This window comes from Lutra lutra, chromosome 10 (genome assembly GCF_902655055.1).
Source record: "Lutra lutra chromosome 10, mLutLut1.2, whole genome shotgun sequence".
Classification (NCBI taxonomy): domain Eukaryota; kingdom Metazoa; phylum Chordata; class Mammalia; order Carnivora; family Mustelidae; genus Lutra; species Lutra lutra.
In genome coordinates, this window is record NC_062287.1 from 90575837 (window position 1) to 90647925 (window position 72089).

A 72089-nucleotide genomic window follows, 5' to 3' on the forward strand; every position below is an offset into this window, starting at 1 on the left:
ATGATAGGTCATTTATTTTTTCTTTAAAATTGTTTTCCTATTTTCCCTTTATTTATTAATTCTATTATTGGGTATATGTGTATTTAAAAGCATTATGTAGATTGAGTTGGCTCTTCTGTGCTTCTGAAATGTCATCTTTGACATTAATTGATGCGGGACTGCAAGTGAATGGTCAAGAAAGAATTCTTGGGAGCGCCTGGGTGGCTCAGTGGGTTAAAGCCTCTGCCTTCGGCTCAGGTCATGATCTCAGGGTCCTGGGATCCAGCCCCGCATTGGGCTCTCTGCTCAGCGGGGGGCCTGCTTCCCTCTCTCTCTCTCTGCCTGCCTCTCTGCCTACTTGTGATCTCTCTCTGTAAAAAAAAAAAAAGAATTCTTGGGACATTTTTGGTGCAAAAAGGTGCTTTTAGACAGGTCTCTTAGGCAGAAAGAGCTGCACTTTTGCTGTATGAAGTTGATGGTCATATGCTAAGTGTTCAAGGGGAAGGGGACACGCAGGGAGTATTATAAATGTTTTCTTGGAATTTCTACTCATAAAGCTACTTTTGCAACATTTCTCTGCCTGCTTATCATTCAGCTTGGTATTAACTATTGGTCAAATGTATAGGCAGTCATGAGACCATTTAAGAAAGTAGCAACCAGGACATATTTGATCATTATCAGAAATATGCAAGCTATATGTCAGTCTTCTCAGTTAAAAGTGAATATTTTTCTGCTTCTATTCCTTATCATTAATGATGCATCTTGTATTAAACTCAGCTTTGAATGAAATTAGCATAGAAACACCAATTTTTTTGGACTACCCTTGCACTACCAAACAATTTCCATCCTTTACATTCAAATTTTTTTTTTAACATTTAACGTACCTTTTATAAGCAGCATATATAGATGAGTTTCATAATTTTTATGGGCTGACAGTTATTCTTTTACTTGTAGTATATAGCCCATTGGTATCTAATGGAAAGTACTGGTATGGTTCTGTTTGTATCAACATCCTTCTAGTTGTATTTGATACAGTTTTTAAAAAGCTTTATTTCTTTCTTTTAGAGAGCATGCATGAGCAGGGAAAGGGGCAAAAGGTAAGGGAGAGACAATCTCAAGCAGACTCCCCACTGAGTATGGGAGCTTGATACCATGACTCTGAGATATATATATATATATATATATATATATATATATATAATCTCTGAACCAAAAATAAGAGTCAGATGTTTAACCTGATGGAGCCACCAAGTCACCCCAGTATCTGATACAATTTTATGTTCTTTTTAAACATATGCACATTTTTATTTTTATTTGTTTATAGATTTTTTTAAATTTATTTGAGAGAGAAAGAGACAGCATGAGCAGGAAAGAAGAGCCAGAGGGAGAAACTGATATCCTGCTGAACAGGGGGCCTGATGGGGGGCTTGATCCCAGGACCGTGAGATCATGACCTAAGCCAAAGGCGACGCTTAACTGACTGAGCCACCCAGAAGCTCCCATAGGTACATTTTTAAAAATCGGTCTATTATGGTCACTTTCTTCTGTTAACTTCTGAGGTGATTTTTTCTTAGTTATTACCTTGGAGATTAAAACAGAAATTTTATGACACTGTAAATGAAATTCCTTATAATGTTAGAATCATTTCTTAAATAGCTTTATTGAATTGAGTTTGGACATATGGCTACACTCATGACATTATCATCACAATCAAGATGATAAACATCTTCATTACTTCCAAAAGTTCCCTGTATCTTTTTCAGCAGTAAGAACACTTAACATAAGAGCTAGCCTCTAAAAAAATTTTTAAGTACACAATATCATGTTGTTAACTGTAGGCATGATGGTAGAGAACATCTAGAATTTATTCATCTTGTATACAGGTAAGGTACTTTCAGAATTGCTAATCTGTATCCTGATAAAAGAACAAATTTGCCAACTGGGGATTATATACAATACTAACTGATTTTTTTTTTTTTTTTAATAGGGATGTCAAGGAATGTAATGTGGGAAACAGTTAGAAAATAATAGTAGTAGCAGTGCCTGGGAGACTCAGTCAGTTAAGTGTCCAACTCGATCTCAGCTCAGGTCTTGATCTCAGGGTCATGAGTCTCACTGTGGACCCTACCTAAAAAGTAGGTGGTGAACAGTAGAACAGTTAAATGGGGAACAAAATGAACCATATAAACATATGAAGATTTACATGAAATGGATAATATCCCTAAGTCTTAGAGCTAAAGGTATCAATTCTCTCAAACAGGGGAAAATCTCAGTGACAGAGAATAGGTAAAGATTTGCTTAATAAACGGGTCATGTTTATTATGTCCTAATAAACATCAGGAAACATAAAACTTGGATAAATTCAACTTCCTAAAGATTAAACTTTTTTTTTTCCATTTGAAAGACACTATTTTGAAAATTAAAGGAAAACCCCTTGATTAGGAGACATTAATGGCAACAGACATAGAGTTGTGTTCAGAATATATAAAAAGATTTTACAACTCTACAAAAGATAGAGCCCAATTCAAAATATAGGAAAACTTTCACACACAGAACCAAAGAACATACAAAGATGGCAGACACATGAAATATGTTCAACATCCTTAATCTTCAGGAAAATTCAGATTAAATCTAAACTCATTAGGATGCTAAAAGTAAAATAAGATTGACAATACCAAGTATTGGTAAAGATAAGTAGCAACCAGAACTCTCATACTCCTATATTGCTAGCTGGCATACATAACGAAACAGACATTTTAAAATGTAATTGGCAGGATTTCTTTTTAAAGCGAACCTACATTTAACATATGATCCAATGACCCAATTCCTAATATTTATCAAAAAAATAAAAACACATGATTGTTTAAAACTTACACTTGAAAGTTCATAACAACTTTGCTTGTTATAGCCCCAAACTAGAAACCATCCAAATAAAATAAATCCTTTTTATTTTATTGTTTTATATTTTCTTCAACTGTAAATACTAGCATTTCTATATCATATATATTCTTAATGTGGTTTTCTTAAGTTCTAAAGAATTCCACTCCACCACCCCACACCCCCACCACATCTCAAATCATTCTTTAAATTCATGACCTCACTGAATGAACACAGCCATGTCTATTTATTCTATTTTTATTGATATACGGTCAGTAGATTTTTCTTTGTTCACCAATTATCTAAGGTGTTTTATCGTGTGACATGCTAGACATTAAATTTTACCAATTTTTCTGGACCTCCTACAGTGGGGCGGGGGAATCGAGAGTGGCCTTCCACTATATCCTTAATATGAGTTTGCTAAGTATGTTCTAACAAGTTCCTGGATACTTAGTATGTGCTCTATAACTGAACCCAGGTGAGTCTACTCCTTGGTGAGTAACAGAAACTATATCTGGTGAGTTATTGTACAAAGGAAACTTGATTTGCAACAAATAAGAGATCATGGGGAATATGACTCCCAAAGACATGACTTCCTGAGAGAGGGTGAATGGGCTCCTTTTGTTTAGGGTTAAGCTGAATATTTAGATAGGGAAGTCTTGTCATCTAGAGGCAAACATAAGGTCACACATATGCCTTAAGGAAATACGTCTGTATAAACATTGTATGTTAAGTAGATGATGCTTAGGCTCCTCCTTGGGTGGAGATTTTAGTATTAAAATGCGGTAAAAGTGGGGCGCCTGGGTGGCTCAGTGGGTTAAAGCCTCTGCCTTCGGCTCAGGTCATGGTCCCAGTGTCCTGGGATCGAGCCCCACATTGGGCTCTCTGCTCAGCAGGGAACCTGCCTCCTCCTCTCTCTCTCTGCCTGCCTCTCTGCCTACTTGTGATCTCTATCTGTCAAATAAATAAATAAAATCTTTTAAAAATAAAATAAAATAAAATGCGGTAAAAGTAATTGTAGGTCATTCCAGAGTTCAATCCATTGTACATCCGTGCAAGTTGGGGGTTACACTCAAACTGGTCTGGGTGGTCTAGACAGCTGAAGGCCTTACCAGGGCCCTGGCTATTGCTTGAGGGGTAGTTTCTGGTTTCATTTCCCCGAGTTAAGAGAGAACCCAGAAAGAAGAGATGAAGAGTTGAAGAAAAAAATTGTAAGACAAAGTTAGTGAGTGCAAACAGGTGGGCAGTAAAGGTCAGGTCTTGGGGACTAGCTGATGAGGGCTCCAGGCAGATTGACTGCATTAATGACTTTAATACTGCATCATTCTCCAGGCCTCCCTGTTTGCCATATAACCTGATAGTGTTCTCCCTAGACTGACGTAGTGGCCCATGGGATGTTGGTAAGCCCAACGCAAGCAGTAGCTTTGAATGATTGGGCTTATGCCCTCTTGTGTTCTGTCATTCAAATGAGAACATGCCTGGCCTAACCTGCTGCAAAGTGAGAACCACGGGCGCCATTGTCCCTCTTCCCTATTGCCTGGGATGCATCAGCTGAATGCCTGATATATGCGTATTCCAGGACCAAATGAACCACTGAGCTATGCTTACCCTAAATCATTGAACTGTGGGATCATTATCAAAATAAATGACTGCTTATTCTATGCTTGAGTTTTGAGGTGCCTATTTACACAGCATTATTGTAGCAATGGATAGCTTGTACAGTGACAAATCCCCTTCCTTTACGGTAAGAGGTTTTGCTCTCCTGGCTTAGCATGGCTCCCTGGAGATTTCTTCTGTAAGAAGATACTGTCTTTTAGGCTATGCTCCTACATATTTCACTTGGCTGCATCAAGTAAGCTTTAAAGATCCTTTCTCTTTTGTATGACCTCACTCTTTTGTTAGCTACTGTTTTAATACTGTCAATGCTTTTTTCATTTTTTTTTTTAATTTTAGAAGTTGTGAACTGTGGATTTACTCTGTTAAAAATTCTAGTTTAAAACTATTACCTCTATATATAGGAAAAGAATTAAAATACTTAAAAGCGTACTCAAATTTGGAGCAAGATCTATTCAGCAATTGTATGCGATGTATGATTTAAAATTTTTAGTTTTCAAGCCAGAGACTTATATGCCAGGTATCTAATATGTATAATTAATATATAATTAATAATGTATGTAATATATACAAAATTCAACTGAGTAAAGTTAAAGATCTAATTGGCTTTATCCAGAGATTCGTGAATCAAGTAGCCTGCCATCCAGGAAATGGAGGAGCTATATAAAGTGGAGGGGTTCTATAGGCAGAAATGGGGAGGGAGAAGGAAGTCGTTAGCAAAAGAATTGTTTCAGTCAAGGTCACCTTCCCTTAGCGAGAAGGGCAGTGGATCTTATTATGCGGATTGCCTCGCAAGTGCTGATCAGGAAATTCCAGGCTGATTGGTTTAAAATTCCACTACTGGTAGAGGCTGAAGCTGTAATTAGGTTAGGTATTCAGTCTTGGTGGGGTTTAGCAAAAGTGACTCCATTTTGGACTGGTTTTTCTTGTTTTTGTTTTTGTTAATAGAAATAGCCCCTTTCAAAAGCAGTTAGATAAAAGAGATGAATTAATAATATATTGACCATTCTCTTAGCATATGTTTGGATTTAAACTGAGGAACATGCAAGAACGTACTTGGTTTGAAAGCTCTGCATGGAAAGCTTCAAGTATTTCTCATACGGTTTTTTAAAAATCATAGTTCTTTTAAGTAACCATAGTAAATGTTGGTTTAGAAATTTTCTCTATAAGATGCAGTCTCGTTTTTCATGTCTTGGTCTAACTATATTATTTAAGAAACTTATAATGTTTCCTCTGCCCCACCGCATGCGTCCCACCTGTGAATCACTACCTGAACAAACCCCAAAGACAACACTCTGTCAGATAACATTTGATTAAATGGAATGACCATCTATCACTAGAGCACAGTGATTAAAATGTCCTCTGTTATCAACACCATCATCCATTAGTTAAAGGCAGAATTCATTCAGCAGAGAAAAAAAAAAATCAACCAAATAAGGTACTACAAATTTGATTAATCAGTTTCTAATTACTTGAGACTCATAGAGCATTTCAGAAAGGCAGGAACCACTTACCACAAAGATATGTAAAGACAAACCAAGAATGAATGTGTACCACTTAATGTTGAAAGTTCACAGTAACATTTGAAGTCCTCTAGACATTTCAGCAAAGTACTGTCCGTCTTTCCTGAGTGTTCTGCCTTTGGCTTAGATATGTGTGTTCACACTGACAAGACAATCTCCCTGACCAACCATTGCCAGGCTACTCTGAATCCTCTTCTCAACTAGGCCTCAATGTTTGGACAATGTGTTCCTCTTTGCATTGCCCAGTTGGAACAAGATCTTGCTGAATCAGTTTAGCAAGAATCCCCTCTCTTGATATCTAATCTCCTCAACAGCTGATCAAATCTCATCCTTCCCCCGCACAGGTGACCTCTCATAACCCTGGCCTGCCTTCAGCAAGAATCCTGTCAAATCAGTTTAGTCAGAATGCCCTCAATTCTCAAGGGTCACTTTTAGTAATTTTCCATCCACTGATGCCCCCACCTTGTCCCCAACTATAAATTTCACTTTTCCTCTTATTCAGAATTGAGTTTATTTGCATAATAAGGTCTCTTTTTCTTATTTTCCGTATTTCCAGACTAAAATCTGTTTTTACCTTTAACTACTCTCTAGCTCTGGTTTTCTTTGGTACAACTAAGATAAAACAAGTTCTCTTTTGCTTAGAGAAATAACATTTAGTATAGCAAAAAAACAAAAAACAAAAATAAGACTAATTTTAGTGTTAGTTATTATAAACCTCCTAAAATTAAATAATATGTAATATAGTTTTAAGAATTTCTGAGAAGACAGATGGGGCATTGCTTCCTGCTGAGGAGGAGTCAAAGACCTGTCAGAGTCTGTGTTGTGTGATTGGACGTCTCCCAGTTCTTGGATTCCCATGAGAGTTATATGAGGATCCATGCCGGAATAAAGGCAGCAGGAAGGAAAGTACCCTCTCAAGGTGGGAGAGTGGACAGGCCCAGAGCTGGCAATTGCCCTAAGGCTACAGGAGTCCTTTTCTTTTATGTGAGCTGGGTCTTTTGTCATGGATGAGGTGGTCTCTAGTGGAGGCTGCTTCCAATCACGTGGGGGGACCCCTCCCACAGTTTGCAAGGGGGAGTTTTTGATTCTATAAGGCTTGTACAAGAACCAACATGGCAGCCTCTGCCCATGGTTAGAGGGGCCATGATCTCAGTGTACCTATGTTGTAATGAGCCTGGGGGTTATCCTGGGCACAAGTGAAGAGGAGAATGCATGTTCTGCACCTATGGCTCTTGGTCTGGTTAGCGCTAGCGTCTTGGAAGCCACAAAGTCAGAAAGCACCACCAGGCTCCAAATGTGTAACCTATTCATCACCATCCTTGCCTCCAGCTCCTATTTCTGTCATTCCCCTCCTAAGCACTTGGGACTCTGACTCAGGATGTTTCTTCCCCTGCTCATATCTAGCTTCTACCTAATAAATCTGAGAGATGTTGACAAAATTCAATAAAGCATTCTTTACTCTAGTGCCTTCCTCTAATGTACTCTTAAGAACAAGGTAGAACCAGTATATGTTTAGCTTAAATACAACAATAACTTGATTTCTTGCAAGGCTTAGCTTAGGTTCGATAAGCATTTTTCCAAAACCAAATAAAATTTTCAATTTTGTATTAGATTTCTTAAAAATTAATGCTGACCCACAGTTTATGCACAGAAGTTTTGAGATGGGCTTACAGAGGTATAGAACACATATATACAAGTTCTAAGTCTACATATTCCTAAAGAAAAATCCTGAACATGCGCCTTTAGAACAAAAGCCAGTTTTTCTATGTGGTGTGACTAATAATATCATATTTGTAGCCCTGTCTCTTACTGTACACTGCCATATAGAAACTGTTCCAGGGTCCTCAAAGTGAGACTATTTTCCAAACATACCTTGTACTTTTCTAACTCACTGTTTTGTTCATGATTGCCCTCCTTGCCTGGAATGCCTTCTTCCATGTATGTTGCTGTTCCACAGAATAACTCATTTTTTAAAATTATTTATTTATTTATTTTTTTAAGGTGCCACCAGGTGCCCCGAATGACTCATTTTTAATACTTACCACAATCTCTTCCAGGTAGCCTCTCCTCATCCTTTAAAATCACATCATCAGTCACTTCACTCTACCCCTCCATTCTTCTTTTGGCTCCTCTCACCATATTTTATTAGCCTTTGTGACAAAACTTACTTTTGGCCAAGAACCCTCTTACACATCTTCACAGGCAGCTAGCACTCACTGTACATATGTATGTATACATATGACAAGCATAAATTTAAAAATCTAACATAGGGGCACCTGGGTGGCTCAGTGGGTTAAAGCCTCTGCCTTCGGCTCAGGTCATGATCCCAGGGTCTTGGGATCGAGCCCCGCATCGGGCTCTCTGTTCACCGGGGAGCCTGCTCCCTCCTCTCTCTCTCTCTGCCTGCCTCTCTGCCTACTTGTGATCTCTGTCTGTCAAATAAATAAATAAAATCTTTAAATAAAATAAAATAAAATAAAAATCTAACATAGTTTAAAAGAAGTGAATGAATTTACTTCTATAATATTATAGCAATATCCTCTATATGGAATAAAGGAGGAGGAAGTAGCTGAAGCTTAAGTTTCATGATAACTGTTGAGTACAAGAGTATATTCTACGAGGCTGGAGAAGTCTTTGGCCTAGAGAGATAGGCCAAGAGGTTGCCTGTGAAAATTCATACAACAGCAGGCTTCAAGCAACAGTACTTAACTTGTCTCCTGGAATTTGGGGCTAAGAGTTATAGGGTCAGATATCACTCTGTGACTTTCTTGTCAGAACAGTTTCTGTGACTTTTTAATAAAAGTGAACACTGGATTTGGTGAGCCAATTTTTTTTGGTTTGTCTTTGTATAATGGAAATAGTATGGTAAATTGCTAAAACAGCAGAAGGCATATGAAGAGCTTGATAATCCCCAACCTTCAAGAAATTGTTCTTGAATTTAGAGAAGACAGCTTCTATGATATTAAGATACTTTCCACAATTTACATTATCTTACAGTTATATTACAGTTACATATTATTTATCTTCCTAAATAAACTTTAAGCAACTTGAATTAGCATGTCATATGGTGTTTTATGCAGCTCAATCACATTACATAATGTTTCACATATGTCAGGTGCTTAAATGTTTGAATTGAATGTCTTCATAGAATAATTAATAGTTTTCAAGATCAAATATTTATATAGTTATGGTGATTAGTTTTGGTTGTGGGGTGGCAGACTATCATTTTAATTTATTGGTTGTTACCAAATGGCCAGCTACACCAAAAATATCAACATGGAATTATACAATGTAGCCAAAGACAAAGTTGGATTAACTACTATGAGCCTCTAAAATTTTATGACTGAAATATAAGTGAAGTGTACTAGTTCCTCTCAATCATAACACAGTCTTCCTTGATGGATGTCCTGAGTATTTTACCTAAGTCTGATTATTCCATGATCATATTAATCTTTTCAAAACCAAGTGGACATCATAACTGTTATGTTTTTTTATTCACCGTAGTACCAGTCAAGGACTGCTATTTAGTATTTGTTGGTGTAGATATCAAATGTCATCATAATTTTAAAAAATTCCCATCTTCTTATTGGTTTTGCATCAACAGAAGTTACAAAGGCAGAAGCCTTAAAGGCAGTGGGGACTAATATAGCTAAATAAGTAAAGTAGTTAACAGAAAACCATAAAAATTAAAATAAAATTATAATCCTATAAGGAATATGAATGTGAGGTACATGATACAATACCATTTATAGAAATATTTAAACCAATCAGAGGTTGGGAGATTTTCTCTGAGGGAGTCAGATATAAAAAAATGATATGATTGTTTACTGAGAAAAGTCACCAGGAATAACTTATCCAGTTAGAAGGACAGCTAAGTCCCCATGTACAGAAGAATAGTATAACAGAACTGGATGATTTTGTCTTCTGGAAAGGGGAATATCCTATGAAATGTAGGTGAAGACATAAGTAGATACCAAACCATGTAGGGTTTTGGAAGCCCTATTAAAGTCATGTTAGTGTCTTTAGCCTGAGAGCAACAAGAACCAAGGATATGTTTCAAGGTAAAGCATAGCACAAGTTAATTTGTGTTTTGGAAAGTTTACTTTAACTGCAAGGCAAATAACTGATTGTAAGAAGATGAAAATATATGCAGTTGGATTCGTTAGGGCTAAGGTGTTAGTAGTTAGAGTTGGTAAGAGTGGATTTAAAACCTCTTGGAGCGGCAAAATCACAAAGCTAAGCAACAGACTGAATATGCAAGAGTGAAAAGGAGGAGAGCCTTAAGAATGACTCGTAGGTCCTTGACTTGCCTATCTGTTATCACTAAAAATCTAGAAAAAGATAAGCTTATGTAGTATGGTAGTAATATTTCAAGATAGCCCCCAATAATACCTTACCATCTGGTATTCACGTATTTGTGTACTCCTCTCTCATTCTGAATCATGATTGACCTGGATAACTGATGGAATACTATGGAGCTGATATTACACCATCTATCTTGGTCTCTTGGATTGCTCCCTCTGGGAGAAGACATCTATCATGTTTTGTGGACACTTAAGCAGTCCTCAGGAGAAGCCCTTGTGGAGAGCAACTAAGGCTTCCTGATGAACGACAGTACTGACTTGCCAGACATGTGAGTAAGGTACTTTAAAGATGTAACCTCCATCTTTAATTAAGCCTTCAAATGACTATAATCATGAACATGTGACTGAACGCCAAGCCAAAATACCTAGTCAAGCCAGTCTCAAATTCCTGACTTAGAGAAACTGTGAGATATAATAAATGTTTATTTTTTATCAAACCACTAAGTTTTGAGGCATTTTTTTACAGAAAAATATATAACTATTACATGCTGGAAGTCTCTAAGTTTGGCTCCAGTCATATTAAGTTTGGGTGGCTTTTAGCCAAGAATCCAAGAGGAGGGAAATTGGCAGTTGGATACATCCCTGAAAGTTGATAGGTGTGGATTTGAAATCCAAGAAAGGGAGTGACCTACCAGTCAATGGTAGATGAAATCACTTATAGGAAGAACACAGGCATAGAAATTAGGCCAATGGGAGAACTTTAGGAACTTAACACTGAATGGCTGACAAGAGGATAGGAGCACAAAGAAATATAAGTGATCTGGGAAGTAGGAAGAAGAAGATATTCAGAAGCATCTGTCCTTTAAGAAGGAAGATATGGCCAATAGCATCAAATGTTGAAAGTCTCATAATAAGGGATCAAAAACGTGTTTGGGATTTAGAAACCTAGATTTCTGATCTTACTGAGAATTGCTTAAATGTAACATTTTGGGAGGAAGCCTAACTGAAGTCCACTGAGAAAAATAGAGACCATGGAAAGTGTGTTAGAACAGCTTATAAGCTGCATTCAGAAGCATCATCTATGTCGCAATTCCAAGTGTTTTATAATTTGGCCACCTGGAAGTCCTACTGAATCATTTTCATGGTTCATTTGTGCAGTCAAGTAGAGATTAAGTCACATCTATTACCCTTGAATTGTGACTTAGAATAGTGACAACTTAATATTAAAGCTATCAAAATAAATAACCATAACATTGAAAACACAAAGTTAATGTTAATATTTTTTGTTCACCAGTGTAATCTTATAGAAAAAAAAAATTCACACTCAACAGATATACAAAACTTTATAATAAAGCAGGAAAAAAATGGGGAAAATAAAAGAATGAGGTAAGAAATTATGATTTCTCACCACAAACTTGGTAATAATGGATGTATTTGCTTAGAAATGAGTGCCAATAATCATAGGAGAGAAACAAACAGAGCATACAGGAAAGACAGAATGACTAAAAAAATAAAGATGCATGAGCAAACACCACAAGTAGTCACTCAGACCTGGAAGTTCCACATTTATTTGATTCCAAATGCCTGGAGCGTGGTGGTCCATTAGTGATGTGTTTTCTTTCCCTTTTCATCTGCTGCTTATGTCCTAGCACTCTGCCACTTCTCAAAGCTCCATATTTCCCCCTGCCATAGTCCATCTGATATGGCACTCCCTTGAAAATGGACATGAATTTATTATCTCTTATAATCACTTTCATAATCAAAACTCCTTTATTGCTTTACAAAGAGGAAATTTCTTATGTATTTCCTTGTTAAGAAGAAAGTACTTCGATGAGACAACTATAGATCAAAAATAAAAATCTGGGGCGCCTGGGTGGCTCAGTGGGTTAAACTGCTGCCTTCAGCTCAGTCTTGATCTCGGGGTCCTGGGATCGAGTCCCACATCGGGCTCTCTGCTCAGAGGGGAGCCTGCTTCCCTCTCTTTAAAAAAAATAAATAAATAAATAAATAAATAAATAAATAAATAAATAAATAAATAAAAATCTTTCTCTCATTTATAAGTACAAATAAAGCAGGTATTTAATAATGCCATAGTAATCAAAGAATCACTAAATTTTTATTTAGTCACATACTGCATTTCCTTATACTTTAATATGTCTGACAATATACACCAGAGGCATTTTCATGAAATACTGTTTCTTGGTTTAACGCTTAGTATTCAAAATGAATACATATGTATTTTTACATCCTTTCTAACCTTCTCCTTAAATTAATCTTGAATGATGGCCTAGCTATGTTTTGCTCCTCCGTGGTTATTCATATTGTAGATCTGAAAGGATTTTTTTTCTCATGCTGTAGGCATTTAATATGTAGTAAAATTTTTGGTCTTCCAGCCCTAATAAAATCAAGGATTTGTTCTCTAACATTACTTTTTCTAAGTCATAATTCTATAAGTTAGAAGTCCAGGTGGGCTTGACTAGGTTCTATATTCAGGGTCTCACAAAGGTGAAATCAAAGTGTTGGCCAACTGCATTCTTACTGGAGATTGGGGTCCTCTTCCAAAATCCTTCTTTTTATTGGCAGAATTCAGTTCTTTGCAGTAGTGGGACTGAAGTCCTCCATACCTTGCTGGCTCTCTGCCTGAGAGACTTTCTCAATTCCTTAAAGCTGCCACTTTTCTTCTCCTGTGGCCCATTTTATCCTCAGTCCAGCCAGAACACATCCAATCATTCTCATACAAAGAAAGTTCTCTGTTTTTAAGGGCTCATGTAAGTCAATAAGACTCGGCAAGATAATTTCCCAATCTTAAGGTCAACTGTGATCTAAAACCTCACATCATCATCAGAGTGAATTTCACCATACTTATAGGAAATTAATTATAGGTATGTCATCTTTGGTAGTCATTTTAGGAATTCAGTTAACCACAGCAAGTGGGAAAACAGTGTGATTTCTTCAAAAAGTTAAAGACAAATCTACAATGGTTTCTTCAAACTGTGGCATCTCAATGCATATATTATCTTGCCTAGCTCTGTTGCTCAAAACGGCAAGGCCAAGTTACGTAGTTACCCTGTATGTCATCCCCATTTCAAATATCTGTCTTTGGGTAGCGTTTAATGTTAATCACCTTCTCTTGTTTTCCATTAGAGTAATTGTCTCTCTCCCTCCTGTGGAAGATTATTATGTCTACAATCTATCTACGTAAGTGTTATGGGTTGTAAATGTATATCTTCTCCCTGGGTGACTATTATATACATAATCTGTTACCTTTTTTCCATTAAGCTAATGAATGGTTGACGCTTGTGATTCGAACAATCTGGCATCCTTAAATGTTGTCTTAAAAGTAAAAAATTGAAATGGTCCATAGTCAAATCTACTGAACGACATCTGTTTTGCATTCAGCATATGGTAAAAAGTTCTTGCTTCTTACAGACGGCGGAAGACGTTAAATGGATTATGGCTTGATTCCTTTTCTACTTCAGTCAAAGCAAACTTGCTGATTCAACATTTTAGACTACGAGTTTGGCTTATTTAAGAATTAAGAAAAATTTTAAAAAGACACCTTGTGGAGAGAAACTATATATATTTATATTGATTAATATAAAATACCAAATTTCATCACAAATCATGACAACATAACTATATGTAAGTAATAACCACAGATAATGGCAACTCAGTTATATATAAATAATGAGTTGGATTCCAATCATTGGAATCACTCTGTGAAAAGACATTTTGATTCTTTTCACCAGATAATTCAAAGGATTCAATAAGACCTAGCAAAAGAATATATTTTAAATGAACTTTCCTTGGTTTGAAATTCAAAAATATATTCTAATCTCCACATTCAGCTTTGAAATGTGTGAAGGTACAAGTGAGTCCTCTGAGATGCTCCAGATTTGACCTCTCCCATGAACTTCACCCATAGAGTCAACTGACATTTTTCCACCCTAAAATTCCTGCCTTCAAGAAATAAAAAACTCCCAAATTTCAAATCAGTATTCACTCCTTTTTTTTTTTTTAAAGATTTTATTTATTTATTTGACAGAGAGAGATCACAAGTAGACGGAGAGGCAGGCAGAGAGAGAGAGAGAGGGAAGCAGGCTTCCTGCTGAGCAGAGAGCCCGACATGGGACTCGATCCCAGGACCCTGAGATCATGACCTGAGCCGAAGGCAGCGGCTTAACCCACTGAGCCACCCAGGCGCCCCTCAGTATTCACTCCTTAATAACTTTTTCTCCTTCTCCACTTTTATATTAGTACAACCATGATTTTTTACTTCTAAACTAAATTCCTAGAAAAAATACTGGTCTAGACATTTCCCCTTCCTCTTCTAAATTCAGTTTCTCATTAACACTTGTCCTCGATTGTTTTCTGCTTGTTCCACTGTGCCACTTTAGTCCACTGCTTTATCTCCTCAATCTTAAATTACTATACAATCTGGTGACTGGTTCCTTTACCTTCAGCAATCTCTGTCCACTTCAGTCAGACTAATCCTTGTGAAACACTGGTTTCATCATGTCAGTAAAGGATTCTAGACTGATTACAGCTCCCCACTTGGGATCAAGCCCAATTTCCTTCTCTTGACTGTAAGGCCAATCATTCCTTCAACTTTACTTTCTACTACTTTTCACTTACACTCTCAATTGCAGTCTTCTTTATGTCCTCACTATCCTCATAAAAACTTTTTTTTTATCAGTTTGCTGCCACCAAATTATAACCTCCATTTCCATTTCCCAATTCCTGTCTACTCAAAGCTTGTGCATTTTTGACATGTAATATATAAACATTAAAAAAAATTCTATCTTCCCTTTCAAGATGCACACATTTTGTCTTTGAAAGTGTATACAAACACATATACATTATTATCTAATAAGTTCGTATGTGGTGGTTTTATTATGGTGGAATGTAACACTTCCTTCATCACACAGAACATAGTATATATAGTAAGACTGCAGGTGCTGACTTATAGATTTAAATATTATTAAGTCTACACAAAACATTTGAAATTTTCAGTGACAATGTTTTGGTTTGGCTTAGATTGGCCCCACTCCCAGCTCCAGGTTTGAACCCTAATGAGATTAGCTTGTGACTCAGATTTTTCTATTTATAAGAATTATTTTAGAGATGGTTAAGAGGACTTAGTTTGAGACAATTTGAGACAATGAAAGAATAAATTTTAAGAGTCTTAATAGCTTTGAGGAGAAAATTGCAGTCTTATTTGCTCGGTAGGTATGAAGTCTCTAACCACTGGGGTCATTTTCTGATCATGATAACAATTGAAAATGACATCAGCCTCCTATTAGATTTCTGTAACTTCAGACACTTAACTGAGAGCTTCACAGTTATTATTAGTTCATATAATTTTACCATCTATGTGGTAGGTACCATTATTGGACTCTTTCAGCTATGGATACTGGGGCCCAGATGAAGAAACCGAAGCTTTAGTGGTTAAAACATGGGCTGTTGATCTAGAGTCTAAGTTCCTACATGTGAGAGGTCACCATATTGATATGACTTAGTCACAATTGTAAGTGTTGTAGAAAACACAGGTAGGAAAGGGGTCCCTTAAGACAATGGTTTATGCATCTTGCCTGAATCTCTCCACATTATAGTTATGGTTGATAATATATATCCCATTGCTTGTGGTTTTTATTATTTGGTTACTTTTGTCTGCTCTATTTATTTATGTGTTTTTTTTTTCTTTTTAAAGATTTTATTTATTTATTTGACAGACAGAGATCACAGGTAGGCAGAGAGGCAGGCAGAGAGAGAGAGAGGAGGAAGCAGGCTCCCCGCTGAGCAGAGAGTCCAATGCGGGGCTTGATCCCAGGACCCTGGGATCATGACCTGAGCCGAAGGCAGAGGTTGTAACCCACTGAGCCACCCAGGTGCCCCTATTTATGTGTTAAATCAGGTGGAACTCGTCATCCCAATTTAATCACAATGTGTTCTGTGAGAGAATGAAAGGTATTCACCATAATGGCTAAAAGTTACAAATTTGGGGAGCTCACTACAAAATGGCACCCTAAGTCTGTAACTCAGACAAATGTAATTTGTAATTTTTATGTGTCATGGTGATTTCATTTTTCTGTTTTTTTATTTAAAATGGCTAATCACTCATGATTTCATCAAACAAAACTCACCACATGATAAAATAAATCTTATTTCTATTTCCTTTATCTTGCTTGCTCATACAGAATTGAATAATATAATTAGCACACAAATACTGCAAGACAAATCATTTAAATACTATTTGATTCACAGCATCATTAGTGATTCAACACAGCACAATTTATTTTCTTTAATTAAACATATCAATCCCAGGGGATTGGATGGTTTGAAAGAATGTTATTGGCAGTTGATTTATTTATCTGTTGTTCAGTTTGTTGACTTACTCATTTATTACCTCCAGGTCACTGAGCCTGATCAAATTATAGTAGGAAGTTAATATTGTACAGTGGGAGTCTGCTGATTTGCATGAGTGACCTGGTTACACCAATACTGTTCTTTCACATAAGGTATAAACATTAATATCAGTAATGTGAATACTTGCATTGAGACATTACTTCAGGCTAGTCCATTAAATGAAATTTCAACATCATCTTTAAGCATATCACCCTTCCCAAGCTGATGAGAATATGTTGGCTATAGATGAAATAGTCTTCCTGCATTTCTGGGGTGATATAGAAAGAAATTATAAAGTATGATTAATGTCCCCCTTTTAACTTTATCTTCTCAAGCCATTTTCTACCGTTGGGATCACTCGAGCAATTCCCATTACAGTTTATTCTGGTTTAAAGCAAAATCATCATACATATTTTTTCTATTTATTTATGTACTCTCTCCTCAGCTTCTTGATATGTACAGATATATTTCTTGTGTATGTACAAGTAATACATAATAATGTTAAAAAAAAAAGTTAAAAGGAAAGGCAGTAAAAGGATATTACTAAGGTCCTTGAAATACAATGAAACATAGTTGCTAGTTGGTCACAGTTAATGTTTAGGGAAGATATAAAGCATCTAGCTACTTATTTACTTAGTAATATCAGTTATATTTAGAAAAATATGATCTCCAATGTCTAGAATAGGGCTTGTGTGTAGTATAAATCAATGAATATTTGTCAATATTATTCATTATATATGGGCATACATTTAAATATACATTATTACAAAATCTATATCTGTATTATACTTTTTTTCTAAATAGGCTTTATAATTTTAAAAGCAATAATATATTGAGATAATCTTATAATTTCGCATATATTAATACAAGGCTTGATAATTATCCCCATCTCTGACAGAGGCTAATATCTGCTCCTTCAGAGTTAAAGGAATTTCCAGCTAGATTAAACTGATGAAAAGATAACTATGTTTCTTTTCCTTTTCTTTTTTTTTTTTTTAAAGATTTTATGTATTTATCTGAGAGAGACAGAGATAGGGAGAGAGAGTGCGAGAGACAGAGACAGGGAGAGAGAGCACAAGTAGGGAGGAGAGGGAGAAGCAGGCTCCCCGCTGAGTAGGGAGCCAGATGCAAGGCTCTATCCCAGGATTCTAAGATCATTACCTGAGCAGAAGGAAGATGCTTAACCAGCTGAGCCATCCAGGTATCCTGACTATATTGTTTTCATCACAGTTTTGGAGAGGGGCAGACAAGTAGGTTTTTCTAAACTCTAAAATAGTTTAACAGATACAACTTTCTATTTTGCGGAATATCAGCTTGTATGCCCACTGGTCCAGTGATATATGGCTTCTTAATAGACTAAGCAACATGATTTTGTATTTTTCAGTTAAATGTGTCAGGAATTCAGGTAAGACATGGTTGGACAATTCATTTGCTTACCTGAGATGCACTGGGATAACATGGGGGAGTTGAGCTGGTCTAGAGTGTCCCAGATGGTTTTACTTCCATGTGTGGTATCTTAGAGGGGGCAGCTGGAAGAGAGCGCTCAGCAGCCCCTTTCCTCCTCACCATGTGATCTCTCTAGCAGAGTAGTCAGTCTGATATGTTGGCTCAGGATGTCACAAGACCAAAGTAGAAGGTAGGAATCCTTTGAATTCCAAGTACCAAACTGGTGTGGCATCATTTCTATTACACTCTACTGGTCAAAGCAATCATAGGTCAGTTCAGATTTAAGAAGAGAGGCCCTTCACCCCATCTATTGGTGGTCTAATTTTCAGCCATCTTTGAGTTGCCACAATAAAAATAACCGTATCCCATATTTTTGTTTTCTACAAAAGAAAAGAATATAGAAAAGGTACTTGAAATGATGTATATAGGACATTAATATCTCAATTTTTAAATACTTTCATCTAACACAAAGTATATGGAAATAGATTGGATTTAAAAAAGAGAAAGGCAGGGCGCCTTGGTGGCTCAGTGGGTTAAGCCGCTGCCTTCGGCTCAGGTCCTCATGATCTCAGGGTCCTGGGATGGAGCCCCGCATCGGGCTCTCTGCTCAGCAGGGAGCCTGCTTCCTCCTCTCTCTCTGACTGCCTCTCTGCCTGCTTGTGATCTCTCTCTGTCAAATAAATAAATAAAATCTTTAAAAAAAAAAAAAAAAAAGAGAAAGGCAACCTTAGATTTGCTCTTCCCCCATAAACAAATCTTTGGTGGGGTGCGGAGAAAGCCTACAGTGGTTTAATTCATGCAGGTTAATTATAAAACAGGATAAAGAGCAACACATTATTTCTAATTAGGTTATAGCTTTTTTACTTTTTTTTTTTTACTTTTTTGCATTAACTGAATCTCCAAAGTATGAGACTCTTCAGTAACTAAAATAAGAGAATCCTATTTCTAGTTATCTTATTTTCTACCGATTTTGTTATACATTTGAGAATATAAATAAAAGGAGTAACCATCTATTGATAAGGAGATCTTATATGTTTTAGTTTGGCTGCAATTCAATTTCCTCTGCTCTTGAATTTCTGTAACCTTCTGCAACATTCATTTTATATTTAGAGTGTCTTTTTTCTTCTTTTTTTGAACCAATTTAAAATAGTCTATTTTTGAGAAGCTCCTGAGAATATTTGAAAAGCTATCTTCTTAATCTTATTGGATTTCAACTTTTGATTGTGTATACCTGAAAAATGGGCCTCGAAGCCTAGCTTGGCACTAACTGACATTTCATTATTATATCAGTGAAGATGCTTCAGTGTTAAGAAGTCCCCAGGAAATGTAGTGATAGTTCTTTATATTTTTGAAAATTTCATGAGTTTAAAGCTTTAAAGATTCTCACTTCTGATTTCATTGAGAGGCTTAAAAATGCTGAACAGTTATGATACACATTTTCCATTTTGATTTTTCCCCTAATTATTACAGGCAGCAGTATGAATCTTTACCAAATGCCTTCTTCAGCTTTTTTACTCCTTTTTGTCCATTTCAGTTTCTAATCTTTAATCCTAATACATTCATTTTTAAGTTCATTGGCTGTCATATGTCTCTTTTGTCTGTAACCTGACAACCCTTCTTTTTGATTTTAATCATGGTGCATTTGGAGAAATTCTGGTAGACATAAGGATCATGAAGGAGAGATCTGACCTAGGTTTCACAAAAAGGAAAGCCATGTTTTAGTGAGATGTGGTGACATGTAATGATGTGATGTGATGGTGTAGAACAAAGGAAACAAAATGCATTTGTCACTGTGTAGCCCCCAAGATACCTAATATTGCCTTAAAGAGGTACACATTGAAGCTATGAAAATTAAAAGCAGTGAAAGGAAAGACAAAAAATATATAGTGAAAATGAACATAGGGCAAAAATATAAGAAACCGATTTTTATGCACAAAGCAACTATATAGTTCATGCTTACATTTTAGATATATACCCAGGAGTAACCTTAATGCCTTCTTCAGGCCAAATAATGGGTGTTCTGTCTACTCATTATTCTGATCCTAGTTATTGTCACTGTGAAAGCAGAAGCCTCCTCAGGGGGGAAAAAAAAATACTGGCATCAAGAATAGTTTATTACACAGTAAAAAAGGCCATTTTAAATCATAAGATTGAAGATGCATAATAAATAGTCAGTTTCCTTTCTTCTGTTGTGACGACTATGTCCATTTCCCACCCTTTACTTCATTTGGGAGAAAAAATTTCCATAGCTGATAGAGAACATACAAGTAAGAAATTAAATAATTTTTAAAATTTATTTCAATTTGAGGATTTGTCTAAAGAGGAGCTATGAATGAACTGAGGGCATAAACATTAGTCACCAAATTACTTAAAGATTCCAAGACCATTAAGAAACATGAATCATACTGTTAAAGTCACTCAGAAGAGATTATCTGCAGAATAATGCCTGGCCACAGAAGGATTTTCAAATCTTCTATCAGACACAAGCACTAAAAAATATATCTATGATTCTGTGGGAATGACCTTCTATATTATGGCCTCATTGACATTTGGAGATTCTATTTCTACTCTAACTGGCCAAAAAAAATCCACTACAGCAGCAAGAATAGGAAATTCAAATATTTGAGCAAAGTAAGGTATATGCTAGTGTGTGTGCTCTTATCAAACAAAAAATCAGATTAATGAGGCAGTTTGATAAGAGTCAAAGTTCACAACTGTTTAATATTCTTTGCATGTGAAATTAGTCAGTTCATCATTAATCATGTTTAGTTGTATCTGATTTTTTTTCTGTAGCTTTAATATGTCAATTTTATTACATAGCTGTTCTCGGAGGTTTATAACAATCATCACAGCTCTGTTAATTATTCCACATATTTTGGGATTGTTTCAAAGTCAATGTAATTTTTTTTTTCTTTTTAAGCAAGGTTATCAGTAGGGAAAAAGAAGAGATCATGTGTTTAAATGGCTTCCATTATGTTAAGAAAATTTTAGTGTATTAGATTTGGTTATTTTAACAATTATAGAGTTCATATTTATTATTTTCCAAGTAGAAAATTCTTTGTATGTATTGATCTTTTCTATTTCTTCCACTTCATTTGGACAAGAGAAAAAATTCCTTAATACAATTTTTGTTCTTCAACCTTGCAAGGAGTGAGTCTCAACAAAGGCATCCATAAATCCACTTCAAATTTCTGATATTATGGAAATGCAGTTTTGAGAGTGCTGGATTATCATCTGCAGAGTAATTTATGACCGAATAATGATTTTGAGAATTTTATAGGGAGATGAGAAATTTTAAAAAAATCAATTATTATGTATTTGGTGAAAAGTATTTCTCAAAACCGTAAGACAGTCCTAAAATCCTCAGTGATCTTCTCACTAGCCATCAAAGTTAAACTATGATAGAACAAAAGAATGCTGTCCAGGCCAGAGCTCCTGTTATGGACTGACTAGTGTGCATGATGAAGAATTGAACCAGACAGTATGCAAGGGTTAAATCAAATGTTTAGACTGGAATAACATGATCGTGGTGGTGATCATTGGAAAGTTAAAGGAATCAGTTATGTTATTGTAGACTGAACAGAAACAGGAACTCTAGGCCAATTATGAGGGAGGCAGAATGTTTTAGGAAGTAAGAGCAAAGAGTTCTCCTTGGAAGTTAAGGTATGTAAACAGGACTTTCAAAAAGCATTTTCTCATGTCACTCTCTGATTTATATCTGAGTTGTTGATTGTCAGTTTGTTCATTTTAGGTTTAATGATCTTCTGTGTACTTCCCTTGAGGGCCTAAAAGTTATTGTCATATATATGTATGTGTGTATGTGTATATATATATATATATATGTATATATATATATATATATAAAACAAAAGAAAAACAGGCTTAGAAAAATTTAATTCCACAGAGGCTAGATCACTGTTATGGAGCTCAGATCAGAGTTGTGGGTTCATAGATCAATTTCTTCTTCATGATATTGATTCCTAATTTGCTTCTGTATTGATGGGATTTTATGTTTCCTAATGTTTATAGCTGTACAATGATGAATCATTAAGAGTGAAAGAAGCTATAGAAACATACTTTCCTCCGTTTCCTTGCAAACTATGAGGTAGATATGCAAGGCCCACTAGGTATACAGTTTTAAAGAAACTAAAAACTGCTACTATATTCCCAATCACATCATAGATGAGTCTTTATGTTCCCTTCAGTGATTCTCATTTAGGAAAACTTTTAGTGTCTCTAAAGGGATTTGTTATGCACCTGCTGAATAAGAATATAGATGTGACTGACTTTAAGCAAATTCAACATATGAGGGGCGCCTGGGTGGCTCAGTGGTTTAAGCCGCTGCCTTCGGCTCAGGTCATGATCCCAGGTCCTGGGTTCGAGCCCCACATCGGGCTTTCTGCTCAGCAGGAAGCCTGCTTCCTCCTCTCTCTCTCTGCCTGCCTCTCTGCCTACTTGTGATTTCTCTCTGTCAAATAAATAAATAAAATCTTAAAAAAAAAATTCAACATATGAAAAGTTTATAAACTAGTAAATTAAGGAATGTTTACTCAATACCCAGTGATTCTCCATATGATTGACAAGTATCTGCCACTTAAATGACCAGACTCATGTTGAATGTGTGAGAACCTCTAATGCATTTAAATATTTAGTGAGGACTCATACACATCACGGAACTACTGTACTTTTTAAATTTATTTTTAAATTGTTCACTTATGTGTGGTTTTGATTCTGGTGATCAAGGCAGAGAGAAGTAGGAAAGGTTGGGCATTTTAAGAAATTTTTCTTCTATATCAGAATAAAAATACATAAAATATTTAAAAATTAGAATTAAGAACAACATACATTAAATATAGCTAATGAGGGGCGCCTGGGTGGCTCAGTGGGTTAAAGCCTTTGCCTTCAGCTCAGGTCATGATCCCTGGGTCCTGGGATGGAGCCCCACATCGGGCTCTCTGCTCAGCAGGGAGCCTGCTTCCCCCTCTCTCTCTCTCTGCCTGCCTCTCTGCCTACTTGTGATCTCTGTCAAATAAATAAATAAAATCTTAAATAAATAAATAAATAAATAAAACTAATGAAAGAAATGAATGAAATATTCTCTCGTCTGGTTTTTATTTATTAATTATTAATTAATTAATTTATTTTTTGAAAATATTTTATTTATTTGACAGAGAGAGAGTGAGAAAGACTGTGAGAAAGGGACTGTAAGCAGAGGGAGTGGGAAAGGAAGAAGCGCATTCCCCGAAAAGCAGGGAGCCCTACCCCGGGCTTGATCCTAAGTCCCTGGGATCATGACCTGAGCTGAAGGCAGACACTTAACAGTTGAGCCACCTAGGCACCCTCGAGTCTGGTTTTTAATATTTAAAAGTGACTTCTCAAATTTCAGTCCATAATAAATCTTTAGGAAATTCTCATTATTAATAGGGACATGTGCCTACATGCATATAATTCATTTACAATTCTGGAGTGATGCCAGCTTATAGTTAAGGGTTATAAAAATGTACACTAATGTTAAGTCTATACTTGGCAAATTTTATTTATAATACTTTACATAGATATCTGTGAAATGCTTTATATTTCTCTTGAATTTTTCTTAAGACTTTGCCACTGTTAAGTCTGTGAAAAAGGACAATTGTTACTTATTTTACTTTGAAAGATTAAAAAAAGAGGCATGAAGCCTTTCAGTGACTTATCTACCACTCTAAAATCTAAAAAAAAAAGCTCCCTCCAGAGTTTTTACATGTAAGTATTTGTGTTCACTAAGATGATTTATGTACTCAACTCATTAAAGTATTTTGAAAGGATCCTCAGCAAGGTGAGCATTAGACAAGGAAATTAATTCAGTGCTGAGAATATAAATAGAATGCTGTAATCATAAAAAATAATAGAAATCAGTGTTTTCTTATCCAACATAAACTCCTTTCAAAAAAGAAATCAACCAGCTTTTGTAATTACATTTTTATTGTGTTTTTTTATTTATACTATATTCCTCTGGTAGGAAGCTTATAATTACAGACACCTCTACCTTATGTATTTAAATTAAAGTCAAATGGACCCAAACTCCCAGGATTTTTTTCTTTTGTTCAGTAATGAAACAACAACAAAAAGATTAAATCCGCTTCTTGAGGAAAATTAAAATCAATGGACAGAAATATTGCCGTATTTCAATAGATTCATTAAAGGAAAAGATAAAAGATCTTTTGTTTTTTGCTAGACACTGTGCTAAGTGTTTTGTAAATACTGTCACATTTCATGAAGACGATCTTCTGAAAAGTATATATACTTTTTCAAACTGTTAATTTTGCTAGTATCAGAAATTCCAACACAAAGGGACTTAGAACAAAAGGTTCTTTAATAGCTCTCAAATGCAGAATGTCCCGAAGTAAAGAGAGCTTCAAGAAGGTAGATCCAATGGTGTAACAGCATCCCTAAGGATGTAGTCTTTTCGTTCCTCATCCCTGTAGTCTATATCATTGGCATCATGCTAAGACAATTCTGTGTGGAAGGGCATTGGTAACAACACCTAGTGCTATAGGGTTCTTTGTCTATGGCTGGAGAAAGAAATGTATTCTTTGTTCCAATATCGCATGTGTTCTTAAATTGATTCTATCTGGATTGGCTTGAGTTACAAATGCTCTCCTGACTCCATTTTGGCCAGAAAGATGAAAAGTGATAATTGGTTAAGTCATTAATTGTCTATACTAGGCTGTTTGGGAAATAGGTAGTTATCCAAATGAAATTTGGGTGTTATTAGATGAGGACAGTTAGAAAATACTGTTTATATTGGTCGATAAGGAACATCCCCTAGAATGTTAGGATCTCTATTTTTTTTTTTTAAGATTTTATTTATTTGAGAGAGAATACAACCAAGGGGAGGGGTAGAGGGAGAGAGAAAAGCAGATTCCCCACTGAGTAGGGAACCCCACACAGGGCTCCAACCCAGGACCCTGAGTTTGTGACTTAAGCTGAAAGCAGATGCTTAGCTTACTGAGCTACCCAGGTGCCCAAGAGCTCTCTAATAAATGAGGAAACAAAGGTTTCAAGAAATCAATCAACTTAAAAATGTTTACCTGGAGTTGAAGGCAACTCTGCACTTGAAGTTTTTCATAACTTTAGTTCTGTAACTTTCAGCCCCATAAGGGAGACTGGATTTTATACATTGCCATGAGTAAATACATCCCACACTATATGTATTTGGTTTGTCCATTCTACCTTTGTTGGATTTATTAAGTGACTTTGTATATGTTAGGTAGCTATCTTTGAAAAATCAATAAAGTTTGTAATTTCAGGTTTTTTAGTGAAAAATAGACTACTTTAGGAAAAAATATATATATACCTACATTGTAAAATGGATTGCATTCAGGTTATCCTATTAAGGATAAATTTATATTTATATTAACATGACAGCTGTTCTCCAAAGACGTTGTCTGGCAATTACTCTCATTCCTTGATGTGAGGTGTGGTATGAGCCTAAAAAGCTGAAACTTACTTAACTTCCCCTTGAATTAGAACTAGCCTTTGGATTGGCTTCAACCAACAGCCTATGACAGAAGTGACATTCTAGAAACTCCGGCTTTTTTTTTTTTTTTTTTAAGATTTTTTTTTTTTTTTTTTTTTTTTTTTGACAGAGAGAGTTCACAAGCAGGCAGAGAGGCAGGCAGACAGAGAAGAGGAAGCAGGCTCCCTGCCGAGCAGAGAGCCCAATGCAGGGCTCGATCCCAGGACCCTGAGATCATGACCTGAGCCGAAGGCAGCGGCTTAACCCACTGAGCCACCCAGGCGCCCTAGAAACTTGGGCTTTAAGATGACTGGCCATTTTCATTTTCTAGAAGCCACAGCACGAGGAAGCCCAAGCCTAGAAGGTGGTCATATGGAGAACTAACTTGCTCTCATTGTCAGTCCCATTCCATCCCTACCAGCAGCCAGGACCAGTCCATGTAGTGAGCCATCTTTAACATTTCAGGGCAATTTAAGACTGGCTTGATGGCCTGGCATTCCAAGGCTATCTGACCTTTACCCAGTCAATATCAGATGGAGCAGAGAAACTGCAGGCTGAGCCAAATCACATCAGATTGGTGAAAGATGAGAACAATTTCAAGTTCCTGTGTTTTGTTATGGTTTATCATGCAATAATAGGTAATATGCATGATGCAAGATAGTCAATATATGTGATATGGTTCTTTAATTAATTTGTTATTCCTGCTCATTATACCATTGGTTTAAAAAAAAAATTGACTCTGTCTGAACTGTATTCTTTTTTCCTAGGTATATTTTCTGCTTCCTACCATGTCAATCCACACCCTAATTTGGTCTGTACTATCTAGCTCCAGAAGTAGTATATTAAAAGTTTAGAAAATTCTCAATCTCTCTTCAAACTGAGAAAATTCAGAATTTAAAGGAGAAATATATTCATATTATTGTAGTTATAGCTATTTCTATCTCTTTTAATAACTGGACAGATTCATGCAAGCTGCATTTAAGGAAAAACCCACTGTCTATCAAAATCTGCTTGGTAGAATCACCTGCAGCTATTGCTTAGAACTATTTATTTTTTTATTTTATTGCAGGGTTGGGTTTTTCTTCTGATTGAAAGTTTAGAGACCTTCTTGACTTATGAGGTTAAGAGATGAGATTCTGAGGCATGAATCATTTTAATGACATTCTTCTGAACTAGAAAAAAATTTTGATTGTTACTTTTTATATAATCCTATAAACCTTCCCCTCCCATACTTCACTACTCTGTTTCCAGGAATTTTGTTTATAATTATGTTATATCCATTTTTGTGGGGACTATACTTGCATAAAGCACATTCTTAAAATTTTTGACTAAATGGATTAATGTCAGGCAATTAATTATAGGTTATATGATTCTACTTTTTTTAATATTTCATTTTTCTGACCTGAGCAAAACCAATAAAGAGACCAGAACTGACTTAGGAGAGAAGATATTACACATGATAGTTTGAAAGACATTAGCAGTGGCTGGCATGGGATTTACCATTTTTAGTATTCAATGTGTCTTTAACATAATGTACAATCCGTAGTGCACCATAAAAATCCCAAGTCATATTTTCTCTGTAAGCTTGTCCATTACATGGACAAATAACTTTTTAAAAGAAATTTACTATAGGGGCGCCTGGGTGGCTCAGTGGGTTAAACCGCTGCCTTCGGCTCAGGTCATGATCTCAGGGTCCTGGGATCGAGTCCCACATCGGGCTCTCTGCTCGGCAAGAAGCCTGCTTCCCTCTCTCTCTCTCTCTGCCTGCCTCTCCGTCTACTTGTGATCTCTCTCTGTCAAATAAATAAATAAAAAATCTTTAAAAAAAAAAAAAGAAATTTACTATAGACAAGTTTGATTACAATGAATATGTCTTTCTTTCACAGACCAATTTTTCAATAGATATATGCTCTATCATATCCTACTATAATATCCATCCCATTTATAGGCAGAACAAAATTTTAGATTCTCATTAAGAACCTCTAAACCTATTTAAAGCTCATTTACTAATCATTGTATTAAACAAGTTTTTATATTATCAAAATACTCAACATCAATTGACATCAGGGAAATAAAATTCAAAACCACAAAGAGATACAACCTTACACTGCCCAGGAAGGCTGAAATTAAACTCTGAAAACAACAGATGTTTGCGAGGATGTGGAGAAAGGGGAGCCCTTTTACATTACTGGTTGGAATGCAAACTGGTATAGCCATTCTGGAAAGCAGAATGGAGGTTCCTCAAAAAGTTAAAAATAGAATTACTCTATGACCTAGCAATTGTGCTACTAAGTATTCATCCAAAAGATACAAATATAGTGATTCAAAAGAGCACCTGAACTTCAGCGTTTTTAGCAGCAATGTCCACAATAGCCACACTATGGAAAGAGCCCAGGTATCCATCAACAGATGAATAGATAAAGAAAATGTGATATATACATACAATAGAATGTTACTTAGTCATCAAAAAAATGAAATCTTGCCATTTGCAATGATGTGGATGGAACTAGAGGGTATTATGCTAAGTGAAATAAGTCAGAGAAAGACACATACCATATGATTTCACTCATATGTGGAATATAAGAAACAAAACAGATGAACATAGGCGAAGGGAAGGATAAATAAAATAAAAACAAAAGGAGGCAAACTATAACAGACTTAATTATAGGGAACAAACTGTGGGTTGCTGGAGGGGAGGTGGGTAGGGAAGGGTTTTTGGGTAATGGGTTTTAAGGAGAGTACTTGATGTAATGAGCACTGGGTGTTATATGCAACTGATGAATCACTAAATTCTGTCTTTGAAACTAATAATACACTATATGTTAACTAAATTGAATTCATATAATTCATATAAAATATTTTAAAATTGCATATGGTCAATAACAGATACCTCCAACCAATGTAAACATTCTAAATGTCATTGAATTTTATCTAAAGTCCCCTCCTGGAGCATGACACTTAAGGAGGTGTCCAAAAATTCAGCACTCAAAATAATAGTTTAATAAGGCACTTTAAAAAATGACAACGAATGCACAAAGTCCATGATGAACAAAATCTTAAGTATTTAAAAAGGGGGTCAGTAGTGTTGGTTTTTCCTTTTGTCTCAAGTTCCAAAATGGCACAGTGTTACATAGTTCACAGCCTGTGCCCTCAAAGATTTCACCTTAGGGAGAGACAAAGAAGTAGAGCACAGGTAAATGGAGTGTTGGGACACCTTGGAAGCACATACCTAGCACTATTGCTGGCAGGATAGACTAACTGAGTGCTCCTAAAGATCATTATCCCTTCAAGTATCTTCTCTTCTTATTATTAATTGGTTAGGGGAGAAAGAGCTAATTGATTCTAATTTGAATTTGATGTGCTCCTATCTAATTTGCAATTAAAGAGTTTTTTTTTTTACAAAGTTAATGAATCTTCATCCCCTTCATCTGACTATCTTTGTTAAATTTTTGCAAATCAGCACACACACAAAAATGGTAAATTTCATTGAGTTGTCTGACCTAACAAGTGCTAAACATTTGTGATCTAATTTCTCTGAAAGCTTCAGCATTTTGGTACTGACATATTGCTAATGTAAAGAAGTATGACTTTATTCTGCTGACTACTAATTAATCTTGATAATTATATCATCTCTCAAGCATATTCAAAATCAGATGTGAGAAACAGTGGCTAAGAAGTAAAAAACGTCTTTATCTGCACAAATGCCTTGCTATCAAGAAGAGACTTCACCTAAAGCCTCACTTGGAGCTAAGTGGTTGACTTGGCAATTATTGTTCTCAAATTAAGAGGGTTTAAAAGAAAAAGACATTAATTTGCATTTGCAGTTTGCACATTGTGTTTCAATGAGACATTGAAATGTTCTGAGAATAATGTTTTTAATAAATATTGTATCTAAAACCACAAAATTCTAGACAGTTACATGAGTAATTTTCATTTTTCTTCCCAATAACTCCATGAGGATGGTATTGGAGCTAACTCCAATTTTATGAAAAATAAAAATTTTATGAAAAATAAAAAGAGACATGGATGTTTATGTAACTTATCTAAGTAAGATTAGTCAGTAAACTTAGAGCTATGGTATCCAAGCTGGTGTTCAATGTACAGCTCTTCTTGATGCAAATTCCTTTGCTTAACAGTATTTAGCAAATTTCCCACTTAATATATATTTTCCACTTAAGGTTCCCACAACAAATGCTGCAGGGTATTTTACAGCAACATAAATTTATTCTCTTGCAGTCCTGGAGGCCAGAAATACAAAATCAAGAAAACATCAATGGGGTTGGTTCATTGTGAAGTGTCCAAGGGAGGCTCTGTTCCATGCTTCTCTCCTAGCTTCTTCGGACTCCTAGCAATCCTTGACATTTCCCTGGCTTGTGACTGCATTAACTTTGATCTCTGGTTTTTCCTCTGTTTCTCTGTGTCCCGCATCAAATCTCCCACTCTTGTAACAGTTGTTGAATGTACTATTCACCCTAAATCTGGAATGATTTCATGTCAAGACCCTTAATTATATCTGCAAAATCGCCATTTCCAAGTAAGATCACATTCATAGGTACCAGAGTTAGGACTTGGCCTTATGTTTTGGGGAGCTATGATTCAGCCCACTAGATAGGTTTTATGTTTTGTGTTGATGACAATACAAAAGTATAAATATATCATCAATTACAGAAATAGGTAGGAATCAAGTTATTTATAATGATTTATTGTATTAGGAGTCCATAAAATCACTTTTTCCATATAAGAGGTTGTAAATACGAGAGACAAGCATTTAAAGAGATTATATCAAAGGAAGAAAATAAGATTCGATTGGGTTTATTATGTGTTTTTGCTTCATTGACCTCCCGCTGGTTGGAGTGAGATCACTGTTAAACATCAAAAAGCAGACGGCCGTAAACTATACTGGATGCTAAGGAGAGACCTTATTTTTGCTTCTTTTTGGCATTACCCACAGAATGCCAAGAGGTTCAAGCAGGGCAGCACACCCTGCGATTAATGAACAAAAAGGCGCAGATTCCCCTGAGTGGAATGGTTTACTAACGAGAGAAAGAGTGAATTTGCTACTTTATTTTGGAAGCATAATACATAACCTTTTAGAGAATTCTTTCCAACATTGTCATCCCATCTCTCTCCAATCATTTTTGATATTTAGGTTCAGTCAGGCAGAACTAACAGTTATTAAGGGGGAAAGTGTGTGCCTGCCACGCATCCGGTTTAACAGAAATGACTGGTATACCTGAAGAATAAGATGAAAGTCAGAGAAAAGAAATACATTGAATGTTGAAAAAATGCTTCAGGTCCCTTTTTATGATGACTTCAAAGTTTTACCAGGACATACTTATTTTGATATATATTGTTTTGACTCTGATTATGATTCAGTTTATTGGCCTTTAATCAGTAGATTTCAGAACCCCATTGCGACTGGGTCTTTCAACATTAGATCTGGTTAAGAACCTTATGTCCCAGATAATAGAATGTTCATATGCATTATAGCAGCAGTACAGGTATTTGAAAGATTTAAAAGTAGATCAGTGTAAGAAAAGTTATGAAAGGGCTGTTAATGTATTTGAAGAAGTGAGAAAGAGTCTGTTATGGCATTTTCAAGTAGGAACATGATAACTATAGGAAGAGTAGAAAATAATCCAGCAATAATGAAGAGGATACTAAGATCTGTAATTGTTTAATTATAGAAAGAAGATTTTCATGAAATAATTTATGAGCAGATTGATTTAGGGTCGATAGTTTTTTTGAGTATGACACCTATCAGAGATTGAAAGGCTATTACAGAAGATAAATTTACTCTTATCAAATGGGTCCATTTTAGATAAGATAGTATAGATTAGAGTAATAACTAGGTGATCAGGAATTGGTAACAGGATAACAGGAATTTAAATTCCTATCCTTTGGGACATCTGGGTGGCTCTGCTGTTTAAGTGGCTGACTCTTGATTTTGGCTCAGGTCCTGATCTCAGGGTTTTGGGATTGAGTTCCACATTGAGCTCCAAGCCAAGTCTGTTCAATATTCTCTCTCTCCTTCTGCCTCTCCCTCTACTCTCTCTCTCCCTCCTTTTTGTTTTGTATCTAAATAAGTCAGTATTAATTTTCAAAAGTGCATGGGTGGGGGTGCCTGGGTGGCTCAGTGGGTTAGAGCCTCTGTCTTCAGCTTAGGTCATGATCCCAGGGTCCTGGACCCACATTGGGCTCTCTGCTCAGCAGGGAGCCTGCTTCCCTCCCTCTTTCTCTGCCTGCCCCTCTGCTTACTTGTGATCTCTGTCTGTCAAATGAATAAGTAAAATCTTGAACAAACAAACAAAACAAAACAAAAGTGCATGAGGGGATCTGTTGATGGATATCTCAGCATGGAAAAAAGGAGCCTTGAGTATGGGAAGGATGTTCTTTTGTCCCCTGGATCTCCTTCAACGTGTGCCTATATAATCTATTCAACTTTGCTTCTCTCATTCTTTTCCTTCTTTGCATTCCCTCCATGTTCAATAACTGATCTCCATTTATGCCAGTTTATTTGATTCTCAATTCCTCCCTAACCATTCTCAGTGATAATGCTTGAAGCACACAGACAAGGACATGAGAGATGTTATGCCCACACTTCATTAGAAACATATCTACCTTCTCTGTACAGATAGTTTAACAACAGAATGGTACTTTTTATTTAACCAATAGAATTTTGGCAATTCCGGCCCCTCGTGCTAGTCTATTTTCTCACCTTACTTTGTCATTGTCCATATTTTGATCACAGAATGGGAATGTACCAGCTGTAAGTCAAGCAGTTCTGGTGGCATTTTTCTCCTTTGCACATCTTAGTTGCTATAATTACATATGTATATAATTTTCTTCCTCTACCACATTAAACATGGGTATCAAATACTTGAGAACAAAAGGTGTTTATATAATATGTGGGTGCATTATTTCAAATGGCTCCTAATCATACATGTCTAGTAAGGCATCGTCAGTGGGAGCAAATAATTATTTGGATGACACATAAGCATATTAGTCAGATGAAGGTGTCATTGCTGTTTTGCCTGCCAAGAGAGAAAAAAAAATCATATTTAAAAATAAAATTGCAGCTATCTCACAGGATCCAAAAGAAAAGAACAACTCTTCAAATTATTAATAGGAACAGAGAAGGTGAACAAAGCTAATGTAAACACCTACTCTGTGAAATGAATTGGGTAAGACACTGCAAATATCTCTCATTTATTTCTCAAACACTCTGAGAGACATTTATAAACAATCCTCATTGACATTGTCCCTTTATTTTAAATATTAGGAAACAGAGGCAGGATGAAGTTAACTCATTCACTCAAGGACATATAATGCAATACCAACATAAATTCACTTTTATCTAACTCAGAGCCCTGGCTCTGTCCATGGCCTCACACTCCCCTGCTATGAGAGGTGATGGTTAATCTTTGACATTTTCCAATCTCAGTCTAGACATCCTCAGTCTACTTATTTAGGAATCTTTGCAACAATAGTTGCAAAAATAGTTTGTGGATGCAATAATATTAATTTACATTCTCAGTTTCTTTCTGCATGGGGTGTCTCTCTGTTACAAGCCACATCTTCTACCTATTTCTATTGTCCTTAACATCAAGGCCAGATAGAGCTTATATCTGGAGTCACATGTAAACCCATTTAAATCAAATCTCTACTATAAGCATTTGACCACAGGTCATTTACTGATATTTGTCAATGTTTGTTTTATAGATACAGAATGATGGAATGATGATACCTGTCTATTATAAGCGTTCTTCAAGAGATAAGATATAATAACATGTAGAAATTCCCTACTCAATCCCTTCACTCAGTTGGCAAGCAATTTATTTTACCTTTTTTCTTTCCCTTCTAAGTTCAACTACTATATCTTTGTGTAAATGTGAATTTCAAGGTGATACTGTACAGAAGTATACAAGATTAGGGAGTGCTGATGGATTTCCTTGAGGGAAAAATTAAAGCAATCAATAACTGGTGCTCTATCCATCCAGAGAAGCATGGGATACTTTTCAGGACACCCCATTAAAACCAAAATGCTGAGTTTGTCAGAACTGACATTCTCAGCATTAATACCAAAGACGTTTATTTCCACCATTCCTGAGTTCAAAGGCAGTAAGCCTAGAGTGGGCAGTTTCCATATGCCAAATGGATTTTTATGTATTTGTGTATATATTTATTTTTAAGACAATATATATTTATAGTTTTCAGGTTTATCTGCTATTTTTGAGACTAAGCATAAATACGGATGGCACTATTCATGAACTCAACCAATGGTACAATCATTTTTAATACTGACATGCTTCAGTAAAAATAAATATAATTCAAAGAAAGTCTTTCATGAATATTCCCCAAGAAACTGAAAAAATTATATGAAGTTAGATATTATTATGGGAAGATTCTTTTTTCTGTGCTGTGCTTTGGCAAGGTTTGGGATACAGTCATTAAATAGGTTGGCTGTAAATTTGTTTCATTGGTTAATTAAATCCAAGAGTTGCAGGAAAGGCTGTCATATTATGTTGAATTTAATTTCTTAAAACACATCGATCTTATGGAATTTGTTAATGAGTTCTGAAAAGGTAGTTGGTAGCATTGGCAAAAAATACCTGATCTCTTTTTAATCCAAAGCTATTGCTTCTGTTCTAATTTTCATTTTCAAGTTTGAAAGGAGTATATGGTGGTTGTATTCATTTGGTTTTGCAAAGCAGAATAAGCTACAACACCCTCTCTATACTCTCTTAGCATAAAATCATGAGGAAAAAATGGCATTTCAATAATCCCTTAGGAAAGTAAGTAGGAATAAGCATTTGTAGAACATTATTTGTAAACATGAGATTATACTAGCAACTGTGTAAATAATCACTGAATTCTGTACAGTCCTCCAGTGTGTAGATAATTCGTCTCCCTCTCATCCATGTCACTGCCCTATTATATAGGTAATGAAACTAAAGAGCAGGGAGAAAAGGAGACTTGACCAAGGGTGACGTATGTTGGCATTGATGGTACTAAAATGTGAATTCAGATTCCTTTGACAGTGAAGAAAAAAAAATAATTATTTTTCCTGTTCCATTTCTTCTTCCCAAATGTACCTTAAGGAAAAAGATGCGATTGGTTAAGTGGAATATAGAACATTGAAGAACCAAATGCATATGCCTATAGCATATTCCTTTATTAGCCATTAGCTTACCAAGCTCTATTACAACATAATTTTCAAGAATTTTAAATTTAACTGATATCTATCCAAGGGAAACATTAAAGGGTGAGACAATTTAAATGATGTACAATATCATCGATAAAGCTTTTCTGTCCTACCAAAATAACGTATACATTTGGAGAAACCACCTACTGAGATGTGGAAGAAAAATACAATTTAGCACTGTCTTGCCAAACATTTAGATTTATTTTATCTAAAAATTTTTTTTTTTTTTTTTAAAGATTTTATTTATTTGTTTGACAGACAGAGATCACAAGTAGGCTGAGAGGCAGGCAGAGAGAGGGGGAAGCAGACTCCCTGCAGAGCAAAGAGCCTGATGTGGGGCTTGATCCCAGGACCCTGAGGTCATGACCTGAGCCAAAGGCAGAGGCTTTAACCCACGAAGTCAACCAGACACCTCTAAAAAATAGTATTTTATATCAATCACATTCTTTAGCTACATTGTATGTAAGTACATTTCAAAGTAGGTCCATATAGATAACTTGTAGGGAAGAAATAGAAAAATACTAATGTGAAAAAGTAACAATGTAAATACCATATTGGCAGGGTTGCAAAAGTTGCAAAACAAATTGTGCTCTTCTTTATGTCCTACAAGTCTGTTATCATTTCTAGTCTTAGAAATTGCAATTCAGTACTAATGCTTAATATGTCTGAGAAAGCTGTACCAGATATATGTGAAAGGAGCAGAACTGTCTTATCTTTGCTTTCTTAATATACATCAGGCAAACAAGATGTTGCTAAATGTCATTTCTAAAGCAAATACACACACTTCACCCTAAAGTAGAACTGGTACTGTAGAATTCCAAGGAATTGGTTGGTAGATGGGTAGGGGGAGCATAATTTTTTTAAAAATTATGCTTGCCATAATTACATCATAAATATTCTAACTGTGCTTAGCATGCATTTTTGGTTGTTTCCTAACAGATGCAAACTACAAATGAGTGGTAAAAGTAGATGAGCTAGGAAATCCAAGACTTCCCAAAGTTTAATTCTTCCTTGGAAATTTTATGTCAATAGACGGTTTGCAAAAGTCTATCCAGTATTGTTTTATAACAAAAAAATAAGCACTGACTTTAATTTTAAGAGGGGGGAAAATCACAGAATGTACTAGACAGATCTGGAGAGGCTGAGAGAAATAAAAAACTTAGTGAATGGTTACTTTGTTCCTAGAACTGTATAAGGGAACTTTATGTTAATTATTTCATCTAGTCCTCAGACAGTCTGATAGGAAAGCACGGATGGTTTAATTTTGCCTGTGAGCAAACTACATTTCCATTTCTGAGAAGTAATAGCAGTAAGAATATATAACTAGCTCTAGTTACAGATAACTCCTTCCAATAAGCACAGAGACAAATTAACTTGCCCAGGTAGCAGAGAACAGAGCTGAAATTAGGACATGGGTCAGCTTCATCCCCAAGGTCATGCTTTTTCTGTGCCATTGTACGTTTTACTACTAATCAGTACTTTTGGAAATTTATCAGCTCATTGGGATTGATGTGTTCTGGGATTAATAGGTAACATGAAGTATATACCTTGGAAAATGCAATGGTGATTTAAGGAAAGCTTGAGTAAATAGTTTCCAAAAATCATTCTGTGGTGATTCTTGGCCTTGAGTGACTTGTATAATGACACAGAAAACAAAAGATCAAGGCTTATTAGCCAATATTCTAAAAACATCTTCAGTGATTTAGTCTTTTAAAGACCATATTATTGAATGGTAACTATCAAGATTACTCTTTTCTAGTGTCAAAGTGGGCAATTTAGACAAGTGGGCAAGAATAATTATCCTTTATATCTGCATTTAGTATTTACTGAATGAGCCAAGAGCTGTATAGATCACAGAGGAGCTACAGCCCAAGGAAAGAACTATTTATAAATGGATCTGTCATCCCTATCTGAGATCACTATGACTAAACCCTTTGAAAAATTGTTCTTCTAGACAGAATTGGTCACAGTACTCAGTTAGCTTCATGATCATTAGCATCCGTATTTTATGTTTTTTTTTTTTTCTGCACTAGATTGACACAGCTTGGACACATTTCAACTTTTAAAATATTTTATTTGCCACAGAAAAATAAAGTATCCAAAAAACTGTGAAGCAGATCTCTTCATTTCACCAAGCCATGGAGTTGTTTTCGTTGTGAGATAAAATAAAAATGGGAAATTCTGTTTTTATATAGCTTTTTTCTTTTTGTTCCCAAAGTTAGTTTTTAGGGGTGCCTAGGTTGCTCAGTCAGTTGACTCTGACTCTTGAGTTTGGCTCAGGTCATGATCACAGGGTCATGAGATTGAGCTCCTGGTTGAGCCCCACACTGGGTGTGGAGCCTGCTTAAGGTTCTCTCTCTCTCCCTCATCCTCTGTCCCTTCCCTGCTCCCTCTCACCATGTGTATATATATATATATATATATATATATACACACACACACACACACACACACACACACACACACATATATATATATATACACATACATACATACATACTGTTTCTGGTTTTGGCAAGTCTGATATTTACTGGTAACTTTCATAAATATTTTCAATGAAATATTTCAAATACTTTTCAGGTAACAAATCACCACATAATATGAATAAAGAAGGAAGATAGATTAAGTACGATTGTGATTTTAATGAAGAAAAAAAATCTTCTTATAAATGGGTAAAGGTGCTAATGCTAACATGACATTTTGTGAGCAGTTAAATAAAGCAGATGCTCAAAAACTTGAAATGCCCTCAAGAGCCAGGTTCTTGATTACAAGCACTCATAATACCAGCCTTATTATGCTCAGGAGGATAGTTAAGGGAGAGAAGTGGAGCTTAGTTTACATGCTGATTTTCCAAACCTTCTGATAACCTAAGACCCATGGTAGGAGGACATAAGTAAAGAAATAAACCTCATCTTAGAAATTGCCAGGAGTAACTGATGAAATAATTGGGTTTTTATAAAATCTCTTGATTGTGCCTTGGGACTATTTACAATATGATGGTTAGATAGAGTGGTGATTTTGTGAATTTACAATATGACAACTGCCTACTAATTGGGCTTCAGTGGGCAAGGCAGTTTGGTTGTATGGCTAAAAACAATGTAATTTCTAATAAAGCAAAGCTGTATTAATTATGTCAAGGATATAGGGCAAAGAGTTAGATCACGTGGATAGCAAAACATGTTTGCTGTTCAGAAGCCCAAAAAAACAAGAATAGGCAAATGAACAAAATGTGTGCAGATCAGGATGGGTAGCTCACAACTGGGCACTTTTTAAAAAATGAAATTAACTTTACTGGGAAAGGATAATGAAAGAGAGGTGGGTGTTGAAAGCCTAAGATTAGGATCACCTGGGTGGCTCAGTTGGTTAAGGATCTGCCTTTGGTCAAGTCATTGTTCCAGGGTCCTGGGATTAAGCCCCACGTCCAGCTTCCTCCTCAGCCGGGAGTCTGCTTCTCCCTCTCCCTCTGCCTGCTGCTCTATCTAAATATTAAAAAAAAAAAAAAAAAAGCCTAATGTTAGATGATTTTCATTAGGTAATATTAAACCATTGAAGTTTTTTGGACAGGGAATTACAAAATCAGAACTCTGTATTAGAATTAAATATTAGTAAAGATGGACTAGAGAGAATGATATCATTTCTTAAAAATCTATGCACTGGGGTGTCTGGGTGGTTCAGTTGGTTGAACATCTGACTTCTGATCTTGGCTCAGGTCATGATCTCAGGGTCATGAGATCAAGCCCTGTACCAGGCTCTGTGCTTGGCACACAGTCCTCTTGTCTCTCTCCCTCTGCTCCTCCCCTGACTCATGCTCTCTCTCTCTAAATAAAATCTTAAAAAAAAAAAAAATCTTATGTGCTATACATTGTGTTAAGCATTTTGTTAACATTAACAATTAGAATCCTTTTAATTTATATTAGAATTCTAAGTCTTATCTAGTTGTTAATAGACAAATTCATTCATAATACCTTAGCTTAAATATAAAAGAATTTATCGTAGTGGTACAAAGGACATCTCTTAGGAAGGCAACACTAAGTTGCCTGGCTTCAGGAACGTTGGGATCTAATTCTACCTGCCCATCTTTTTTTTTTTTTTTTTTTTTTTTTTTAGATTTTATTTATTTATTTGAGAAAGAGCAAGAGCATGAGAAGGGGAAGGGTCAGAGGGAGAAGCAGACTCTCTACCGAGCAGGGAGCCTCATGTGGGACACGATCTTGGGACTCCAGAATCATGACCTGAGCTGAAGGCCGTTGCGGAACCAACTGAGCCACCCAGGCACCCCAGCTTGCCCATCTTTCAAGCGCTGCATGTTCCAGCTAGCATTCATTTTCTTATTGAAATCCTCTACTTCATCTTCTAAATGTTCATATTTGTATTTTACGAATATTTAAGTAATACTTGATACCAATTCCTTTTAATCTTCATAATGAAACCATGAGGTAGAGATTGCTATCATTGTTTTACAAATGTAAATGAGGTACAGAGAGGTTAAGTAGCTCACCAGAGGTTGCCCAGCTAGAATGGGAGATACTGTGATTGAAACTCAGGGGGTCTATCTTCATATTCCTGTTCTTAATGACGGTCCTAATGCCACTGCATTGACCAACAGGCCATTATCAGGCTGAAATCTACATGAAGACCTGCAGGTTCTCCGTGCTACACAATTTTCAGCCTTTTAGCTCAAATATTTGAAAGAAGAGGATGTTCTGAAGGGATTGCTGGACTCTACTAGCAGTTTGAGATAGAGGTGGGACACAAGTAGGCATAATGGGTCTGTAATTTATAATATTCTTTATCTGGTTTTCAGAAACCCCAAGCTGGTATCTTTCACATTAACTCAGCCCAAGTTCTGCTCATAGTTAAAATATCTTTAAATGCCAGTTAGTGGTAGATGTCAAAAAGCATACATAAAGAACATAAATATTTCTGAAGGTAGGAACCTTGGTAAAGTTCTGTTTCTTCATAAATGATAGGGACTGGGCATCTGTAAGTACCAAAAAAAAAAAAAAAAAAAACCCAGGAAAAATAAGATATACCTGCAAAATTTGCAAACACAAAGGAAAGAGAGTAAGGGGGAGGGGAGGGAGAAGAAAGAGAAAAAGCAACAAAGGTTTAAAAAGAGTTCAGTGTGTACATAGTAGACAGTATGACATAAAGCTTCGGGGAATGCACTTCGAGGTGAGATTGCCTGTGTATGAATTTATCCTTTACCATTTGACCTTGAAAGTTATTTATCCTCTACGTGCCCCTGTATGCCAATTTATATATAAATTGAAATCAATAATGCTACTTCACGGAGTGGTTGAGAGGGTTATTGTGGGGAATCAATACAAAAATGCATTGCCATGAATGATTACAATGAATATTAAGATATTTAAGGGTATGTAGAATTCTGAAGTAAAGGAAGCCATTTATTGAAGTTTAAAAAAAAAAGTCTGTTGTGGCAAGTTAGATTGGTAAGGAGAACTGCAATGAAATACTGATGGGGTATGAAATTGAATTAGATAACCCTATTAAACATGAGATCTCAGGGCACTTAGGTGGCTTGGCTGTTTAAGTGTCCAACTCTTGATTTCGGCTCAGGTCATGATCTTGGCATTGTGGGATCAAGCCCCATGTTTGGCTCTGTGTTGGGCATGGAGCCTGCTTAAGATTCTCTCTCTCCCTTCTACTCTGCCCTTCCATTCCTGCCCCAGACCATGCTCTCTAAAATAGAGAAAAAAATCTTATTGACTTTATCACTTCCTATAAAAGGTTAAAAAACTGATCTAGTATCAAAGAAAGGTAGAAAAATATTCACATAATCAAATATTTAACTTGCTTCAATTTTTTTCAACAGAGTAAATGTCTTTTGTTATGCATTTCCTCAATTATACACTAACACAATAAGATTTAACATAATTGTCTATTGTTTCAAAGTAATTTTTCAATTAACTCTACACAAAGAATGTGTTCCAAAATTAGTAATGTAAGTTGACTCAAAATTTTCTTTTATAATGCACTCCAGTTATAGTTTAATGACAAAATTATATTAGAAATAACCCCAAATAGTAGAGTTAATGTTTCCAAGGTTACAGGCTATAACACAGGACTTTCTTTCTTTGAATTGATGATTTCACGTTTTATTTCAGTTTTCACTCTTCCTCCTTTTTAAAGTCTCTGTGTGCTTTCTTTAGGTTAGGCTGCAAAATGAAGATGACAGAAAAGAAATATCACATTTGTAAGATGGATGCAAAATATAGTTAAAAATGGTTTTCAAGTGTAACTCTTGAACTCACATCAGGTTTTGTGGATGCTAGAAATTGGACTTGATATGTAATCAATCTAGAGAAAGATAATTCTAACATTGCTGACTAATAGTTCCATTATCAGTAAATTCGTCTCTATTAGTTATCTGTTTCTGCATAACAAATTATTCCACATTTGGTAGCTTAAAACAACATATATTTATTATCTCCAAATTTCTGTGACTCAGAAACATGGGCACAGTTTATCTGGAGCCTGTGCTTCATAGTCTGTCATGAGGCTGTAAAGATATGTCAGCCCTGGGGTTTGTCATTCCATCTGAAGGCTCAACAAGTCTTCTAGCACATTTAGGTGGCAGTTGGCAGGACTGAGTTGCTCAAGGGCTATTGGACAGAGGGTTCCTGATGGCTGTTGTCTGGAGACAACTCTCAGTCTCTTTCCATGGTGACCTCTTCCTAAAGCAGCTTACTTTATCAAAATGTGTGAGCAAAATGGCAATAAAGGGAATTTACCATCAAGAAAGAAGTGATAATCTTTTGTGACCAAATCACAGAAGTAGCATCTCAGTACTTATGTTGTATTCTGTTGGTTAGAAACAAGTCATTAGGGGCACCTGGGTGGCTCAGTGGGTTAAACCTCTGCCTTCGGCTCAGGTCATGGTCTCAGGGTCCTGGGATTGAGCCCCGCATCGGGCTCTCTGCCTGCCTCTCTGCCTACTTGTGATCTCTCTCTGTCAAATAAATCAATAAAATCTAAAAAAAAAAAAAAAAGAAAGAAAGAAAGAAACAGGTCATTACATGTAGCCCACACCCAAATGGAGGGGTTCCATAGTGTGTTAATACCATAAAGAGGGATAAAGAGGGTATTGCTGGAGGCCATCCTGGAAGTCTACCTACCACAACCTCTGTCACAGTATTACATTATTATTGCTATCCTTCATGAATTATAAACAACTAATTACCTACCACTAGCTCAGCTACTCCAAACTCTGTTGCCTTAAAAGCAAAATATAAGAAGGACAGTAGATATTTTATTCCATGAATTGTTTACTTGTTCATTTAGGCCTCAGACATAGTGGTGTAGCAAATCTCATTCTGGTTCTGTTTAAGGTATTTATCTAATTGGTGCTCTCAGCCATATTTAACTTGGTTCTTCTACTACACTCCTGCATGGTTCAAATGAAAGCTTATCTCTGTGAAAGTGAGATTCTTTGCTTTTGAGTTATAATATATCCAGTTTTCTGTCCAGGTAGCTAATGAGGAACTGAGGAACTGACCTCTTCTGAAACAGAGCATTTTGATAACACAGCATTCCCAAATTACATAGACACAACATTTAGCAGCAGGAAACACCGTGCTTCCCAGTGAGATCCACAGTCTACATATGCCAAATGGCACTCCTCATGTTTGGTTGGATATGCAGATCTCTTATTCTAGATGAGTAAACTCGGACCAGACTTGAGAAGGAGATAAATCTGAATTAAATTTCTGGGTCCACTGCTTTGGAGCTTTGTCATTATAGGAGAGCAGTCTAGTCTCAAAAGTCTTCATTTCCATTTCCTCCATGCAAATAATATTTTCCTTTGTGATAAGATTTTTGTTTAACTAGATGGCATAATTTATATAATCTCCTTAGCACATTATTTAATAGTTTAGGTATCCTCATCTTGACTTGATCATGCCATATACACGATTTGCTAATTTTTTTTGTTTCTGTTTTATATAGTCATTTTGGTGGTAGTTATTCAAAGATAAACTTCAGCCTGTCTTTCTTATGTTTGTTTTCCAGTGACTCAGGGTCAACATATAGGCAATTATTGTATTTGTCACAACCTGCTAAGTATTCATTCCATGTAATTTGATTGAGCATTTACTGTATGCTAAGCGCTATTCTGGCTTCTAAGGTACACAGATAAGCTCCCTTTCTGACACTGACCACCACCTGCAGGTGTTGGTAGGCACTAATCTCCAGGACCAGTACTGGCCTTAGAAAGAAAGGATGTGAGAAGCTTTTTTACCTACTCATAAATTCAGCATTCTAATGACTTCAGTACTAAGTTGATGTAACATTTGTTGGTCAAAGTTTTTATGTGTATATATTTAAGCCTAGTAATTTAATGTTTGTCTTTTCTATGCTTGTGTTATGATAGTACCCTCTAATACTTAGTTTCCTAGTTTCATAAATGCCTTTCCCACACCACACATTTGACTTGTTTGCTATCATCTAACTGACCTCACTGAAATCCGTAATTCATTTGAAACTATATATAGTCCCTGCATGTTCTTTCCACTCTCTTGTTATAGAAGATAGTTCACCCAGGTTGCAAAACAGATCCAGGATTTTACTCATAAAATCCTAATGCTATCTTCTAATTTCTGGTTGAATTTTGAAAGAATCATTTCCTATATCTTACCAATAGTTATGAGGAATGTTGATGTATCACTAATAAATATGGTTGGCATTTATGTTCGATGATTCCATTCTCCAGGAAAACTATTACTTGCTAGACATATGATACAGATTTCAAGCTGACCCTGAAGAGTTTTGGTCCAATACACAGAAATTTTTGTGGCAAAAAGTTGTGGGGAAGAAAGTTTGTACTAAGAAGGTATACGCTGATGCTACGTCATGTTTGTTGAAATCATGTTTACTATCAATTTTTAAAAATATTTATTTATTTGATAGAGAGAGAGAGAGAGACATCACAAGCAGGCAGAGAGGCAGGCAAAGACAGAGAGGGAAGCAGGCTCCCTGCTGAGTGGAGAGCCCGATGTGGGGCTCAATCCCAGGACCTTGAGACCATGACCTGAGCCTAAGGCACCTGTGCCTTAGGCTTAAGCCACACAGGTGCCCCTTTAATACCAATTTTAATACAGAGAGGGCAGCAATTTCTAAATAGTGGTATACCTCTACTATGTAGTCATATTTTATCATGCTTACATAGATGCTTCTTCAGCTGCTAACTGTAAGGTAACCCTCATTTAGTTCTGAATCTTTGAATATTTGCTTCAGTCTAGAACATAGTATTTCTTAAATATTTTTTGAAGGGGGAAAGAAACAAGAGAAGTAGTTGTTTTCAGGATAAAAAGCAAAGATGATGAAATCTAGGTGTTCCATATTTCCAGGCTCTCTTTTGCCTTATATACTCACTCCTCATTCCCTACCTTTTTTAATTTCTTCTTTCTTCATTTCTGGTTCTGAATACCATCTAAAATATCAGAGTCACATGAGAAAGTATCGCTTCCTTTCTCAATTCTAAAGACTCCTACAGACCAACAATCTTTAGCTTATATGGAAGCTATTTGTGGTTTCTTAGTGGTACAATGAAAAGGGTCATGGAAGAGTCCTTTGGATTTCTTTCTAAACAGCCATTTGCTCTTCAATCATCAAATACTTAGTATTTTAAGCACTGCCATGTAGATGAGTCAGAGAAGACACCAGAGGACAAATGAGTAGGAATAACTAATAAAAGGAGAAAAATAAAATGTGTTAGCTGGAATTCAAGACTGGAGTTCTTTTCCTTCTTTTCTTCTAGACTGTATGCCTTGGACATGCTACTTCACTCATTGGATTCCTTTCTCACTAAGGGACATGGCTATTTAAGCTGTACGAACTGTCCCAGCTCTCATACTTTACAACTCAATGAGTTTAGGAATGTTACATCAGTTTTTAGCAATACAGTCTAATGATGATCTTTTGAGACTAAGTGAAACTTATCCAACAAGAAAGACTTGATTGGACTTTAGACAGTAGACACTTCAATAAAGTAAATATAAAACATACAAATGAATATATAATTAGATAATAATGAAGTATTGATCATTGGTAAAATTCAAATATTAAATCTAGATTAGAGTATGTTATCAATGCTTAATGCATGAATTTGATAAATGTACTGTGGTTGTTAAAGAGTAAATCTTTATTCTCATAAAATGCTATGAAAAATTTGAGGCTTAAATTCAATGATTTTTTTCAAAAGATTTTTTAAAAAATTTATTTATTTGAGAAAGAGAAAAGTCATGAGTGGGGCAGGGGGGCAGAGGGAGAGGGAGAGAGAAGCTGACTCCCAGCTGAGCAAGGAGCCCTATGTGGGGCTCAATCCCACAACCCTGTGATCATGACCTGAGCTGAAGGCAGATGCTTAACCAACTAAGCCAACCAGATGCCCCAAAACTCAATGATTTTAACTAGGAAGAAGAATAGAGAGGGATACAGCAAAGAGCATGTCCGGAGGATTGAGAATCCTAATAGTACTATAATTTCTGTTTCTAATTCTGGAGGATCATCTGTGTGCTTGTCGCTGTGTCCTATCAGTTTCTATATAATTTATGATGAAGAATGATTTTTCATGATTTCTGATGAAGAATGATTTTTCACCATTGCTCTAGCTCCAGTGGTTTCCTGTTACTCAAAGAAAGCTAACGTCTATGGTCAACATATATCTATGGTCAACATATTAAGGGAAATTATAAAAACTTAGCATAAAGAATTACAACTACCTTACATAAGCTCAGAATACACAAGTGTCCACTTCCTTAGAACCCAATAAAAGTTACCTGTCTCCATGCCCATAGTAGCCATAACTGAGCTCCCATTCACTAGATCTTACCACATAGATGTCCTAACTTCCTGGCATTTTTAGAACAATGTGCTGGCATGTGGAAAAGTTGAAAATCACTCAGATGAGTGGATGTGCCTGAGGAAATGCTACAAAGTCCTCTGAACTCCTTAGTAGGACTTCACACAGTTCTGTTTGCACAACTGAAAGGAATGACTGCTCCCCTCACCTTTGGGATTACACTTTGTCATATAGGTTTTAAGGCATGGCTTAGGTTTTAGAGAAAACACTTTTACTGGAAAGTCTATATTTTGCCCTGAAAATCTATCAGATATTCATTCCATGTAGAAGTTAAGGTTAGTAGTAAACCAGCCTTAGATTAATTACCCTGACTACATCAAATATTGGCCGAAGGAAATAATAACACTACCAGCTCTTCAGCCAAACATCTTTGGTTCAAATTCTGGTTTGTTCATACACTGTGATGTTAGGCAAGTTCATTTTTAAAACACCTTTTAATCTCAGTTTCCCCATTTGTGTAATGGCACAGATATTAATACCTAACTTATACAATCGAAATGAGATTTGAGGCAGTATATCTCAAGTTTATAGAAGAGTGTTAGTAGCAATGTAAGTCCTCAATGCATTAGCTATTGTCCCATTTAAAATATTTCCTTTGTATTTATGACAAGACTCACTTCCTATAATATATATTATTTTCAGTAATCTCAAGTTATACCAAAAATATAGTCTGTTCTAAATGGCAGGCTTAACGCTCTTTGGATGCCACAATCTTTCTTTTTTTTTTTTTTTTTTAATTCCTCAGTCTAAATTTGATTAGTTTTTCCACACATAATATAAAACTGAGCTAAATCTCATCTTCCTGGCCACTGTTCTCTAAGACACAGTCCAGATTGGTCCTGCTTCTCACAAAAGTGGGACCTAGAACTTTCTGAAAATGGACTTTCATTATATCTCTCTTTTTGGATCTGTTTCAAAACCCATCTATCAGAGACAGCCGTTTAGCACTGTTTTTTTCTTACATTGTGCAGTGCTTCCTCCTCTGCTGCCTTAACACTTATCTTTTTCCTCCTAAGCTCACAAAACTCATTTTTTACTTTATGTCTAAAATTGTGGTTTACTTTTTCTGACTCAATTTTGTTACCACAAAAAAAGAAAAAAAAATCCTGTTACCTGATCTTATAGGTCTCTTCCTGCTCTGAAATTTCTTTATCTAGTATCTTTATATTTATCCCCTAGTATAATTAATTGTATTTGGTCTGGCCCTCATTTCCACCAGGTGGAGATATAGAACACTGATTTTGTCAAGTAACCTAATACACTGATTCTTATTTTAAGTGCTATGCTATGATAAATTTAATCATAAGCCATCTCCAACCCCAGATAAGACAATGGCTAGGAGAGAATATTGGCAAAACCAAGGGCAGAATCCAAAGCAGCCCAGTTACCTTGTCTGATCATTAACCATTGCTGTCTAACATCTCATAATGTTAGAGTACCCACTATGTGTTCTAGGTAATAAAAACATCATTGTTTTTTATTTCATGATTCAGTGTTTAGATGAAACCCTAGTGCTGTTCCTTCCTTGACTGTGCAAGGTCATTTTTTTAATATTATTTTTAAAATTTATTTGACAGAGAGATGACAAGTAGACAGAAAGGCAGGCAGAGAGAGAGGAATGGAAGCAGGCTCCCTGCCGAGCAGAGAGCCTGATTCGGGGCTCGATCCCAGGACCCTGGGATCATGACCTGAGCTGAAGGCAGAGGCTTTAACCCACTGAGCAACCCAGGTGCCCCAAGGTCATATTTTCTTATTAGATTTTCAGAACTAATGGTAATCATTTGTTGTATGTTTAAAGAAAATATGCTTCATAAATATAGAGTCAAATAAGAAAGTCTGCAAAAGTCAAGTTGGACATAATGTTATTCAGTTTCAGCTGGGTTTAACTATTTTTATTTTTTTAAGATTTTATTTTTTGAGGGATAGAGAGAGAGAATGGGGGAGGGGTGGAGAGAGAAAGAGAATCTCAAGCAGACTCCGGGTGGAGCCAGATGTGGGGCTGGATCTCACCACCCTGAGATCATGACCTGGGCTAAGGTCAAGAGTTGGATGTTTAACTGACTGAGGCAACTAGGCACCTGGTTTTAACTATTAAAAAAAGAAAAAGTTATTCTGGAAGTGACACAAAAAAGACCTTATCAGCCAAAGGGCAAAGTAACAAATTTTCATGGGGGAAAAAAAAAAAGATTTCTCAATTCTGTGTCCTTGCCTGTTTTGGGAGAAGGTACTTAAGAAGCAGCAGTTGTGGTTGTTCTACTACATAGGCTGCTCCATGCCTTGTGGTGTAACAGAGTCAAAAGGTAAATGCTGCGCCATGTTGGAGAGACTGAAAATATGTCACCACGGCTCCTAAAGAAGTAGTATTTGATCTTCTCTTTCTCTCTTGCACATATTGGCCTGCATTTTCTGTTGATTCTTGACGTCTGCAAATAAACCAGTTTAATTAAAAAGGTGGAGAAAGACTGGCATCTGGTAGGGGTGTTTATTGCCAGGTGGCTGACCTTCTCTTGTCAAGGTAACTCATTTGGCTAGTGTTGTTTATTTTCTTTCCTTTTTTTGAAGCATACAACAAAACACTAAGTAGTTTTCTGAATTGTGAAGTAGTTCTGAGGTGATGATATTCTGTTTAGGTAATAAAGGGCTATCAGAGTGGTGAGGGATGGAGAAAGGAAAACAGTTTTTGAGTCCTTCTATGGAACAGACAATGAACTGGGTGTATTATATATATTATCACACATAATTGTAAGAGCTACCCAATATATCATGATAAGTATCACCTGTGGAGAAACTGAGCTCAGAGGAGTGTACTTTTTGGTCTAATGTCATTAACTTGTAACTACAAGGAATTGGGAGTTGAGCCTAAATTTTCTAGGTCCTATAATCCATTCATCTTGACTCTCTTTAGCTGTTCATAACTCAAACCTATGCAATACCTTTAATTTCTAGGAGCTCATTATTGACAATTATTTGCTATTTTTTAAAAGAAATAGAACAACCCCTGATGCCTCGTATTTTTTCCTACCAATTTGCTACCAGGTGCTGGAATAATTGCTATCTTCAAATAAAAATCCTAGTTATTTTCAGGTCAAAATTTAAACATGCATCTATACCTATGTAGATCTTTCCTTTGCATCTAGGAAGGATATTGGTGTTGTGGTTCCTACTTCTAAGTGTTGCTAAGAAAATGTATCTGGCTCTCTATGTTCCAAGTACATCCTGGATTTAAAAGCTTTTGGGATTAGGTGGTTCTTTGGCCAGTAAAACACAAGATTATATAGCATCTGTTATTTCTAGGTTTAAGCTTTGAAAAAAAATAAAAAATTAAAAAAAAAAAAAAAAGAGGCAGTGCTCAATTCACTCCTTCCCCTACTTGCTGTTGTTTGACTGGGTGACAGTCAAGTTGAGTTGAACCTCTTTGCCCATGTGGGTTTCTGAATGACTGCAGTGAGCAGAAATCCCTCTTTAGTCAGAATAGGTCAGATTTTGCTGTGATAATTAGCCCCCAAAAGGGTTATTTCTCACTCCTATGAAGTATTCATGGGCTGACTAGGGGACCCTAATTAAGCCATGTTTTAATCATCCTTACATCGTTGCCTGGATGGATAGAGCTAACTACTACCCATTACATTTCTTACAACCGTGGAATAAGGGAAAGAGAACACAGAGAAGTGCGGACTGGCTCAGATATTTTCTGTTCACTTTGCTTTGGTCTGAGCAACTTACATGGCCGCGGCTGAGTTCAAGATGGAGGAGATATAGAATTTTGCCATCTCTCTGGAAAAAGGAGCACCAAACATTTGTGAGCAGCCTTAATGACAGCCACAACCTCTAGTCTTCCTTCTTGTGTTACACATGTAAATACACAAGAAATGAGCTTACATGGGGAAACCCAGGGAATGGTTGGGGTTGTTATTTCAGCAATATCAGCCCAATTAGAACCACGTAGTCTTCAGTAGAGAATAGTTTAAGAAATTATATTTCACATATAATAGCAGTTACTAACCCTAGATACACATTAGAATGACCTAAAATATTTTTAAAAGTATTAGTGTTCAAGGCTCACCATCCACTAATACCCTAGAAACTTGGGGATGGCCTGGTAGGGCCTGGGCCTTGTTTCTTTTCTTTTCTTTTCTTTTCTTTTCTTTTCTTTTCTTTTCTTTTTTTTTTTTTTAAGCTTCCCAAAGGGGTAGCTCAGTCCATTAAGCATCTGCCTTCAGCTCAGGTCATGATCTCAGGGATTGAGCCCCCTGTTGGGCTCCCTGCTCAATGGGGAGCCTGCTTCTCTCTCTCCTTATGCCCCTCTCCCCTGCTTGTGTGATCTCTCTCTCTCAAATAAAATCAGAAATAAATAAATAAATAATAAATAACTTCCCAAAGGATTGTGATATGCAGCCAGAGCTGAGAACCACTGATATATACAACTGAATATGAGGCATATGATATACAACTATAGGTGAAGAGTTGCAATTATGCCCATTACTTATAAAAATCTACTTCTAGTTTAAAAGCAAGTCATAAAATATTTTGATATCTGCTCTACAACTGTCACCTATATTTTTTAAAACATACGGAAAAGTTTAGAATACTACACTGTCAAATATTACATGTGTTTGCCCTTGAGGCATGGTTAGTGCTTTTTATGAATTATTATGAGGAAGAAGAAAAGGTTTTAAGCTACACTTAGTTTCCATTTTCTTTGTTCTAAGTTATTGATTGCTATTTTATGTTTCCATAATCATAATCTTGTTTATATAAATAGAACTTTAATGCTGAAATTTAAGAATTTTTTTAAAGATTTTATTTAATTATTTGACAGAGAGAGAGATCACAAGTAGGCAGAGAGGCAGGCAAGAGAGAGAGGAAGGGAAGCAGGCTCCCCTCTGAGCAGAGAGCCCGATTCGGGGCTCGATCCCAGCACCCTGGGATCATGACCTGAGCTGAAGGCAGAGGCTTTAACCCACTGAGCCACCCAGAAGCCCCTTTAATGCTGAAATTTAAAAGGCAAAATATTACTTCATACCTCAAAAATATAAAAGAATGCCATATTTGTAAATAGGGAGCTATAATGTTAAAAATATGTCAGTTTTCAGGGCACTTGGGTGGCTCAGTTAGTTGAGCATCTAACTCTTGATTTTGGCTCAGGTCATGATCCTTAGGTGTATGAGATCAAGCCCCAGGTTGGGTTCACTATGGAGTCTGAGATTCTTTCTCTCCCTCTGCCTCTCCACCCTCCTCATATATGCTGTCTCTCTTATGCTAAATAAATAAATAAATAAATAAAATCTTAAAAACAAAAACAAACAAACAAAAAAAAAACAAAAACAAAAAAAAAAAAACCCTCAATCTTCACCAAAGTAATTAACAAATGTAAAGAATAAAATTTCCAGATTTCTTAGGGGTAGTTTGAGGAGAAGTTAATTATTTTAAATCTTAGCTGGAAGAATTATCACTTTTAAATATATCAATTTATTTAAAAATTGAGAAACAAGTATCCTAAGAGAATTTTCATCCTATGTTACTAAAACATTATGCATTTAGAATATTGAAAAGACTTTTGTATAGCTGTAGGAATAAAAAATACATAATTCAAAAGAATTATGGTTGGGGGCACCTGGGTGGCTTGGTGGATTAAGCCTCTGCCTTTGGCTCAGGTTATGATCTCAGGGTCCTGGGATGGAGCCCTGCATTGGGCTCTCTGCTCATCAGGGAGTCTGCTTCCCCTCTCTCTCTGCCTGCCTGCTTATGATCTTTCACTTTCTCTCTGTCAAAAAAAAAGAAAAAAGAAAAAAGAAAAAAAATCTAAAAAGAATTATGGTTGTGGTCAATCCCAAAATATGTAAGAATCTAAAATGTGATGAAGGTGATATTTCTAAGTATGGAAAGAGAATATATACAGTATTGAGAAATTTACCTTGTTGAAAAATAAAAAGGTTCTTAATCCATATTGTATACCAAAATCCATCATTATTCAAAATTTAAATGTGGAATGCAATCTTTATTTTTTTTTGCTTTTATTTTTTTAATTTTTTTTAATTAAATTTTATTTTTTTTCAGTGTTCCAAGATTCATTGTTTATGCACCACACCCAGTGCTCCATGCAATATGTGCCCTTCTTAATACCCGCCACCAGTCTCATCCAACCCCCCACTCCCTTCCCTTCCAAAACCCTCATTTTGTTTCTCAGAGTCCACAGTCTTTCATGGTTTGTCTCCGCCTCCAATTTCCCCCAACTCACTCCTCCTCTCCATCTCCCAATGTCCTCCATGTTATTCATATGCTCCATGAGTAAGTGAAACCACAGGATAATTGACTCTCTCTGCTTGACTTATTTCACTCAGCATAATCTTCTCCAGTACTGTCCATGTTGATACAAAAGTGGGGTATTCATCCTTTCTGATGGAAGCATAATACTCCATGGTATGTATGGACCATATCTTTTTTATCCATTTATCTGTTGAAGGGCATCTTGGCTCTTTCCACAGTTTGGCAATTATGGCCATTGCTGTTATGAACATTGGGGTACATATGGCCCTTCTTTTCACGACATCTGTATTTTTGGAGTAAATACCCAGTAGTACATTTTCAGGGTCATAGGATAGTTCTATTTTTAATTTCTTAAGGAATCACAGTACTGTTTTCCAAAGTGGCTGCACCAACTTGCTCTACTCTTCAGATTTGTGACAGGAATAGGTGGGGCAAAATACATGATCTGGTATGATGCTTGCTATGAAGTATTCCTTAAATAGTAATTTTCTAACCAGTTTTATCAGTTTCCACTAATTCATGATTATCTTCTGAAGTTTCAAAGTATGCTTCAAATACTACATACCTACCCTTTATACTCACTCTTTTATTCTCAATAATTGTCTTTTTCCCTTTTTTTTTTTAGACTCTATTTTGTACTTTCCTCATAATGATCCCTATTTTTCTTAATATGTACCCATAGGTAGTTTTAATGACTAGATATCCTATGGAGGAACTTCATTCCAAAAGAAACAAACTGAACAAAAAGTCTTTACTACCAAAGACTTTTTTTTTTTTTTTAAGTTAAGTGAAAATCAGGAAGCATGTACCTTCTACATCCTTCCACCTTTTGAAACAACATGGCATGGCCAGTTGTAGTGGCAGAAATTCCAGTGTACACATATGATAGAAGAATTGAAAAGCACTGAAAAATGAAAGGAGTAAGAAAGAGAATTCATATAGGTAGTAGATGCGGGAGGATTTTAATTTGCTTTTGTGTATGTTTTTAAAGATCTATTTACTTATTTTAGAGAGTGAGAGAGCATGAGCAGGGAAATGGGGTGAGGGAGAGGGAGAGGGAGAGAGAACCTGAAGCAGATTCCCTGATGAGCAGGGAGTCCCACCCAGGGCTAGATCCCACATTCCTGAGATCACCATCAGGGCTAAAATCAGGGGTTGGATGCTTAACCTACTGAGCCACCCAGGCACCCCGGTATTTTCGTTTTTTTATTATGTGTGAGAGTTATCAAGAATTCTTGTGAGAAACCTTGGAGTTCTGAAATATCCTAAAAGGGAAGAAAGAAGATATTGAAAAATAGTATTTCTGCAAGTTAAAAATTGGTTAACTTTTAATCATATTGAAGTTCCAGTTAATATTGGAAATCACTAACCAGTTTTAAGTTCTTTTAGATTTGCTTACTCCTGTGGGGAGAAGAGACTGGGTCAGTAAGGGAGTAGGAAGTTGACCCATAGTGGTTTAATTTACATTTTAGGGTCTGCATAGAATTGAATGTCTAAGGTGAAGTAACTTGCTGAGGCTTTTTTACCTATATTGCTTTAATTATGGTATAAAGTTTCAATTTTATTTTTTTTTTTATTTTTTAAAGATTTTATTTATTTATTTGACAGAGAGAGAGTTCAAAAGTATGCAGAGAGGCAGGCAGAGAGAAGGTGGAAGCAGGTTCACAGCTGAGCAGAGAGCCTCATGCGGAGCTCAATCCCAGGACCTTGAGATCATGACCTGAGCCGAAGGCAAAGGCTTAACCCTTTGAGCCATGCAGGCACCCCAAAGGTTCAATTTTATGTGGGCCCTTATTATTCTTTGAGTAAAATCTCAAAGACTATGTAAAGTCATATGCTATGTCAGGATTGAAATACTGGTGAAAATGTATGCTTTGTGATGAGATGATTTGGGTAGAAAATGAAAGGTATCTAAGTTAATGTCATTAAGAAATTATTTGTTTTTAAATGATCATGAGAAGTTGTAAAGTGGCAATCTTTTTCACCTACACGATTCCTTCAAAATCTGTATTCTTTTTTAGAAGGCACGAGGAGACAATTAAAAATCTACTTTAATTAGTTCAAGTCTGCTGTCCTCTTCCAGGGAAGACTTAATCCATTGGAAATTTGCATATCACAGTGTAACTTACAATTAGGTGTTCCTATGGATATGTGCATCACATTTGCCCATGTCATAAGACATATAGTAATAAGCATTTTACAGTCCATTAGAATATATGCACAATGTTGTGTCAGCTCAAGGCAACAAAGTTGCCTTTAGCTAAAAGCTACCTCAAAGTTTGCCTGCTCTGAAGACTGAAGGAAGAAATATTTTGAATTATATTAATCCCTTCGCAACAGTGGTTTGAAACATTCCCTCACAAAGTTTCTAGAGGGATTTACAGAAAGTAACATGGCAGAAATCAAGGACAAAGATTTCAAATTATGGTTAAAAGTTTCCTTAGCATAATTCAGCATTAGATATTCCTTGAAGTTCATATAGCCTGATATGTGAATGGAAGCTGACAAAAGTCATTCATGGACTCAAAGACATAATAACACAACGCCTTCCATTTCCACGTAGGACTCACTTCCTAGGAGATGTATTTGGCTGAGTGGAATTTGTCTACCATCTGTGTGTTGAATTTATAGGTACCTAGGAAAAGAAAAAAATGCTCTTTCTAATTCAGATTGGAAACAGGAAGCAGGGAAAACTGTTTTACAATACTTTTTGTACAGTGAGAGATACTCAAAATTGAACAATCCTAGAATTTGGGAAATGCAAGGTAATCTCATGACTGTTTCAACTGTGGACATAATCAATAATTAAGGGATGACTGGCCTCATACACCATCTCTCTTCACTTGTCTTAGTCACTGGCTGTAAGCAGGGATTAAACTTGTTCATGGGCATGTTTCTTTTTTTCCTTTTCTGAGTTTATGTGAGGGGGTTATCTGGTAGAAAAAGCCAGCCTAAGCTGAACTTTCCTACCAGAACTGTTCAAAGGAATTTACCCCTAAACTTGTAGTGCAAAGGAAAATGCAAGAGAATTTGCCATTCAGCAGAGGAACCTATGCATGAGGTAGAAATTTTCTCTCTCTCTCTCTCTTTTTTTTTTTTTTTTTTTTTTTTTTGTGATCAGAAATTCTTGCCAGGAAATTCTCAAGAGAATAGTAAATGAGGGAAAGGTGTTTCTTCTTAAGAGATCCTATGTACTGCTGTCCATGAGGAACAAGGGGGAACTAGGAGTTAACCATCCTCCAGTATCCAGGTGCCAGATGGGACTTCATAGCCCATTCTACTAGGGAGATAATGCAGTTGTAACACCACATGGGAGGATAAAAGAAAGAGAAAAGTCAGGCAGGCTGCCCTAGAGGTGTGTTGTAGGAAAATCTCTGGAGTCACCATGGATGATGGTCAACCTGGGATCAAGAAACAAAATTTTTAAGAATTGCTATTCTGGTTTGCTGACATATTTTTTAATGCTCTTAGAGACAAATAATGATAAGAAGTGCCTTGTGATGATTATTGTTGAGTGGGAGGTGAATATGTGTTGTGACTTCATGAAGGAACCAAGACTAGTGAATATTAGGATGTACTCAAATTAGACAAAAACCACTTCTAAAGATAAACAAATACTGACCATTACCCTGTCAGCAGGAAAGGGCTGTTTAGAGGTTTGCTGACTCTTCTAAATCAAACCATTGCTAGAAATGTTAACTAATGTTAACTAAGTAATCTCAGAACCAAATCAAACAATATTAATCTGAGTCAATATTCAACGTGGAAAGGAAAATCCATGCCTTTATAAATCCTTATGTTAGAAATGGTCTATTCCTACATCTCCCTTGTGTAAATGTAAAAATTCAGATCCAAAGAAGTAATGGTTTGTACATATTTCATAGCCATTGTCTTAATTTAGACATCAACCAAAAAAGGTTTCTAGAGATCTTTTCACTTTCAGCAATATTTTTACATCAACTACCTCTCCTTCTTTCCTACATTTCTTTTCCCTGTTAACCCCCTGCTTTCTTCTAGAGAGCTAAATATTCTCAATCTTCTTTCATGGATGATTGGATGATTGGACCTTTAAAAAGGTCATTCTCAGTGGGTAAATTCCAATACCTTCACAAAATTTTAAGCAAGTTCAAAATATGATCAAATATGTCCTTTCATTCTTAGCACTTATATCTCTGATGTTTCACCTTTTTGACATTTTAAAATGAATTGTGATCCTGGTTCAGGTGCCTGACTGACAACACTGGAAAATATAGTTACTCAGTCAATGAAACGATAGAGCCTGTTGAAGCCTGATATGGGCTCTAAAATCAGGCTGCCAAGACCTCTGAAGTCATTTTGCTGTGATGAATATGTGCTCCCTGGGTTTTTCCACAACTTCTGATATGAATGGTTATACAACAGGGTTGCCCATTTGGACCATTGTTAGTTAAATTTCCTACTAGTGTGCATACTAGAAATATCAAAGAAGACCTAGACATGGCCACACCTTCAAGAAACAATCAGTCAGCTCAGGCTGCCATAAAAAACAACCATAGACTGGATGGCTTGCAGTAAACATGTATTTCTCACAGTTTTGAAGGCTGGGGAGTATAAGATCAAGGTGCTGGTAGATTCCTTTCTGGAGAGAACCTGCTTCTTGCTTTGCAGATGACTTGTCGATTTGCTGTATACTCATATGGCTGAGAGCAGGGAGAGCCAGAAAACAAACTCTGATATTCTTCCTTTAAGGGCACCATGCCCATTAATGAGGACTCCACCCTTAGACCTAATTGCTTCCTGGAGACCTCACCTCCTAATGACATCACATTGAAAGTGAGGGATGCATCCTATGAATGGGGAGGGGGAATACATTCAGTTTCTAATAATGACTTTTAACTTTGTTGGGCAATTGTTTAAACAGACCCGTAGAATAGGGGGGTTGCTAAAAGTTAACATGCTGGTCAAATTCAGAATTCAGAGTAAATTAGGAAAGACTTTAAGAAGAAAGTACTCTCTAGGGTGCCTGGGTGGCTCAGTCAGTCGAGTGTCCCACTCTTGATTTCAGCTTAGGTCATGATCTCAGGGTCCTGGAATGGAGCCCCATGTCGGGCTCTGCACTGAGCATGGACCATGCTTGAGATTTTCTCTCTCTCTGTCTCTCCCTCCCTCCCTCTACCTCTCCCCCTACTCATGCTCTCTCTGTCTCTAAATAAATAAATAAATAAATAAATAAATAAATAAACTAACTCTTAAAAAAACAAAAAAGAAGGAAGTACTATCTGATCTGCAAACTTCTTCATGACCTGGTTTATACACATACAACTCTCTGGCCTCTTCTCCTACATTCTGCCTGTGTTTATCATTCCCAAAGTGCGAGAGTTTATGTAGCTCCTAGAACCCATTGTACTGTTTACATTTCCAGGTCTCTATTACAGCTGTTCCCTCACCCAGATGGCTCTAGACCATTGTGGTGGCTTCACATGATCACTTGGGTCTAGTTTTCCATTTGTTCTGGGCACAGGAGGCGATGTTATGCCTCTACATTCCCTTGTGGTTGGATGAGACCGTGTAACCAGTTCTGTGGGCTGTGGGCAGAGTTCTGTGGGTTATGGGCTGTGGGCAGAGTCTGGCCATTTAACTGACATTGGAGGATTGTATATCTCTGCGTGGCATTTATCTAGTTTTGTTCAGTGTGTTGTGGATAGACGTGATCGATTGATTTAGTGCTGATTCAACAGGGCTTTAAACCGACAATTCCATGCCCTCCAACCCTCTTGTGAAAGCATATATTGAAATGGAGTTTCAATAAGATCAATGTCACCTATAATCTGAGAAACCTCATGATATATTACTGCCCTGAAGAATTTACCAGACCCACAAGAGATGTTGTCTAAGCAAGAAATGAAGGTTTTCTTTCTTTCCTCCCACCCCCCTCCTCAAGCTGCTGAGATTTAGAGGAGGTTTATCCTCCCATCAGAGTTCTTTTCTGCCTGATACTATTTCTCTTCTGGACCTTGAAATATGTTTCAAAAGTCATAGTTGCCTTCCTTGGTCTGAAATCTTCTAGGCTGAGTTAGGGGTCTGTGCTTTCTGTGATCTCTTCAAAATCCATTTTCTGCATCTGATGCCAACCAACAACATCCACACTCTTTGTTCAAGAATATATGACGATACCTTTCAGTCTATAAAATCCACCTGTGAAACTATCCCTAGCTTATTGATAGGAGCATAGGAGTCATATCAAAGTCAATCAATGTAACACATTCCCTGGAATTGATTCAGATGTGGGCAACTGATTGATTTTTTTCTGAACAATATGAATCTCAAGACTTCCTCATAATGATGGAATTAAAATATTTTCATCTTACTGAATGATTTGTAGCTGAAAGGAAATAACTCTAGTGCTGCTGGAAGCCATTTTGCTGCCATGAGAGATGTCTGTTTTAAAATCAGAGGCAACACAGGTGAAGTCAAATCACATTACAGACAGAATTATATGTCCCAATAGAAGAACTTCTTACCAATTCATGCCTGAACTTTTATGTTATGTGATTCAATAAATTTGCCTTTTCTTAAGCAAACTTGAGCTTAGTTTTTTTCTTTGTTTTTTTGGTTTTTTGTTTTTTGTTTTTTTTTTTAAGTCTGAAAAGGATTACTGATACAGATTCTTTCTTCTATAATACCATGCTGTTTCTGCTATGAGAAACTTTAATGTTCAGGGGCACCTGGGTAGTGCAGTCAGTTAAGCATCCAACTCTTGATTTTGGCTCAGGTCATAATCTCAGGGTGGTGAGATCAAGCTCCATACAGGGCTCCACTGCTTAAGGTTCTTTCCCTCCCTGTAGTTCTGCCCCTCCCTCAACTCTCTCTTTAAAAAAGAAAGAAAGAAAGAAAGAAAGAGAAAGAGAAAAAGAAAGAGAAAAAGAAAAAGAAAGAGAAAAAGACTGACGCCTGGCTTACAAATGATGGTTAGTAAATGGTTATTCATATCATCTGACCTGAGAAGTGGACATAGAATGTTTGGGGGAATGGCAGAGGTTCTGGATTCCGGTGAGGTCAGCAGGTAGCCAGAGAAGAAAGAATTCTGCCAAGGTCATGAAAGAGAAGGGCTCAAAGCAAATATCAGAGATTCCCAACGTTTTGGGGGCTATTCTAATATTTTAACAGAAACTGGGGTTGTTTCACAGTTCTCAGGCTGTTTAAAAATATCAGAAGAGCCTTACCAGAATTCTACTACTTAGTGATGGAAGAGGCCACCTCAGGTCTTGAGAAACTATCACTTGCCAGCAAAACAGGAGAGGAAAGAATAAGATTACATTAAAAGAATGGAGACTACATCAGAATTGTTTTTTGTGGTTTTTGTTTGTTTGTTTGTTTGTTTTGTTTTTGTTTTTTTCCTGAGAGGTCAAGGCAAAAATTAAGACACATTTTAGAAAACTACATCTTCAGCAGGAAATGCTTCAATATCTTTTGTCTGCTCCGGTCTTTCTCATGGATGAAGCTAATCCAATTTGAGAGCTTGGTGAAACACTGTGAGTGATGCTCTCTCATTACCTGTCACCTCAGGGACGAGGCTCTTTGGAGCATGACAGAACACATCCTCCCATTCTCAACCTGAGTCACTGTCACTTTTCTCTTTTTGACCTTTTTCAGGAACTGCAGGGGCATCATTCTTGACTGACACTGATGCTGCCAGGCACCTTGCTCCCAAGGACAGCACCCACAGGCTCTTTGGTTGTGACTAATACTGAGGGCATTCTTCTAACAGGAAAAAAGAAAAAGAAAAAAAAAACTGTGAGGGAAAATGCTGACAATTACTGTAGTGGGATAAATAGTGATGGTATCATGCCAACCAATCTACTTCTGCTGAATGGCATCCTTCCCATTTTTTGCCAGCGCTTTCTCTTGCTTCCATTAAATAATGATTGCATTATAGTTCTTTTCTCATTCAGACCTTTTCATCTTCTTCAAATTTATATAATTTAGGAATTATATATAATAAATATATAATAATTTAGGATTTATTTATTAAACTTAATTGCCCATTTATTAAACAATATTATAACCAAGTACCTGCCAGCTTATTATATAGTTTCTTAAATTATGGTCTACAGAGATTGATCATCAAACTTATTCGCTTTATGATGCATTTTAAGGGGCACCTGCATGGCCCAGCTGGTTAAGTATCTGACATCATTTCCACTCAGATCACGACCTCGGGATGGTGTGATTGAACCCTGCCTCAGGCTCTGTGCTTACCAGGGAGTTTGCTTGAGGTTCTTTCCTCCCTTTCACTCTCTGCTCCTGTTCCTGCTACATGTGCTCTCTTTCTCTAAAACAAATAAAATATTTCTTAAAAAATAGAAATATGGGAGTTTCACAAAACCCACTGAATATATTTGGTAACTCTTAACAAATAATAAGGTGACCTCCTTAAGCCACAACAAAGTTTGAGAACTATTGATTTATTGTCTTTTCTGTATTGGGCACTGTGCTGGGCACCAGGAATATCAAAGTGAAGTGGGCATCATCTTGAAACACTTTCTCTGAAAAACAGGCATAAAATAATTGACAATCAGCAGTATTGTCTTTGCAAAGTACAATGAAGTTTAGAATGATTAGGATTAGATATACTAAGTTTTCATTTGAGTATCTACAGATTAAATAGTCATAAAACATTATTACTACTACTATTATTATTATTATTATTTGAATTTGGGTATATAACTTTTAGGATAGCAGCCTCCTGACCACTTAAAAGTAGATTCTTGAGCTTTTATGTTGTAGCAAAGCTATTGGCATACTTAATACTTTATAAACATTTCAGATAAACTTATTTCAATTAGCCAGAACTTTTGGGCAGAGATAACAGATGAATTCGTTTCCCTTGTCATGCCATGATGCAAATCTTTCTTCTATCATGTGTCTCAATTAGGTTCATCAATGCACAAGGAGCTGGAATAACTAATTATTCCAGAGGTATTTAGAACTGGTTCTTGCTTCCATACAAGTTTTTTTTAAGATTTTCTTTATTTGACAGAGAGAGATCACAAGTGGGCAGAGAGGCAAGCAGAGAGAGAGAGAGGAGGAAGCAGGCTCCCTGCGGAGCAGAGAGCCCGATGTGGAACTCGATCCCAGGACCCTGAGATCATGACCTGAGCTGAAGGCAGAGGTTTAACCACTGAGCCACCCAGGTGCCCCCCATACAAGTTTTTTTTTTTTTTAATAAAGATTTTTATTTATTTATTTGACAGAGATCACAAGCAGGCAGAGAGAGAGGAGGAAGCAGGCTCCCTGCTGAGCAGAGAGCCCGATGAGGGGCTCAATCCCAGGACCCTGAGATCATGACCTGAGCCGAAGGCAGCGGCTTAACCCACTGAGCCACCCAGGCGCCCCCCCCCATACAAGTTTTAAAGACATGTTAAGATCACATGAAGTGACTCACTCATACAAAAAGAATATCTATGCTTAAAACTTTGAAGACCTCACAATTAATTTTTTTATTAATTTTTTTAAGGATTTTATTCATTTTTTTGACAGACAGATCACAAGTAGGCAGAGAGGCAGGCAGAGAGTGAGAAGGGAGGAAGCAGGCTCCCTGCTGAGCAGAGAGCCCGACGCGGGGCTCGATCCCAGAACCCTGGGATCATGACCCGAGCTGAAGGCAGAGGCTTTAACCCACTGAGCCACCCAGGCGCCCCCCTCACAATTAATTTTTAAGCCTGAGAGATATGGGCTACAAGACAAAACGGAATCATAGGCTGTTTATGGAAGATTATGTGGATGAAACAAAGGCATTGAAGTGGATGGATGGAGGGGGCCAAAAATGTTATTGACCAAAGGAAAAAAAAATTAAAATTCTGAGATTGACTGGTCTTACTTCATTTTGGAAAGTCAGATGTAGTAACGGCCTATGAATAACAGGCTGAGCAATGCTGTTGATATTTACAAGAAGTAGTGAACTTCTCTGTGAGCCATTAAAAATAAAACCAAGCCAAATATAAGTGGTAAATTGATAGAGACTGATCAAGGTAGCTAGCTGCCTTAAAGGTGAACTGTCCAGATCAAGAATGAAACTTATAATGCCATCAGTTCACTTAGGTGAAAGAAAATCAGGTTTTGAAAATTCTCAAAAAGATAAATTGGAAGAGTATAATGTAGAGAGTAGTTTAAAACAAGTGGAAATACTTACTATTTCATAATAGCTCTAAATATTTACAGAAATTCTGAGTATAATGTTAAAATCAGAATATTTTACTTTGGAGAAGTTCCAAACTGTATCACACTATACTGAAGAGGAAGAAAAAAATCTTGCCACTGTTTTTACTTTTGGAATTGGTGACATGGAAACATACATCCAATGCAGTGTCAAACTCAAAGACACTCAGATCATCTATGTTGCCTCTATACACATGACTATGTAATTTTGGCACTTGGCCATAAATGTAGAATTTTTTTTTTAATTTTTATTTATTTGACAGAAATCACAAGCAGGCAGAGAGGCAGGCAGAAAGAGAGAGGAGGAAGCAGGCTCCCTGCTGAGCAGAGAGCCCGATGCGGGGCTCGATCCCAGGACCCTGAGATCATGACCTGAGCTGAAGGCAGCGGCTTAACCCACTGAGCCACCCAGGCGCCCGTAAATGTAGAATTTTAAACTATTTTTTTAAAGCCTTCATTCCCCCCACCCCCAGAGATAGCCTTTAAAAAAAGGATTTATAATTTGGTGGTGGAAAACTTAGTCTTTGACTTCAGATCTGGCTTCAGTTCTGCATGTACTGGTTATTAGCTGTGTGACTTGACGTCACCGGACTATTCTAAATATTAGTTCACCTGTAAATGCAAACAGTTCCCATCAGATGTTATGATGATTCAACTATCATTTGGGAAATTTTTTTTTCACACAAGAAGCCCTCAATAAATCTTCTGGTTTTTAGAAGCACATGCAATTAGCTTGGCAGTTTCTAGAACAAAATGCACGCACACACACACACACACACACAACACCTGAAAACTCTGTAAAAGGAGTTTTTGTTTCATTAAAATAACTAAATCTCTCTGAATAATAGCTTGTAAGTATTCTTACATACATTCGATAACCTGATTCAGACACTGGCCTAAAATTCTTAGCATCCTGATTGATTTCATGTTGTAATGTTCTTTGTGGCTTGACATCTCTTAAGTCCAAAAGACTTAACTTGAGGATCCACAATTACTAAATTTTTAGTTTCTCTTTTTATATTGTAGGCTTAATAGATATTGATTGGGTTCCTTTGAGTACTGATTTAGCAGTTAATAAAAAACTCCATAACAATTTTCATTTCACCTGCATTCTCCATGTCCTATTTCAGGTACTAGGGAAAGCAGGAGATTTTACCTTTCATAAGAAGATATTCAGGAAAGAACTGAACAAGGATTTAATGTGGAAAAGGAAAGTCACTGCAAAAGAAGTTAATGTGACTCCCAAGCCCATTTTTATAGCTGTGCTGTCATAAATCCTTTATGGCCCCAGAGCCTTAGTTTTCTTATCTAAGGCAAATCAGCATACTTGGTGTAGTTATTTCATAGAATTTCTTATGAGGAATAAGTAAGGCAATGCATATTTAAAATTGAACAGTTCAAATCAAACATAAATTGGTCTTATTGTAATGATTGTGTTTCTTATTTATCCTGAAAACTTATTTACTTTGCTCATGGTATACTTAATTGTCACAGAAGCTTTAAAAGATTGATTTTACTATCCTCTTTATAGATTTTTGTTTTTAAGGCTGAAGAAATTAAGTCACTTGATGATAAATAATGGAGCAGGGCTTCAAACCAAAGTTTGTCTTACTTTGAGGTTCGGGCTCTTTCTTTCAAGATTACGTCTTAATAAGAGTTGTGTTATAGGGAAAAATACATTCCTTTTTCCATTAGTGTAGAAGCCAAAATGCATGGTTTTTGTTTGGAATCTTGATTAGATTGCTTAATGTCAATTGAAGGTTTAGGTTTAAAAAATGTAATTATTTATACAAGAGATATACTGCAACACATTGATACATTATGCTAGCATAGTATATTAGGAAACATATCTTGAAATTAGACTATAATTTAATCCCTAACTACAACACATTTTTAAACTAATTTTTAACTTTTTAAAAACTATGCTTATCTTAAAATAGGTGTTATGGGACTGGAATTAAATGAGCTAATCCACATTAGTTAGAGTGCTGGGTCTGTAGTAAACTATAAATTAACTAACAATATTTATAATACTCTGTTACACTGAAACTGGTTTTTTACTTAATAAAAAAAGGAAGAAGGAATGAGTAAAGATAATGTGCATTTACCCATTCATTCCTTTTCTTTGACATCCAGAAAGGCATATTTCATCCCTTGGCAGACCACGTAACTGAGTCTTGGTCTATGGAATGTAAGAAGTAAGATAGGCCAACACTAGGCCCACAGATTTAAAAGTTCTCATGATTCTCCTACAGTTTAAAAGTAGAAAACATAAAAAGATGGAAGGATTCTATCATCTTGTTTGACTCTTACATTTAGATATTATACATTTCTGAAAATAGGGACATTTCTTTTACAACTGTTCTACTATTGTTTCCAGAAAGTCTAATGCAAGGTCTTTTGTATTAAATAATACCTAGGACATAAAAATATTTTCCCAATTGTTTCAAAAAAGTACTTTTACATTGAATTTGCAGGATTCATGATCCGAACAAAATCAGTTTATTATAACTTATAGTGATTTCTCTTAAATCTTGTTCCAATCTAGAATAGCTCCTATGCCTTTCCTATGTCTTTATCGTATTGGCTTATGGAAGTGATAGATCAAATTTTCCTGTGGAATCTCTTGCCTTCTGAATTTGTCTTTTAGCTCCTTGTGCTTTTATTTAACTTATTCTTCTATCCTCAGTGTTTCCTTTAAATGAAAGTTAGATCAAGAAGGTTGATTGGATCAGGGCTCTTTCATTTTTTATTTCTTAAGAATTTATTTAGGAGAGAGAGAGAGATCACAAGCAGTGGGGGGGGGGATAGAGAGAGAAGCAGGATCCCCACTGAGTAGGGAGCCCAATGTGGGGTACCACCCCAGAACCCCAGAATCTGGGGTTTAACCAACTGTTTAACCAACTGAGCCACTCAGGCACCCAGATCAGGGCTCTTTTTAACAAGGCTACTCTAAATGTACTGTTGTGATTTCTACTGCTTCCCATTGAGGGGGGCACAGGATTTGTCTGCATGATTTGGTGATACTACTCTTGCTCCGTTGGTTCAGGAGGATTCATCCCTCTATTGTTGGGTTCATCCACTGACAATTGTTGGCCAAAATAAAAATCCCACATTTCATGGTAGTGGTTTTCTATTTTTTTTTTTTCATTCTTTCCACATGTACAAATTGGAATTCTTTCCTTTATCAATTGAAAAACAATTTCATGTAGGATAGACAGGACGGTTGCAATGTTTTTTGTTCCTAGTGTTCTAGAGGTAATGGGTACCTTAGTATCTATCAATGGTATTTAATTAACTGTTGCTTATTTCTTCGAAGCTTTCTCTATTTCTCTCATTTCTAGAACATAATTGCTAACATATTTCGTGTACTAAGTTTAGTACATTTAAAATGTTATATATTATTACCCTATGAGACTTAGATCCCTTTGTAAGCAATAAAAGATGTCTATTTGCCTGAGATGACATTTATTTATAGAATCTTTTCTGAATGATCATAGTAGGAAGTTCAAATTTGATATCCCCCCCAGAAAAGTCATTACAAAGAATGTATATGAGGCCTTGGTAAAACCAACATGTGGTTGTCATAAGAGGATAATATTTTACCATCTCTTTCATGCATTCATTGAACTACTGATTTTTGTAACATACAGTGTTGGAATCATCTTTTAACTGTTGGATAATTTTATACCTAGTGTTTTCTGTGTTCATTTAACCAAAAAGCACTGATTAAAAAAGAAAATAACACTTTCTTTGATCATGCAAGTCTAGAGAAGTTAGGATACATTCAGCAATGACATTTATTATGATCAGAGTCCAGTGTAAATCAGAGATAAAGCTGACAATTTTCATGGGTTGATCACAGTGGGAATATCAAGTGTCTCAGTGTGTGATGGATTAAATGGGGGAGGGGAATTAAAGTTGTGCAAATAATTTCTATGCAGGGATTCTAATGTCAGACATGAAAAATGATTAGGGATATCTGGTCAAGAATAATAATGAAGCTGACCCTGATCTGTGGATTGAATTCTATTTAGTTTGGGTGGCTGGTAGGCTTTAATCTTTAAACCAGTCATTCTTCAGTGAGAGAGCAAGGAGTTCAAATGATAAACATAGGAGATACTATTCTCTAGTGGGATTTTGACCAGGGTTTATTTTCTATCAACTGTCACTTCTTAAATCTACATGTGCAACATAAAGATAATTAGTGTTCACTATGGGAGGCAAAGGATGGTAGGTGGAATGGATTTAGAGTCTAACCCTCATCCTACATGGGTGACATTTTGTAAGACACCCTACACTATGGGCCTCAATTTTCTCATCAGTAAAAGCATAATAATAATATATTCACTGCCTGGCTCAAAAGATTGTAGTGAGGCTCAAAATCAAAATTACAAATGAGTAAATGTCATTAATTAGGAATTAAATAAATAATAGTATCCTTTATGTGAGAATGTATTATAATAAAAATAGTGATTTACAAAACTATTTAATAATAAGAAAATTAAGATAACCATCTTCAACTTTAAAAACATTAAATTATGTGAAACATATTCATATTTCATTCTTACACAAGAAAAATCATGAATACATACATGGCAATAAAATATCCATCTATCTAGAGTGGTAGAGGTTATGAATGACTATTTTTCCATCCTACATGTTTTTCTATTCTTTAAAATTTTAATAAGAAGCAGTTTCATTGAAATCAGAAAAAAAATTTAAAAAATAAGAGAAACAGATCAGTGGTATAGCATTCAGAAACCAGAAGAATATCTACACATACACAATTATTTCACTGATGGAAGTTTACACATAAGCTATGACTGAACAGAATCACTCACTAAAGTTCCCTTCTTCATCTCTCCCCAGATCCCATACTATAGGATACTGTGAGGTTGGTACAAGAATACTTTACCCATTGTTGTTTATGGATAGAATTACGGGGAAATTTGTAGATCATCTCTGAGCAGAAACTCAGTTATTAGATGTTTCCATACTGTGAATGCACATTGGAAGAATATAAAATCTGATATTAAATGGTTTCACTTATTTGTGGAGCATAACAAATAGCATGGAGACAAGGGGAGATGGAGAGGAGAAGGGAGTTGAGGGAAATTGGAAGGGGAGGTGAACCATGAGAGACTATGGACTCTGAAAAACGATCTGAGAATTTTGAAGGGGTGGGGGGTGGGAGGTTGGGGGCACCAGGTGGTGGGTATTGTAGAGGGCACGGATTGCATGGAGCACTGGGTGTGGTGCAAAAATAATGAATACTGTTATGCTGAAAAAATAAAAAATTAATAATAAAAAAAAGCACTAAAAAAAATCTGATATTAAGAGTCTAATAGTGGTGGATGGATGTGGAGGAATTGGAGATATAAAGGGAAGGGGTCACAGTTCAGATGCTCACTATACTTTATTTTGTTTTTAGATAATATCTGAATCTCAAGGAGAAATATGGGGACAAGAATTTAAAGGAACTCACATTCTCTAGAATTTGAGGCCATTTAATCCACCTGGTTTTAAGAAGGAGGTAGTATATAACAATTATGCATACTCTCCTCTAACACATAGTTTTGTTGAATTTAGCACATCTGGTACACTATGGATATTGATCAATGGATTCCAGACTCACTGGAATCAGTCAAACATTTCTCTCTCATATGTGTGTGTGTGTGTGTGTGTGTGTGTGTACACATTTATATGTACTTGTGCATATATTTAGGCACAAATTATATGAATATATGTGTGTATACACACACGTATATTTGAAACGAATGAAAGAGAACAAAAGTGATCAGCATTTTAAATGATAAAATCAGTCTCTTTATGCTACCACTCCTAAGGGCTTTCATATGGATTCAGGCAGACTGGATAAGGCCACAGCTGTTATCAACATTTTATAGACATATCCTACCATTTAATACAGTTTTATCAGGAAATCCTTCTATTTCCCAGGCCTGGGCTTTCTGAAACCAAAGCACTTATAAAAGGTAAAAATGTCTTTGTAAGTAGATGCTATCTACTGTTTCGATGCTTCAGAATATCACGCATGATAATACAAATCTGGATAAATCTCTGATGCCTGCTAGCCTATTCTCAAGTTAAGCATGTGCCTTAGTGGACTCACACATCCCCAGAAGTGAAAGGCATTACTTGAAACTCACTGTTTGACACGGAGAGTACATTAAGGTAAAACCCTGCTATACTGGGGGTGGTGGTTGTTGTCGTGTTCTACCTTTTAACTATATATCGGGCCATTAACTCTTCAAAAAGATTTGCTTCTCAACATCACTATCTGTCATTTACTGGAGTTTGTCTTAGTGGGTTCTCAGAATTTCTGTTTTACAACCATGACTTGACTTTCAGCAGACCCTTACTAAAACCTCTGTCAGCTGTCAAATCCTTTGAGTTGTTCTTAAATAAATCAGATATAGCAAGCCATTCATGCAGGCTTCCCCCCCCCCTCCTGTGATGGCCTCTGGCTGCTTAGCTCTTTCTGTTTTGCAGTAACCTATCCTATTCTCCGTTTCAGAAACTTAAAATTAAAATATACAAATTTCTTAAGAAATGGTAAGTTTTAAAAAATGATTAATCTGCTGTCAGCTTTTGTTATTTTAAAGGATATAATGTAACATTAATGAAATTTTGAAATGGAAAGAGATATCCTTACTTTAATAAAATCTACCTCTCTAAAATAAAGTTGTTTTATTTCCATGCTCTCTTTATATTGCACCCTACAGATGAAATATTTGACTTGCAATACTTTGTCTATTTTTTAATTTAATTTAATTTTTTCAGTGTTTCAAGATTTACTGTTTATGTACCACACCCAGTGCTCCATGCAATACATGCCCTCCTTATACCCACCACTAGGCTCACCCATCTCCCACATCCCCCTCCATTCCCAAACCCTCAGTTTGCTTCTCAGAGTCCACAGTTTCTTATATTTTAATCCCCCCTCCAATTTCCCCCTAATCCTTTCTCCTCTCCATCTCCCAGTGTTCTCCGTGTTATTCCTCATGCTCATAAGTAAGTGAAACCATATGATAATTGACTCTCTCTGCTTGACTTATTTCACTCAGCATAATAAAATCCAGTCCCATCCATGTTGATACAAAAGTTGGGTATTCATCCTTTCTGATGGAGGCATAATACTCCGTTGTATATATGGACCATATCTTCTTTATCCATTTGTCTATTGAAGGGCTTTTTGTCTCTTTCCACAGTTTGGTGACTGTGGCCATTGCTGCTTTGAATATTGGGGTACAGATGGTCCTTCTTTTTACTATGTCTGTATCTTTGGGATAAATACCCAGTAGTGCAATTTCAGGGTCATAGGGTAGCTCTATTTTTAATTTCTTTTTTTTTTTAAGATTTTATTTATTTGTCACAGAGAGAGAAGTAAGAGTGAGCACAGGCAGACAGAGTGGCAGGCAGAGGCAGAGGGAGAAGCAGGCTCCCCGCCAAGCAAAGAGTCCGATGTGGGACTCGATTCCAGGACGCCGGGATCATGACCTGAGCCGAAGGCAGCTGCCCAACCAATTGAGCCACCCAGGCGTCCCTATTTTTAATTTCTTAAGAAATCTCCACATTGTTTTCCAAAGTGGCTGCACCGACTTGCATTCCCACCAACAGTGTAAGAGGGTTCCCTTTCTCCATATCCTCTCTAACACTTGTTTCTTGTCTTGTTAATTTTGGCCATTCTAACAGGTATAAGGTGGTATCTCAATGTGGTTTTGATTTGAATCTACCTGATGGCTAATGATGATGAACATTTTTTCATGTGTCTGTTAGCCATTTGTATGTCTTCTTTGGAGATATGTCTGTTCATGTCTTCTGCCCATTTTTTGACATGATTATCTGTTTTGTGTGTGTTGAGTTTGAGGTTTTCTTTATAGATCTTGGATATCAGCCCTTTGTCTGTAGTGTCATTTGCGCATATCTTCTCCCATTCCATGGGACTGTTTGTTTTGTTTTGGGGACTGTTTCCTTTGCTGTGCAGAAGGTTTTGATCTTGATGAAGTCCCCAAGTTCATTTTTGCTTTTGTTTCCTTTGTCTTTGGAGACATATCTTGAATGAAGTTGCTGTGGCCAATGTTGAAGAGGTTACTGCCTGTGTTCTCCTCTAGGATTTTGATAGATTCCTGCCTCACATTTAGGTCTTTTATCCATTTCGAGTTTATCTTTGTGTACGGTGTAAGAGAATGGTCGAGTTTCATTCTTCTACATATAGCTGTCCAATTTTCCCACCACCATTTATTGAAGAGACTGTCTTCTTTCCACTGTATATTTTTTTCTGCTTTGTCAAAGATTATTTGACCATAGAGTTGTGCGTTCATATATGAATTCTCTACTCTGTTCCACTGGTCTATGTGTCTGTTTTTATGTCAGTACCCTGCTGTCTTTGTGATCACAGCTTTGTAGTAAAGCTTGAAATCAGGCAACGTGGTGCCCCAGATTTGTTTTTCTTTTTCAACATGTCCTTAGCAATTCGGGGTCTTTGCTGGTTCCGTACAAATTTTAGGATTGTTTGTTTTAGCATTTTGAAAAATGCTGGTGGAATTTTGATCAGGATAACATTGAAAGTATAGATTGCTCTGGGTAGTATAGACATTTTAACAATGTTTATTCTTATAATCCATGAGCATGGAATGCTTTCCCATCTTTTTATGTCTTCCTCAATTTCTTTCATGAGTGTTCTGTAGTTCTCAAGTACAGGTCCTTTACCTCTTTGGTTAGGTTTATTCCAAGGTATCGTATGGTTTTTGGTGCCATAGTAAATGAAATTGATTCTATAATTTCCCTTTCTATATTTTCATTGTTAGTGTATAAGAAAGCAACTGATTTTTGTCCCTTGATTTTGTATCCTGCCACATTACTGAATGACTGTATGAGTTCTAGTAGTTTGGGGATGGAGATATAAAGTATCATGTCATCTGTGAAGACAGAAAGTTTGACTTCTTCTTTGCCAATTTGAATACCTTTATTTCTTTTTGACTTCTATTGCTATGTTGAACAATAGTGGCAAGAGTGGGCATCCTTGTCATGTTCCTGATCTCAAAGGGAAGGCTGTCAGCTTTTCCCCATTGAGAATATTCAATGTGCATTTTTCATAGACAGATTTTATGAAGTTGGGGAATGTTCCCTCTATCCCCATACTTTGAATCATTTTAATCAGGAACAGATGCTATATTTTATCAATGCTTTTTCTGCATCAATCGAGAAGACCATGTGATTCTTGTCTCTTCTCTTATTGATTTGTTCTATCACATTGATTGATTTGTGAATGTTGAACCACCCTTGCATCCCAGGGATAAATCCCACCTGGTCATGGTGGCTAAACATTTTAATGCACTGTTGAATCCTATTAGCTAGGATCTTGTTGAGAATCTTCACATCCATATTCACCAGGGATATTGGTCTGAAATTCTCCTTTTTGATGGGGTCTTTGTCTGGTTTGGGGATCAGGGTAATGCTGGCTTCATAGAAATAGTCTGGAAGTTTTCCTTTTGTTTCTATTTTTTGAAACAGCTTAGGACAATAGGTATTTCTTCTTTAAATGGTTGGTAGAATTCTCCAGGGAATCCATCAAGTCCTGGGCTCTTGTTTTTGGGGAGGTTTTTGATCACTGCTTCAATCTTGTTACTAGATATTGGTCTATTCAGTTGTCAGTTTCTTCCTGTTTCAGTCTTGGAAGTTTATAGGTTTCCAGGAATGCATCCATTTCTTCTAGGTTGCTTAACTCATTGGCATGTAACTGTTGATAATAATTTCTGATGATTGTTTCTATTTCCTTGTGATCTCTCCCCTTTCATTAATAATATTATTATTTTGGGTCCTCTCTCTTTTGGCTTAGTTTTGCCAGTGCTTTCTTGATATTACTGAT